Source organism: Bufo gargarizans, chromosome 4 (assembly GCF_014858855.1).
Source record: "Bufo gargarizans isolate SCDJY-AF-19 chromosome 4, ASM1485885v1, whole genome shotgun sequence".
Classification (NCBI taxonomy): Eukaryota; Metazoa; Chordata; class Amphibia; order Anura; family Bufonidae; genus Bufo; species Bufo gargarizans.
In genome coordinates, this window is record NC_058083.1 from 252,780,740 (window position 1) to 252,852,828 (window position 72,089).

Below are 72,089 nucleotides of genomic sequence, written 5' to 3' on the forward strand. Positions count from 1 at the left end.
TGTAGAAGAGGAGGGACATTTAATTGTGCCTGTCTTTAAATTGCAGAAAAAACGCTTGCAATATTGCTAGTGCCATTTAAAGATATGTACCAAACCAGTAGCTTTTCATTTATAGGCCTCATAACAAAATTTCTGGTAAACAAACGAGTGCAAAATGAATCATCCATGACTCATCATGCGTAGTAGTGCAAACAGCAGTTGCAGCACCAGCCATCCGGCCAATAGTAGTAAGCCTAAGTTCTACCTGGCTTCTGATAGGCACCACATTATTATTGAGCACAAAGATGAGATTGTGGACAGATGGCTCACTCCTCATCTCAGTCACGGTAGGATGATGTTCAGGTCACCTCTGAGCTGAGTGGCACCATGCCTTGGAGCCTTTCAGTTGCATCATCTATGTCTTCACTGCTCTTCCTAGTGGGGCACTTCATTTTGTCTAAGAAGAAGCAACAAAACCTCATGTGCTTTGGAAGATACTCAAGAGAGTATCCCTGTTCATCAGAGAGAACAGTCAGTCTTTGGACTGAGATGAGGAGGAGGTTCAGGAGGAGGTGGGGAACCTCATGCATAGCTGTGTTCGAGGTGTTAATAGTGCCATCTGGAGCCATTATGGTGGCAGCTGTGGCAGTGGTAATGACAGTGGCATTTAGAGTAAATACAGAGCAGGGAAACGGGAGGGGAGTCCAGGAGGCCATACTGACATATTACAATCCAATTAAAGTGTTGATGATGATGATGATTGTGTGTTGGACCTGGGAGCCGGATCAAGAAGGAGGTGACCACAGTAGGTGGCTGTTCAGTGGCAATAAAGAGCAAAGACAGCATATGGCCAGAACCTCCTAAAAAGTTGCATGGCTATATCTGTTTCTATTATGTTCAGCTTCTGAACTTATGATACCACTGATATTTTGGGCTAAAAACACCCTACTACATATAGGTATCTGAAAAAGGGTCCACTAGTCCATTTGACTCCTCATTCGCTATCTTTCCACATCAATGCTTGCCCTCTTAAGTCATCTACTGACTATTAACTTGCTAATACATTAGAGCTCTTAAAGGGAATGTGTCATCAGAAAATGACCTGCTGTTTAACACCTTAAGGACTTAGGACGTACCGGTACGGCATGGTTCCCAAGTCCTTAAGGACCCATGACATACCGGTACGTCATGTGTTGTTCCAATCACCGCCGCCCGGTGGGGCGGTGATCGGGGCCCGGTGCCTGCTCAAATCATTGAGCAGGCAAACGCAGGTCAATTCAGACCTGCGGTTTGCAGCTTTTACCTGTGCTTGCGGAGGTGATCGGGCGTGACATCGAGTCCCAATGTGGCTGTAGGGGGGACCCGATGCCTTGGAAGGCAGCGCGATGCCTAAGGAAGGCATCGCGCTGCGTTCCGGTGACGAGCCTGCGAGATCCAGCCCCCTCGATCTCTCAGGCCGGAAGCTGTATGAGTAATACACACAGTATTACTCATACAGCCAATGCATTCCAATACAGAAACATTGGAATGCATTGCAAGGGATTAAACCCCCAAAATTTCAAGTTCAAAAGTGGGACAAAAAAAAGTGAAAAGAAAAGCTAAAAAAAATAAAGTTTTCCCCCCAAAAAGAAAAAGTTTCAAGTAAAAATAAACAAAAACTTCATTTTCACAAAATAAAGTTAAAAAAATTAATAAACAATATATACATATTAGGTATCATCGCATCTGTATCGACCGGCTCTATAAAAATATCACATGACCTAACCCCTTAGATGAACACCGTAAAAATAAAAAATAAAAACTGTGCTAAATGAACAATTTTTTGTCACCTTACATCACAAAAAGTACAACAGCAAGCAATCAAAAAGGAGTTCGCCCACTAAAATAAAACCAATCTAACCGTCACCTCATCCCTCAAAAAATTAGCCCCAACCTGAGACAATTGCCCATAAAATAAAAAAAACTATGGCTCAGAATATGGAGACACTAAAACATCATTTTTTGTTTGCTTTAAAAAAGCTGTTATTGTGTAAAACTTACATAAAGACCCTACCTAAGATAATCGCCCAAAAACTGAAAAAACTATGGCTCTCAGAATATGGAGACACTAAAACATGATTTTTTTTTTCAAAAATGATATTATTGTGTAAAACTTACATAAATAAAAAAGTATACATATTAGGTATCGCCGCGTCTGTATCGACCGGCTCTATAAAAATATCACATGACCTAACCCCTCAGATGAACACCGTAAAAAATGTAAAATAAAAACTGTGCTAAATAAATCATTTTTTGTCACCGTACATCACAAAAAGTGTAATAGTAAGCAATAAAAAAGTCACATGCACCCCAAAATAGTGGCAATAAAACCGTCATCTCATCCCGCAATAATCCTACCCTACCCAAGGTAATCGCCCAAAAACTGAAAAAATTATGGCTTTCAGACTATGGAAACAATAAAACATAATTTTTTTGCTTCAAAAAAGAAATCATTGTGTAAAACTTACATAAATAAAAAAAGTATACATATTAGGTATCGCCGCATCTGTGACAACCTGGTCTATAAAAATATCAAATGATCTAACCTGTCAGATGAATGTTGTAAATAACAAAAAATTAAAACGGTGCCAAAACAGCTATTTCTTGTTATCTTGCCTCACAAAAAGTGTAATATAGAGCAACCAAAAATCATATGTACTCTAAACTACTACCAACAATACTGGGGCCACTTTTTTGGAGTTTTTACTCTAGGAGTGCATCAGCGGTTTACGACCACATATGGGGTGTTTCTGTAAACTACAGAATCTGGGCCATAAATGTTGAGTTTGGTTTGGCTGTTAACCCTTGCTTTGTAACTGGAAAAAAAAAATTGAAATGGAAAATCTGCCCAAAAAGTGAAATTTTGAAATTGTATGTCTATTTTCCATTAATTCTGTGGAACACCTAAAGGGTTAACAAAGTTTGTAAAATCAGTTTTGAATACCTTGAGGGGTGTAGTTTATAGAATGGGGTCATTTTTGGGTGTTTTCTATTATGTAAGCCTCGCAAAGTGGAAAGGAATGCCATACGGTTTTTGGAAGGCAGATTTTGCTGGACTGTTTTTTGTTTGACACCATGTCCCATTTGAAGCCCCCCTGATGCACCCGTAGAGTAGAAACTCCAAAAAAGTGACCCCATTTTAGAAACTACAGGATAGGATGGCAGTATTGTTGGTACTAGTTTAGGTTACATATGATTTTTGGTTGCTCTATATTACACTTTTTGTGAGGCAAGGTAACAAGAAATAGCTGTTTTGGCGCCGTTTTTATTTTTTATTTACAACATTCATCTGAAAGGTTAGATAATGTGATATTTTTATAGACCAGGTTTTCACGGATGCGGCAATACCTAATATGTATACCTTTTTTATTTATGTAGGTTTTGCACAATGATTTCTTTTTTTATACAAAAAAAAATCATGTTTTACTGTTTCCATTGTCTGAGAGCCATAATTTTCTCAGTTTTTGGGTAGGGTATGATTTTTGCAGGATGAGATTAAATTTTTTTGGGCACTATTTTGGGGTGCGTGTGACTTTTTGATCGCTTGCTAATACACTTTTTGTGAAGTAAGGTGACAAAAAATTGCTTTTTTTTACCGTTTTATTTTTTTTTTTTTACGTCAGGGGTAAGGTCATGTGATATTTTTATAGAGAAAGTTATTACGGACGCTACTATACCTAATCTGTATAACTTTTTTTATTTATTTAAGTTTTACACAATGATTTCTTTTTTAAAACAAAAAGAAATCATGTTTTAGTGTTTCCATAGTCTGAGAGCCATACTTTTTTCAGTTTTCGGCGATTTCCTTGGGTAGGGTAGGATTTTTGCGGGATGGGATGACGGTTTTATTGGCAATATTTTGGGGTGCGTGTGACTTTTTGATCGCTTGCTATTACACTTTTTGTGATGTAAGGTGACAAAAAATGATTTATTTAGCACAGTTTTTATTTTAAAATGTTTACGGTGTTCATCTGAGGGGTTAGATCATGTGATCTTTTTATAGAGCCGGTTGATATGGACACGGCGATACCTAATATGCATACTTTTTTATTTATTTATGTAAGTTTTACACAATAATATCATTTTTGAAACAAAAAAAAAATCATTTTTAGTGTCTCCATATTCTGAGAGCCATAGTTTTTTTTAGTTATTAGGCGATTATCTTAGGTAGGGATTAATTATTTGCATGATGAGATGACGGTTTGATTGGCACTATTTTGGGGTGCATATGACTTTTTGATCGCTTTTTGTGATGTAAGGTGACAAAAAATGGTTTATTTAGCACCGTTTTTTTTTTTTTTACGGTGTTCATCTGAGGGGTTAGGTTATGTGATATTTTTATAGAGCCGGTCTTTGCGGACGCGGCGATACCTAATATGTATACTTTTTTTATTTATGAAAGTTTTACACAATAACAGCTTTTTTTAAACAAAAAAATATGTTTTAGTTTCTACATATTCAGAGCCATAGTTTTTTAATTTTTTGGGCGATTGTCTCAGGTAGGGGCTAATTTTTGCGGGATGAGGTGATGGTTAGATTTGAACTATTTTGGTGGGCAAATGCCTTTTTGATCGCTTGCTGTTGTACTTTTTGTGATGTAAGGTGACAATTTTTATTTTATTTAGCACAGTTTTTATTTTTATTTTTTTAGGGTGTTTATCTGAGGGGTTAGGTCATGTTATATGTTTATAGAGCCGGTCTATACGGACGCAGCGATACATAATATGTATACTTTTTTCCCTTTATATTTTACCTTGAAGTTTTGGGGGTCTAATCCTTTACAATGCATTCCAATACTTCTGTATTGGAGTGCATTGGCTGTATGAGTAATACTGTGTGTATTACTCATACAGCTTCCGGCCTGAGAGATCCAGGGGGCTGGATCTCACAGGCTCCTCACCGGAAGGCAGCGCGATTCCTTCCTTAGGCATTGCGCTGCCTTCCATGCCATCGGGTCCCCCCTGCAGCCGCATTGGGACCCGATGGCACCGCCGATTGCTGCCGCAAACCGCAGGTAAAGCTGGAAACCGCAGGTCTGAATTGTCACGGGACCCCTCCTTGCATTTTACCAAGGTGTCTGCTCAACGAAATACACAGGATGTACCCGTACGCGCTGTTTCCTTAAGTACCAGAACATCAGGGCATACCTGTACGCCCTGTGTCCTGAAGAGGTTAAGGGGTTAAATCACTTTTTTTGTTCAACATATTTTTAAACAGTTTTTTATGCTATGTTTTTAATTTTCCATGTATTCCATATGTTTAAACAAAAAAGATTAAGTCCTGCAGTTTTTGCACTGGCCACTATGTCTAATAATTGCGTCACTTCTTGGTCTGTACAGATCATTTTACTTCAGTTACCTGCTTATCTGTCATTCTAATCCTGTCTGTAATGATATCACCTGTATAGATAAGACAGGATCCTCCATTCACAATAGGTGATTGTCAAAGCTCTATCTATTCACTAGCTGACGACCCGGCGTTGCTCGGGTATTTATTTATTGAAATTTTATATTAAATAACAGTGACTTTCACAATGGCCGCCCCTTTAACAGTGACTTTTACAGTGTCTGTCTCTTTAACGGTGACCGCCTTTTTAACGGTGACCGCCCCTTTAACAGTGACTTTCACAGTGGCCAACCCTTTAATGGTGACCGCCCCTTTAACAGTGACTTTCACAATGGCCGCCCCTTTATAGGTGACCGCCCCTTTAATAGTGACCCCCACGTGAGCCACCATAATCCCATTTAGCACTGCAAAGTTAGCAGTAAAAGGTTTAGGGAAAAGTTAGCTTAGGCAGGGAGACTGAGGGATATTTTTAGGGCTTCTGTCACGAGGGTGTCAAGAGCCACGTCTGACTCCGTTATACCCGGGGTCAGGAAGTCGCAGCGGGCGGCTGCGCGCTCTATGTCTAAAGATCACGTTGTTTCTTAGTGATTGTTTTCTGTGTTTGCCTTGCAATCCTTTTTGTCTCACTCAGGGATCCGTAGCTTCTCCTCCTCAGCTGTTTCTTGTCTGCCACTCCCAACCTCCTTATATTCTCCTCTCACACTTCTCTAGTTGCCAGTTATAGAGCTTCCTGCCTGGACTTCTATACTGACCCACTGGAGCTGTGAATCCTGGTTGTTGTTCCAGAGTGCTACCCTCCGGATCCCTGTTGGGCTTTTTGTTGTCTCCTGTTGTCGCCCACCTGGGATTATATGTTGAGTCTGTATTGTCTGTCCTCCCCTTGGTGTTTTCCTTTAGAGCTAGTGGTGCGGACTAGTGTTCCCACCGCCCTGTTCACTATCTAGGGCTCATCTTAGGGAAAGCCAGGGTTTTAGGCACGTGATCGGCGTACGGGTGAGGAACCCGTCTAGGGACGTCAGGGCAGCCAGGTGCCAGCCGCAAGGTGAGTCAGGGGTCACCACCTTCCCTCTCACTTGGGCAGGGCCTTCCTCTTTCCCTCCCTCTGTGTCACGTATGTGATAGTCACGCCGATCGTGATAGCTTCATCCTGATCAGGTGTTTGGGCTCCACAGCACACTCAGCTGTGAGACCCTAGACCCACCAGGGGTGCTGTAGCTTGCCCCCCTGCACCCCCACATACACACATTTTTGGAGGCGCAAGAGCTTTTTTTTGTGAGTGCGCTGACTGTGGCCGGCAATCTTAGCGTCCGGCCACTATTAGTGCATCGCCCACCCCACCGCTGATCAGCTTCGAACTGCTAATTAGCGAGTTTGATTTTTTATTTTATTTTTCAAATTTTTGAGGCTTTATTTTTTTTAACTTACTTTTATTATTTTTTTCTGTTAGGTTTATAAGTGAATATGAACACCCGTCCACCCACACACACGCACACTAAATAAAGTTTTGCACACACACACACTCCTCTATGGCCCGCCAGACGTTCTTGGCCGAAGAGGCATACACCCTGCTTGTCTCCGACTCCGAGAGCCCCAGTGAGGACGGGGCTGACCCCACTTTCCTCTCGTCATCCTCCTCCTCCTCATAATCTAGTAATGATGAGCCCCCAAGGCGGCGGAGCCAGGGGGCCCCCATGCCAGGGACCCTGTGGCCCACACTAAAATGAGCAGCCCTGGGGCTTGTACTAGTTTTCCGGCCCACCAGATCAGTCCACCTGAGCCCAGGTGAACTTGTCTGGTGTACCCCAGAGGATTTTGAGCCCTTGATTCCTTACTTTGTTGGCCAACCAGGAATCCAGATTCACCCAGTGGGCTTCACTGAATATGACTTTTTTTATTTTTTTCAGTGACCACTTCATGAATCTGATGGTGGAGCAAACAAACTTGTTTGCCCAACAGTTCATTGTTCAACACCCGGGCTCCTTTTTGGCTAAGTCCAGTGGCTGGGCTGAGGACATTTTGGGACCTCGTGCTGCACATGGGCCTCATCAAAAAACCCAGTGTCAGGCAGTACTGGAGTGAGGACGTCCTCTACCAGACCCCACACTACAGTATGGCCATGACACTTTCCCGTCTTGAGGAAGATAATGCAGCATGTGTGCCCCCCTCCCCCCCCCCCCCGAGGTGATCCTACCTATGACCGCCTGTACAAAATCAGGCCGGTCATCGATCACTTCATGGCCAAATTTCTGAAGGCCTATGTACCTGGAAGGGAGGTTGCTGTTGATGTGTCTCTCACTGCTTTCAAGGGGGATACTCATTTTACGCAAGTATGTTCCCTCTAAGCGGGCCAGGTATGGCGTGAAGCTGGACAAACTTTGAGAGATATACCTCAGTGTACACTTTGAAGTTTTGTGTGTACGAGGGGCGAGATTCCCGTATTGAATCCCCAGAATGTCTCCCCACTCTGGGTGTTAGCAGGAAACTTGTGTGGGACCTTATGCATCCACTGCTAAATAAGGGTTACTACCTGTACATGGATAACTTTTATACTAGTATTCCCTTGTTCCAGTCCCTCGCTGCCAGATCCATGTCCGCTTGTGGGGCCATGCGGAAAAATCAACGTGGCCTCCCTGCCCATCCCCTCCAGGTACCTATCCCCAGGGGTGAGACCTGTGCCCTTACCAGGGGAAACCTGTTGCTGGTCAGATATAAAGACAAGAGGGATGTTCTTGTACTGTCCACAATTCACAGTAACGGCATCACCCTGTGCAAGGTACTACATGACCTAACCCCTCAGATGAACACAGTCAAAAAAAACGGTGTAAAAAAAGGCATTTTTTGTCACCTTACATCACAAAAAGTGTAATAGCAAATGATCAAAAAGTCATATGCACCCCAAAATAGTGCCAATAAAACCGTCCTCTTATCCCGCAAAAAATTAGCCCCTAACTAAGACGATCGGCTAAAAACAAAAAAAAATAACTGACTCAGACTATGGAGATAATAAAATGTTATTTTTTTGGTTTAAAAAAGGATATTATAGTGTAAAACCTAAATACATTTAAAAAAGTAGACATATTAGGTATTGCCACATCCGTAAGAATCTGCTCTATATAAATAACACATGACCTAACCCCTTAAATGAACACAGTCAAAAAACAAAAAAAGAATAAGTTGCCAAAACAGCTATTTTTTGCCAAATTTTCCATTATAATCCATTTTTTCCGTTAACAAAGCAAGGGTTACCAGTCAAACAAAACTATATTATTTGCCCTGATTCTGTAGTTTACAGAAAAGCCCCATATGTGATCGTAAAATGCTGTATGGCCAAACGGCAGGGTGCACATGGAAAGGAACGCCATACGATTTTTGGAAGTCAGATTTTGCTGGACAGTTTTTTTTACACCATGTCCCATTTGAAGCCCCCCTGATGCACCACTACAGTAGAAACTCCTTAAAAGTGACCCCATCTAAGAAACTACACCCATTAAGGTATCCAAAACAGATTTTACAAACTATGCTAACCCTTTAGGTGTTCCACAAGATTTATTGACAAATGGAGATGAAATTTCAGAATTTCAATTTTTTTATAACCTTGCCTCAAAAAATGTAATATAGCAACCCTAAATCATATGCACCCTAAAAATAGTCCCAACAAAACTGCCATCTTATCCCGTAGTTTCCAAAATGGGGTCACTTTTTGGGAGTTTCTACTCTAGGGGTGCATCAGGGGGGCTTCAAATGGGACTTGGTGTAAATAAACCAGTCCAGCAAAATCTGCCTTCCAGAAATCGTATGGCGGCCATTTTTTGCCAATCTGATTAGTGTCTCTTTATGTGGTGATAACTTTAAAACACTTTGACTTATCCAGGTCATTCTGAGACTGTTTTTTTGTCACATATTGTACTTCATGACACTGGTAAAATGGAGTAAAAAAAAATATATTTTTTATTTATAAAAATTTGGAAAAATTAGCAAATTTCTAAGTTTAAATTTCTCTACTTCTATAATACATAGTAATACCTACAAAAATAGTTATTACTTTACATTCCCTATATGTCGCCTTCATATTTGGATCTTTTTGGGAATGACATTTTATTTTTTGGGGATGTTACAAGGCTTAGAAGTTTAGAATAAAATCTTGAAATTTTTCAGAAATTTTCAAAAACCCACTTTTTAAGGACCAGTTCAGGTCTGAAGTCAGTTTGTGATGCTTACATAATAGAAACCACTCAAAAATTACCCCATTCTAGAAACTATGCCCCTCATTATATTCAAAACTGATTCAAACTTTGTTAACCCTTTAGGTGTTCCACAAGAATTTATGGAAAATAGAGATAACATTTCAAAACTTCACTATTTTGGCAGATTTTCCATTTTAATAATTTGTTTCCAGTTACAAAGCAAGGGTTAACAGCCAAACAAAACTCAATATTTATGGCTCTGATTCTGTAGTTTACAGAAACACCCCATATGTGGCCGTAAACTGCTGTACGGGCACACAGCAGGGCGCAGAAGGAAAGGAACGCCATACAGTTTTTGCAAGGCAGATTTTGCTGGACTGGTTTTTTTGACACCATGTCCCATTTGAAGCCCCCCTGATGCACCCATAGAGTAGAAACTCCAAAAAAGTGACCCTATTTTAGAAACTACGGGATAGGGTGACAGTTTTGTTGGTACTATTTTAGGGTACATATGATTTTTAGTTGCTCTATATTACACTTTTTGTGAGGCAAGGTAACAAGAAATAGCTGTTTTGGTACCATTTTTATTTTTTGTTATTTACAACATTCATCTGACAGGTTAGATCATGTGGTATTTTTATAGAGCAGGTTGTCATGGACGCGACAATACCAAATATTACTTTTTTTTAATGATTCTTTAGTGTCTCCACATTCTGAAAGCCATAGTTTTATTTATTTTTTGGGTGACTGTCTTATGTAGGGGCTCCATTTTTTTCGGGATGAGATGACGGTTTGATTGGCACTATTTTGGGGGGAGTATGACTTTTTGATCGCTTGCTATTACACTTTTTTGATGTATGGTGGAAAAAAATGGCTTTTTTACACCGTTTTTATTTTTTTATTTTTTACGGTATTCACCTGAGGGGTTAGGTCATGTGATATTTTTATAGAGCAGGTTATTACGGACGCTGTGATACCTAATATGTATACTTTTTTTTATTTATGTAAGTTTTACACAATGATTTCATTTTTGAAGCAAAAAAATCATGTTTTAGTGTCGCCATTGTTTTTTCAGTTTTTGGGCGATTATCTTGGGTAGGGTATGATTTTTACGTGATGAGATTCCGGCTTGATTGGCACTATTTTGGGGTGCATATGCCTTTTTAATCGCTTGCTATAACACTTTTTGTGATGTAAGGTGACAAAAAAATTGCTTTTTTTTACACCGTTTTTATTTTTAATTTTTACGGTATTAACCCGAGGGGTTAGGTCATGTGATATTTTTATAGAGCAGGTTATTACGGACTCTGCAAAACCTAATATGTATACTTTTTTTAATTGAATTAAGTTTTACACAATAACAGCTTTTTTAAAACAAAAAAAGATGATGTTTTAGTGTCTCCATAGTCTGAGCCATAGTTTTTTTATTTTTTGGGCGATTATTTTAGGTAAGGGCAACATTTTTGCGGGATTAGGTGACGGTTATATTTGTGCTATTTTGGTGGGCATACGCCCTTTTAGTTATGTAAGGTGACAAAAAAAATGGTTTATTTAGCACATTTTTTTATTTTATTTTTTATGGTGTTCATCTGAGGGGTTAGGTCATGTCATATGTTTATAGAGCCGGTCGATACGGACGCGGCGATACCTAATATGTCTACAGTGTGTATTACTCATACAGCTTCCTGCCTGTGAGATTCAGGGGGAAGGATCTCACAGGCTCTTCACCGGAAGGTAGCGCCGATGCCTAAGGAAGGCATCGCGCTGCCTTCCATGCCATTGGGTCCCCTTACAGCAGCACAGGCACCCGATTGTACCGCCGATCCCCCCGAAAAGACCCGTGAACGACGCAAACCGCAGGTCACAGGACCGCATTGTCCCAGGGTGCCTGCAGATTTATTTCAGCAGGCACCCAGGTCCGATCATCGCCCGCCGTGCTTTGGTGATCGGAACTACGCATGACATATCGGTACATCATGTGTCCTTAACCCCTTAAGGACGCAGGGCATACCGGTACGCCCTAACTTTAAATAGGCATTCCGGGGCCGCGGGGGTTAATCGCAATGGGATGCCGGCTGAAATCATTCAGCCGGCATCCTGTAACAACCCCCCCGTATCGGCGATCGCCGCAAACCGCAGGTCAATTCAGACCTGCGGTTTGCTGCGATTTCTGCAGTTTCTGATCCCCGCGGTCCCTGATCCCCCACCTGCCTCCCCTTGAAAATGTGTTGGCTTCTAGTGATTATACCAGGGTGTCAGCACATTGCTGACACCCTGGTATAAACGGCTGACATCTGTGCAGATGTCAGCCGTTTAATCCTTTCCATGGAAAAGGTTAACTGTCATCGGTCAGGGAGCTCCCTCACTCTCTCATCGGGGGGCTGCTGTGCCTTTGCAGCCCTCCGATGGAGAGGGAGAGAGCCCCCTGAATCCCCGTGCTCACCCTTCCCCGTCTGCGAAGTTGTGGCAAGCGGGGAAGGTTCCCATGACAACAGGACGTCTTCTCAGGTGTCCTGCTGTCCATGGTGCTGAACAGATCTATGCTAAAAGCATAAATCTGTTCAGTGTAAGTAAAATACAGTACAGAACTCTATATAGTGTTCTGTACTGTATTATACAGGCATCAGACTGGATCTTCAAGAACCAAGTGGGTCTGGGTCAAAAAAATGTAAAAAAAAAGTGAAAAAAGTTAAGAAAAAAAACCCATTTATCACTGAATATAAATTTACACTACACTAAAATACACTACACATATCAGGCCGTGTCCGTAACGACCTGATCTATAAAACGGTCATGTTACTTTCCCCGCACGGTGAACGCTATAAAAAATAAATTAAAAAAACTATGAGAAAATTGAAATTTTGCACACCTTACTTCCCAAAAAAGGTAATAAAAGTGATCAAAAAAGTCGCATGTACGCCAAAATAGTACCAATCAAACCATCATCTCATCCCACAAAAATTATACCGTGCCCAAGATATTCGCCGAAAAAATGAAAAAACTATGGCTCTTAGACTATGGAAACACTAAAACATGATATTTTTTTTTGTTTCAAAAATAAAATCATTGTGTAAAACTTACATAAATAAAAATAAAGTATGCATGTTAGGTATCGCCGCGTCTGTATCGACCGGCTCTATAAAAATATCACATGACCTAACCCCTCAGGTGACCAGTGTAAAAAAATAAAAATAAAAACGGTGTAAAAAAAGCCATTTTTTAATCATCTTACGTCACAAAAAGTGTAATAGCAAGCGATCAAAAAGTCATATGCAACCTAAAATAGTGCCAATTAAACCGTCATCTCATCCAGCAAGAAATGAGACCCTACTTAAGATAATCGCCCAAAAACTGAAAAAACTATGGCTCTTAGACTATGGAGACACAAACTTTTTTTGGTTTTAAAAATGAAGTCATTGTATAAAACTTACATAAATAAAAAGAAATTGTATACATATTAGGTATCACCGCGTCCGTGACAACCTGCTCTATAAAATTACCACATGATCTAACCTGTCAGATGAATGTTGTAAATAACAAAACAAATAAAGTGCCAAAAAAGCAATTTTTTCTTGTTACTTTGCCGCACTAAAAGTGTAATATAGAGCAACCGAAAATCATATGTACCCTAAACTAGTACCAAAAAACTGCCACCCTATCCCGTAGTTTCTAAAATGGGGTCACTTTTTTGGAGTTTCTACTCTAGGGGTGCATCAGGGGGGCTTCAAATGGGACATGGTGTCAAAAAAACCAGTCCAGCAAAATCTGCCTTCCAAAAACCGTATGGCATTCCTTTCCTTCTGCGCCCTGCCATGTGCCCGTACAGCGGTTCACGACCACATATGGGGTGTTTCTGTAAACTACAGAATTAGGGCCATAAATATTGAGTTTTGTTTGGCTGTTAACCCTTGCTTTGTAACTGGAAAAAAATATTAAAAAAGAAAATCTGCCAAAAAAGTGAACTTTTGAAATTGTATCTCTATTTTCCATGAAATCTTGTGCAACACCTAAAGGGTTAACAAAGATGGTAACATCAGTTTTGAATACCTTGAGGGGTTTAGTTTCTTATATGGGGTCACTTTTATGGAGTTTCTACTGTAGGGGTGCATCAGGGGGGCTTCAAATGGGACATGGTGTCAAAAAAACTGTCCAGCAAAATCTGGCTTCCAAAAACCATACGGCGCACCTTTCACTCTACGCCACAGTAGTTTACGGCCACATATGGGGTGTTTCTATAAATGGCAGAGTCAGGGCAATAAAGATACAGTCTTGTTTGGCTGTTAACCCTTGCTTTGTTAGTGGAACAAATGGGTTAAAATGGAAAATTAGGCAAAAAAATTAAATTCTCAAATTTCATCCCCATTTGCCAATAACTCTTGTGCAACACCTAAAGGGTTAACAAAGTTTGTAAAATCAGTTTTGAATACCTTCAGGGGTGTAGTTTATAGAATGGGGTCATTTTTGGGCGGTTTGTATTATGTAAGCCTCGCAAAGTAACTTCAGTGACTTGTAGTGGTCCCTAAAAATTGGGTTTTTGTAAATTTGCTTCTAAACTTCTAAGCCTTGTAACATCCCCAAAAAATAAAATATCATTCCCAAAATAATTCAAACATGAAGTAGACATAAGGGGAATGTAAAGTCATCACAATTTTTGGGGGTACTACTATGTATTACAGACGTAGAGAAACTAAAACTTTGAAATTTGAAAATTTTTCCAAATTTTGGGTAAATTAGGTATTTTTGTATGCAAAAATTTTTTTTTTTAACTTCATTTTACCAGTGTCATGAAGTACAATATATAATGAAAAAAATTCTCAGAATGGCCTGGATAAGTCAAAGTGTTTTAAAGTTATGAGCACTTAAAGTGACACTGGTCAGATTTGCAAAAAAAAGGCCAAGTCCTTAAGGTGGAATAGGGCTGAGTCCTTAAGGGGTTAAGTACCAGGACATTATGACGTACCGGTACGTCATGTGTCTCCAAGAGGTTAACAGTCACTTTCAAAATGGCGGCCCCTTTAACGGTGACCGCCCCTTTAACAGTGATTTTAACAGTGGCTGCCCTTTTAACGGTGATTGACTCTTTAACAGTGACTTTCACAGTGGCCGCCCCTTTAATGGTGACAGCCAGTTTATCCGCTCCAGGACCGCCTAACGCACGTATGCGTCCTGGAGGCGGTCGATTCATTCCTCCTGGACGCATCCGTGCGTCATCTCGCGAGATGCGAGATTTCGGTCTGAGCTGGCCCGCGCATGCGCATCACGGGCCGGCAAAAGTTGAAGCACCATTTCGTCACCAGCCTGCCAGCCAATGTTCGTCGTGGCAGGCTGGCAGGCTGGCGATTTTTTAAATCTCTAATCAGAAGCCATCTAACACCTTATATTTGTAAATATAAGGTGTTAAATGACTTCCCTGCTCCTCTGCTGGTCCTTTTCGTAGGTTGGTCTCAGCAGAGGAGCAGGCATCACAGTGAGTAGCACCAAACACTACACCTTAGCCCCAGATCACCTCCCAGCACCCCAATTAACCCCTTGATCATCCCTTCTTGCCCCTGTCAATCACCTAGTGAAAGGGAAAAAAGTGATCAGTGTAAACTGTCACTTTATTTTTCACTGGTATTGACTGTTAGGTTTTAGGATAGTTTAGGCCCCTTGGTTAGGTGGTTTAGTGCCCAGCCCACCGCACCGCAGTCACTTATTCACTGATTTATGTGGGCGGGGGGCGGGTGGTGCAGGGGGGGGGGTGTCGCGGGCGTTGCGGGAGGCGGGCAGTGCGGCAGGCGGGATCGCGATCCCCCGCTCGCCTCCCCTTGAAAATTTGTTAAGATCAGACCCTGGAGCCGGTCGGTTGCCCTGACTACCTGGGGAGCAGTGGGAAGACAGTCTGGGACTTGGTGTCACCCTTATTTGGCAAGGGGTACCATCTTTATGTGGAAAATTTCTACACAAGTGTGGCCCTCTTCAGGCATTTGTTCCTAGAACAGATTGGCTGCTGTGGCACCGCGCGAACTAGTCGCGCGGGCTTCCCCCAACGGCTCGTTACCACCCGTCTTGCAAGGGGGGAAGAGGGCTGCCTTGTGTAACCAAGAACTGCTCGCTGTGAAATGGAGAGACAAGCGTGACGTTTACATGCTCTCCTCCATTCAGGCAGACACGACAATCCAAATTAAGCGAGCAACCAGTGTCATTGAAAAGCCCTTCTGTGTCCACGACTATAATTCCCTCATGGGAGGGGTGGACTTCAATGACCAGATGTTGGCGGCCCCATCCACCAGTGTAGTTAGCGTGTACACGAGCGACATTTACCCAATGTCGTTGCTGGTACCTCAACCCAACCGTCACCCCGAAAAAGATTTGTGTCTGTAGCAGGAGTGGAATAAGGCGTGACACCCGCTATTTCTGTCCTGACTGCCCTGACCACCCTACCCTATGCTTAGGGGAGTGTTTCCGGAAGTACCACACACAGGTACACTTAGCATAAGGATCACATCAGTAAGCAAAAAAGTTAACGTTCAGTTCCAAAAGTTACCAGGTTCTGCAATACATTTGTATGCTTTTCTGCAGAGTAAAAAAAAAAAGTAGTAATGTACAGGGGCCTAAACATTTCTGAATCCTAGAATTCTATAGTTTATACATTTGTATTACAACTATTACTGTTGGTTTAAGTAGACTCTTTAACAATGTGGTTATTGCATTGAAGCAAATGATCATGAATTATGTTGGGACACCATTACTAAATATTATAATGCATCAATTATTTATTTTAAAATATAGCAGGCAGCATAAAAAGTTAACATCAGTTTGGCTGAGAGGTTCAGTGATCAGTTTTTCTGCAAATAATGATAAAATAAACTGGCAGAGGAAACCAATGACTGATAATTATCTGCTGCATTTCCCTCTGAGATGATTTTGTTGAAGTCTCATAATATGTTGCATTTGCAAGGATTAATGACTATTATAATGGCAAATAGATGTTTGGAGCTCAGTAATGTTCCTTCACAAGGTAACATGGGGTTTCTAGTCCCTTGGAGGCTATAATTGGTGGCATTAATGCAGTTTTTAATTACATTTCCTGGGAAAAAAATGAATTGGGAACAAAACAAAGAGAAATGATCATCTTTCTCAGTATCTTTCAATTGTTAAATGTAATAGAAAGGCACTTGCTTGAAACAAAAAGACATTAAACAGTTCATTTCTATCTCCTTATGGTTATTATTTAACAAACAGAATTGATTCACACTTTTCTATTATTTCTTAAGAAGGGCTTTGTAAATTTTCTCGCATTTTATAAGCAGTGGCTTACTTTTGGGGAATAAAACATAAGCATATATAGATTTATATTGCCTATGAGATTTGCATATGCACTATGATAATAAGATTCTGTTATTGAAATCACTCTTTTTACAAGGTTATGTAACTGGTAAAAAGAAAAGGACCAATGTCAAACAGCTATTCGGTGCTGGTGATGGCTTTTCTGTGCCTGCCCCTCTTCTGACTTTTCTAGGTTGAGTGGCAGTGCTCAGGCATGTAACACTAGCCAGCCCCAGTGTTAGGTCTACGGTCCTTACCCACCAAGGTTCTACTATACCTTGTAGATGCAGCATCATTGCCTCTCATGTTCCCTGTAAGCTGCCGCCTCCATGCAGCTGCCTGATGCTCCAGTTTCTTAGAGCGTGCCTCCAGCCTCCTAAAGGGCCAGTGCATGCTTGCTAATCCTTCCCCAGCTAATGACTAGGGTTCCCTGGGTGTTTAAGGCACTCTCTTCAAGCAGAGGGTGCTGGAGCTTCATGGTTCCTTGGTGACCAGCAAAGGTGTATTTATTGAAGTCTAGTGTTTCAGCCATATGTCTGCGATTTGCCTGTGTTATCTCCTGCCTATCTATCAATTATGTCTCCAGTCCTCACCTGCCCTGCATGTGTGATCCTGAACATTTAGCTTCAGTTTTATTTGTATTTTTAATGAATCCAGTTTGTCAGCTCTTGTCTGTATTCCTGTAAGCACCCAGCCTGTCCTGCTTGTCCCTGCACTACCACCCTGCCTGCCAGTCTATCCTTTGTCTAAATTCATCACACATTCATCAGTGTGCTTCTTGGACCTCAAAACCAGTAATCAAGTCTAGCTGACTGTTCAGACAACACTTGAGGTTTTTGGTATGTTTCTTTTGTAATTCTGAGTTCCTGGTGCTTGCAGCTGGGTCCCTGACCCCAGTGGGTCAGCTGCCAACTACACTGGGACTATCACAGGTATTAACAGTCTAGTTTCCCTGCAGCAAAGTCCGGATCCTTGTACAGGTGTAAAAGGTTGTGACTTTTTACAATTCTTGCTGCCCTCAACATTTTTTAACAAAGTGTGTGTGAAGGAGGGGGGGGGGGTTAGATAAAGGGGTGTGTGACCACAGCTGGCTGACACGTTTACAATTATTTATGCCAGAAAACTGTCATAAATTATAACCAAAGTAACCAGCTCATAACTAGTGTAGAATTCAGTTTGTTGTGTATGGATGCACTAGTGGTAATGTCACGAGTGCTGCCGGCGCCCTGCGGCTGGTACAGAGCGAGGACGTGCTCTGCGTCCTCTTCTCCACAGCAACGGGGCGGGGAGGACCCGGCCGCACTCACCTCCTTAGCGCAGTCGATGTCCTCCACTCCCATGGCAACTGTAAGGAGTCCGAGTGCCGAGCTGAGCACTCGGCGCTTGGCTGGTTGCAAGGGAATAAGTCATGTGGCGCTGGCCACGTCATATGACTCCTCTTCCCCACTATATATACAGGCAACCTGCAGGCCAGAGGTTTCCTGTGAATAAGGTCCTTTCCTGAGTTCTTCAGTGTGATTCCGTGGCTATTGACTCCCGACTTGTTGTTCGTCTCCGTCCTTGCTCGCTCCTTGTGTCTGCCTTGCTTCTCCTGGTTTTTGACTTCTAGGCTTATTATTGACCTGTCTTTGCTTATCCAACTGGTACTTTAGTGATCTTCTGGTTCTTACTCGGCTTGTTGACCATTCTATGTTTGTCAGTCTTGTTTGGGCCCCTCTGCACTTACCAAGGCTAGGGAACGGCATCCCAGTTGTGCTCTGTTATTTAGGACGGATAGTGGAAGTAGGCAGGAGGAGTCAGTGGTGCACCATGCCCTCCCCCTTTTCGTGACAGGTAAGTTTTAAAAAAAAATGCCAGAGTGAAATAATGTGTGAAAGCACCCATGGTGAGTGACCCCTTTGTGTTCAGTAATATAATTATGTCACAGAGAGCAGGTAGTTACCAGTGTCTGCAGTAGTAATATGCCATAATGATGGTGCAGCCTCAGGAGTCATCTGGCTTTCACTACCAGAATCAGAGATAATAGACTGCCTGCCAGAATCACTATGTACAGTAGGAGTATTACAATAAACACAACACATTATCAAAAGATTGCAAGTTAAATTCCACTAAGGGGATAAAAAAAATGGGAAAACCACTTTGAATGTAACGTTCTTAATGACAGGTATGTAAAAAAAATATAAACATAATAAAACAAATTTTCCAAAGGAACATTATTATGGCCCAATTTATCATGCCTTAACTCCAGAATTCTGGCTTCAAAAAGTTGCAAAATTAGGCTTTTGTGCTATTTTGGCATCACTTGTGCAAAAGATTTGGCCACTTTTTGTATTTTTACACCACTTATGGTGAAAAAATATGGATGGAAAGTGGGTGTGATTAGCTATATTAATGAGACTTTTTTCTAAAGTTGCAAAAAAAAAGGCGCAATATCACTCCTGTAGTAGGGCGAAGTAGAAAAATTGGAGTACTATAGCTGTTCTAGACAAAAGTGTTAAGTTTAAACATAAGAAAACTTTATCAAACAACATGTGACATTTCATAAATATGGAATAAAGTACGCCAACGCAGCCTCAAGCAAAACTGATATCAAATAGTACCTGCCACGGATGATCCGCGAGAATATTGAACTGTCCTCCCAATATTATCAATATTACTCTGCCTTATTGATCAGTAGGTCTATTAAACAGTAATTATTTCCCTAGGCCCCAGAACCTACAATTTGATTATTCAGAGCGTCTCCTTCTGTCCTTCTGTTGTACCCAGAGAACAACATAGTCCTTTTGTTCAAGTCAGTCAATAGAAGCCCAGCAGATAACGCAATTACAGCTGGCTTCCTCAGGTTGACAAAAAAACTTCCCTGTCTGCAGAGATATCACAGCTAGGTGTGAAGACTGCACCTGGAGGGAGCCATTTGGGTGTCGCTGCCATAAGGGGTCTGTAAGCTAGCTTGCTGCAGACAGGCCGGCACCAAGGATTCCCAGACTGCAACATGAATCTGAGATATGATTTTTACCTTTTTAAGAGAGCCCATGCATCTTACGTACGTAAAAATTACATCATCGTGTCACTCAGAATTCACTGGACGTTTACATAGGACAAACATAACTCTAAGATGTACCCAGGTAAAGTTATGGTGTTACCCCATCATAGAACCAGTTATAATAGTAATATTTGGTATCCCTGAACTCCATATTTTGTGGGGAATGTGAATATGTGCTTGTTACTTGTGTACAGCGGAGACATCCCACGATATGGCACATGCCATATTTCAGAACTGACATTCACCTCAGGAATACAGCCTGCCTAGCAGGCGGACTCTCAATTCCCCGCCTTGATTCTGGGACCCTTTATAACAAAGACCTAGAATCTGCTAAAGGAGTTCTCCACTTTTAACAACACCTAAAGAGGGCCTCAGCTAGAGAACCTGTGGGCTGAAGGCATATTACACTGGACAAAGGCTTCTTGGACTTTATCCCTGCAACAGACTATTTCACCAACGGACATCTTTTCTGCGGAAACTAAGTATTTTCTTTCTTTTCTCCCTTTTGTTTATTGGACTATACTTTCCTTGATTATTGTGTTAATAATTACTGTGCATCGTGATCATTTGTATTGTATATAGATATATAATAAATGACCTCCAAGTCATTTCTCTAGCCATATGCCTGTTTTCAAACACTGCAAAAACTTACCCTAGCCTATCCGAAGAGAAAGCTACTCGGTTGTGTTATCTAGATAGTGGGTTCCTTGCTCCGATAAATTGCAAGGTGGTGGCAGTTAAACTACCCTGTGTGTAGTTCCGGTCGCAGTTCGTCGCACGCTTACTTGCGGTCCATTGGAGGTCCACTCCCGGAGCTTTCAGCCTATCGACTGTACGGACTCAAGTTAGACTGTCGGTGTGCTGAAAGTGGCTGAGAGGCCTGTTTGCGGATTGACCACTAGGGGCGCTGTGACGGTTTTGTGACGTATTGTGGCCGCGGCGGTCGCAGTTCGTCACAGTACCCTCATGGTAAACTCCTCTCTCTATATATCTATATACATACATATATATATATATATATATATATATGTATATATATAAACAATATTTGCAGGCAGCACAGGAGAAAAAAAATGAGTGAAAAGGGGTGTCAGTAGCTGTGAAAGCAATCCACCAAACTTCAAACTAATAGAAGACAAATTCCCACGGCACTTTCCAAATAGTGATAGACGAACATTGTCTGAGACGTTTCGCGTTCGTGGTCAAATGTACGCGAACCACACGTTTGCAGCAGGCCCCATTCACTTTAATGGCATGCGAACCTGAAAAACCTTCAGGTCATATTTTCAGCCACCAAATACTTACTAGAAGTGCACAAATAGTCCCACAACATGGACAGTGACATACCAGAGGGGGATCAATGGCAAAAATTCCCACAAAAAAAATGTATTTTAATCAGGGACCATTTTAATGCGTCTTAAAGGGAAACTCTCAAAAATGTGCCCTGCTAGAGCCTAGACAAATTTTATTTTAGGCCACGGAAGTTCAGGCCCCAAAAAGTAGGCATTCACCTGACAAAAAAGAACAAGTGATTATGTGCCTGGAGGTATATTAGACGGTCAGTGGATAACAATTTTACTGCAGGCCAGTGAAGTACAAGCCCCAAAGTTTAGGCATTTACCGGACAGAAAAAAACAAGTTGTTATGTGGCTGGAGGTATATTAGGCGGTCAGTGGATAAAAATTTTACTGCAGGCCAGTGGAGTACAGGCCCCAAACATTAGGTATTCACCGGACAGAAAATAATTATTGATTATGTGGCTGAAGATATATTAGGCAGTAAGTGAATAACAATTTTACTGTAGGTCAGTGGAGTACAGGCCCCAAAAATTATGCAATCATTGGACAGAAAAGAACAAGTGATTATGTGGTTGGAGGTAGATTAGACGGTCAGTGGATAACAATTTTACTGCAGGCCAGTGGAGTACTAGCCCCAAAAATTAGGCATTCACCTGACAGAAAAGAGTAAGTGATTATATGGCTGGAGGTACATTAGACGGTCAGTGGATAACAATTTTACTGTAGACCAGTGGAGTACAGGCCCCAAAGATTAGGCATTCACCGGACAGAAAAGAACAAGTAATTATGTGGTTGGAGGTAGATTAGACGGTCAGTGGATAACAATTTTACTGCAGGCCAGTGGAGTACTAGCCCCAAAAATTAGGCATTCACCTGACAGAAAAGAGTAAGTGATTATATGGCTGGAGGTACATTAGACGGTCAGTGGATAACAATTTTACTGTAGACCAGTGGAGTACAGGCCCCAAAGATTAGGCATTCACCTGACAGAAAAGAACAAGTGATTATGTGGCTGGAGGTACATTAGGTGGTCAATGAATAACAATTTTATTGTAGGCCAGTATAGGCCCACAAAATTAGGCATTGATCTGACAGAAAAGAACTTGTGATGATGTGGCTGGAGATACATTAGGTAGTCAATGGCTAAACATTTTACTGTAGGCCAGTGCAGGCCCCAAAAATTAGGCATTCACCTGACAGAAAAGAACTTGTGATGATGTGGCTGGAGGTATAATTGGCGGTCACCGACTAAAAATTTTAATGTAGGCCAGTACAGGCCCTAAAAATTAGGCATTCATCCTACAGAAATGAACTAGTGATTATGTGTCTGGAGGTACATTAGGCGGACACTGGAATTTTTTTTTACTCTAGGCCACTGGAGTAGAGGCCCCAAAAATGTGTCATTCACCTGACAGAGAAGTCCTTTTATGCTGCTGTATATACATAAGACAAGGACCAGTCTTTGTTCTGGGTGGTGGCAGATATGTGTGGGCTGGCATATAGAAATGTAATTATACGTGGTCGTCACAGGTGTTAAATTCCTCTGAGATTCATGCCTCATTCATTTTTAGAAAAGTGAGGTAGTCCATACTGTCATGAGCTAGCCTAGTGCGCTTATCGTTCACGATCCTCACTGCTGAGCTGAACATCCTTTTGGACCAGACACTCGACGAGGGCCATCCCAAGAGTTCCATGGCAAATTGTGCCAGCTCTGGCCACAGGTCAATCCTGCACACCTAGTAGTCAAGGGGATCCTCGCTTCTCAGAGCGTCAACATCAGCAGTTAACCCGATGTAGTCAGACACCTGTTGGTCTAAGCATTCCCTGAGGCTGGATCCGGGGGGCGGCTATCGATGGGTTGGCTGCAAGAATGATCTCTTATCCGAAGTGATTAACATATCTTCAAACCGCCCTCTTCTTGCAGGCGCGGTAAAATTGGTACCCGCACCTGTTTCGCTCTGGGTGGAAATTCCTCTGCCAGCGCACGCAACAGCAGAATGCAGCATCTCTGACAGCAAGGTCTGGAAATGCTGTATTCTGACAGCCCTCTGTGATACTGGTAACATGTCCACCATTTTGTGTTTGTACTGGGGGTCTAAGTAAGTTGCCATCCAGTACTAGTCCTTGCCCTTTATGATTTTTTATGGGGTCCCTTTTTAAACACTGGAGCATGAAGGACCCCATTTGCACTAAATTGAAAGCGGTGGAGCTGTGGTAGAAACCTGTCTCCTGCTTATCGCCCAGGAGAATGTCGTCCTCGGTCTCCTTCTCCCAGCCACGAACAATACCAGGAATCCCCGAAAAGTTTAAAGTCCCCCTCAAAGCCTCCTTTTCTTGCTCCTCCTCTTCCTCCCCCCAGCTACCATCCTCCTATGACTCCTCTTCAGACTCCTGCTGACTTGTCTCAGATGGAGTAGCACCCCCTGAGAATTCATTCAGCATTGAGACTTCCTCATCTACAAGCTAATGCTCCTTGAAGGCTTGATCAATGACACAATGCAATCCATGCTCCAGATAGAAGGCGTAAAGGTACGATGTCACTAATGGTGCCCTGGCTGCAACTGACCAGTTTGGTGAGCTCATCAAATGGCTGCAGAAGTCTGCATGCATCGCGCATGAGCAGCCACTGGCGTGGTGAAAATAAACCAAGCTCCCCAGAACCTGTCCTGCTGCATAGTTCGTACAGGCAGTCCTTAATGGCACATTGCTGCTGGAGCAGACTATCAAGCATATACAAGGTGGAGTTTCAGCGCTTCGGGCTTTCACAAATCAGATGTCTGACGGGCAGGTGGTTTCGCCGCTGAACGTCAGCAAAGCGAGCCATAGCCATGTAAGATCTTCTAAAATTTTCCTGGCCTGCTGCAGGACGTCCTGGACCTCGGGGCATTTGACAACGAATCGCTGCATGACTAATTTAAGGACGTGTACCTTGCACGGCAAGTGTGTAATTTTGCCCTGTTTCAGCGCATTCAGCAGATTGGCACCATTGTCGCACACAACTTTACCAACTGTGGGGTTAGCCACTGATTGGCCTGTGACTGCAGAGCTGAAAGAAGTACAGGACCGGTGTGGCTCTTGGCTTCCAGGCACAACAGCCGCAGAACAGCATGGCAACGTCTCACCTGGCACATCAAATAGGTTCTGGGGAGTTTGGGGGGGTGCATCGGAAAAGGCAGTAGCAGTGGAAAAGGAGGAGTCAGCTGTGGAGGAGGATGGCGTAGGAGAAGAGGCAGGCCTGCATGCAATCCGTGGCGGTAACACTATATCCACACCGGTGCCACAGGATACATGCAGTCATCAGAAGGTTCACCCAGTGGGCAGTAAAAGTTATGTACCTTCCCTGCCCGTGTTGGCTAGACCACGTGTCTGTGATCAGATGTATTTTGGCACTGACACTCTGTGCCATAGATATATTTAATTGCCGCTGAACATGGCAATATAGCTCAGGGATGCCCTTCTTGGAGAAATATTTCCATATGCGGATCTTCCATTGCAGTGTGCCAATGGCCACAAATTTTCTAAAGGCCTCTGAGTCCACCAGTTTATATGGAAGTAGTTGGCGGGCTAGAAGTTTCAACAAGACAGCTGTCAGCTGTTGGGCAAGAGGGTTATTCGGCATCATCAACTTTTTACACTCAAACTTTTGGGCCACTGAAGCCTGCTTTCTGACAGTTGAATGCGAAGACAACATGGTGGAAGGTGGAGAACAAATAGGAGGAGAGAGGAGAAGAAGAGGCAGGACGTGGAGCACCGGGATTGTGGCTTTGTGGGTTCCTACGGTGTTGCTCCCACTGGGCTTGGTGCCTTCTTAACCTCTTGCGGACACATGACGTACCGATACAGAATGATGTCCTGGTACTTAAGGACACATGACATACCGGTACGTCACGTGTATTGCTGATCATTGAGCAGGCACCTTGGGTCAATGCGTAGGGGGGGGGGGGGGGGGTCGCCGCAAACTGCAGGTCAATTCAATTTACTGTAGGTTGAGGCGGCGGGCGGCAGTGCCATCGGGTCCCCATGCGGCTGTAGTCGGGACCCGATAGCATGGAAGGCAGCGCAATGCCTTCATTAGGCATCGCCGCTGCCTTCCTGTGACAAGCCTGTGAGATCCAGCCCCCTGGATCTCACAGGCCGGAAGCTGTATGAATAATACACACTGTATTACTCATACAGCCAATGCATTCCAATACAGAAGTATTGGAATGCATTGTAAAGGGGATTAGACCACCAAAAGTTGAAGTCCCAAAATGGGACAAAAAATAAAGTGGAAAAAAGTTGAAAAACTAACATTTTCTCCCCAAAAATTAAAAGTTTCAAGTAAAAATAAACAAAATCGTAATTTTCCCCAAATAAAGTTAAAAAAAAATGTAAAAAATAGGGGGAAAAAAGTAGACATATTAGGTATTGTTGCGTCCGTATCGACCGGCTCTATAAATATATCACATTACCTAACCCCTCAGATGAACACCCCAAAAAATTATATACTTTGCTAAATAAATTATACAGTGTATTACTGTACTGTGCCGGCAGCAGGGAGCGCACGGCGTCATAGCAACCAGTGACGCCGTGCGCTCCTGCTCTCAGGGGGGATCCAGGCCGCGGTTCCACGGCCCGCACACGGCTGTGAAACACGGCCGTGTGCATGGGGCCTGAGGCATAATAGCAAGCGATCAAAAAGTCATATGCACCCCAAAATAGTGCCAATCAAACCGTCATCTCACCCCGCAAAAAATTAGACCCTGCCTAAGATAATCACCCAAAAACTAAAAATAACTATGGATCTCAGAATATGGAGACACTAAAACATGATTTTTTTTTGTTTCAAAAATGATATTATTGAGTAAAACTTACATAAATAAAAAAAGTATACATATTAGGTATTGCCGCATCCGTAATAACTTGCTCTATAGAAATATCACATGACCTAACCCCTCATGTGAATACCGTAAAAAACATAAAAATAAAAACAGTGTAAAAAAAGGTATTTTTTGTCACCTTACATCACAAAAAGGGTAATAGCAAGCGATCAAAAAGTCATACGCACCCCAAAATCTTTCCAATCAAACCATCACCTCATCCCGCAAAAATCATACCCTACCCAAGATAATCGCCCAAAAACTGAAAAAACATAATTTTTTTTGTTTAAAAAATGAAATCATTGTGTAAAACTTACATAAATAAAAAAAAGTATACATATTAGGTATCGCCGTGTCTGTAATAACTTTCTCTATACAAATATCGCACGACCTAACCCCTCAGGTGAATACTGTAAAAAAAATATATTAAAAAAACGGTGTAAAAAAAGCTATTTTTTGTCACCTTTGATCACAAAAAGTGTAAGAGCACGCATTCAAAAAGTCAAACACACCCCAAAATAGTGTAAATAAATCCGTCATCTCATCCCGCAAAAATCATATATTTCCCAAGATAATCGCCCAAAAACTAAAAAAAAATTATGGCAAAATGAAATCATTGTGTAAAACTTACATAAATAAAAAAAGTATACATATTAGGTATCGCCGCGTCTGTGACAACCTGTTCAATAAAAATTCCACATGATGTAACCTGTCAGGTGAATGTTGTAAATAACAAAAAATAAAAATGGTGCCAAAACAGCTATTTCTTATTACCTTGCCTCACAAAAAGTGTAATATAGAGCAACCAAAAATCATATGTACCCTAATCTAGTACCAACAAAACTTCCACCCTATCCCATAGGTTCTAAAATGGGGTCACTTTTTTGGAGATTCTACTCTAGGGGTGCATCAGAGGCCATCAATCAGAGCCATAAATATTACGTTTTGTTTGGCTGTTAACCCTTGCTTTGTAACTGGAAAAAGATTATTAAAATGGAAAATCTGCCAAAATTTTTAAATTGTATCTCTATTTTTCATTAATTCTTGTGGAACACCTAAAGGGTTAACAAAGTTTGTAAAATCAGTTTTGAATACATTGAGGGGTGTAGTTTCTAAAATGAGGTCACTTTTTTGGAGTTTCTACTCTAGGGGTGCATCAGGGGGGCTTCAAATGGGACATGGTGTAAAAAAAACAGTCCAGCAAAATCTGCCTTCCAAAAACCGTATGGCATTCCTTTCCTTCTCCGCCCTGCCGTGTGCCCGTACAGTGGTTTACGACCATATACGGGGTGTTTCTGTAAACTACAGAATCAGGGCCATAAATGTTAAGTTTTGTTTAGCTGTTAACCCTTGCTTTGTAACTGGAAAAAAAATATTAAAATAGAAAATCTTAAGGGTTAACAAAATTTTTAAAAGCAGTTCTGAATACCTTGAGGGGTGTAGTTTCTAGAATGGGATCATTTTTTGGTGGTTTCTATTATGTAAGCCTCACAAAGTGACTTCAGACCTGAACTGGTCCTTAAAACGTGGGATTTTGAAAATTTCTGAAAAATTTCAAGATTTGCTTCTAAACTTCTAAGCCTTGTAAAATGTAATTCCCAAAATGATCCAACCATGAAGTAGACATATGGGGAATCTAAAGTAATAACTATTTTTGTAGTTATTACTATGTATTATTGAAGTAGAGAAATTGAAACTTGGAAATTTGCAATTGTTTCAAAATTTTGGGCAAATTTTGTATTTTTTTATAAATAAAAATGATTTTTTTTTTTTACTCCATTTTGCCAGTATCATGAAGTACAATATGTGATGAAAAAACAATCTCAGAATGGCCTGGATAAGTCAAAGCGTTTTAAAGTTATCACCACATAAATTGACACTGGTCAGATTAGCAAAACATGGCCTGGTCCTTAAGGTGAAAATTAGCCTGGTCCATAAGCAGTTAAGGCAGTCGTCCCAAGGTGAGTGTTGGGTTTACTGCGACTTATGCATTGACAGCACAGGCTACAGATGGCAACACTATTGTCAGCAGCTGACAGATAAAAAAAAAAGCCCACACTGTGGAGCAATGTGCCGGCATCCTGGGAGCGCAAGATGTGACCGTGCATTGTGGATGGCTCACCCCAGATACATTACATACATACGTCTGCTTTTTGCCTACTGTGAACTGCGAGTTCTGCCTGCTTCTCTTCCTTTTCCTCCCTATCTGCTGCTCCGTCTCTCCCTCTGTACTCCCCTCCTCTTCCTCTCTTGTGGGCACCCACGTGACGTCCATCGACACATCATTACCTTCACCACCACTGATCTCAGAGTAGGCAGCAACAGCAGGGACCCCCCTCCTTGGGCTGATCTGGGTACTGTCATCAGACCGTTGGGTGGCGGCCACTGCTACCTTCTCTTCCTCATTCGATGCCAAGAATGGCTACGCATCGATAAGGTCTGGGAATGAATGGGAAATTCATTCCTCTGACTCGAGTGGAGGGGCTATGCAATGGTGTCTTTAGGGGTGCACACAGCAAAGAGTGAGGAGGGTGAGGATACAGAGGATGAGGAGGGTGCAGAAGCGGAAGGCTGAGTGGGCCGCTCAACCAACTCTGGTGCATCCTTTGGAGTAATCGCACGCGCATTCTCAAACTTCCCACTTAGGCTTGGCCTGGTGCACCTGCCCGACCCCTACCACCCCTGTGGAACGGTCTGCTTTTTCCTCTGCTTGTCATTTTCAAAATGACCTTGTGTCAAAGTCCCTAGAGAAGAGCAGTATTTGTAGAAGCAGGTATATCGCAGGCCTCAATCAGTTTTTCATGGAAGCCTGTATATCGCACCCCTTAATCAGAATTCTGTAAAAGCAGGTAAATAGAACCCCTTAATCTGTATTTTGTAGAAGCAGGTATATCGCACCCCTCAATCAGAATTTTGTGGAAACAGGTATATAGAATAACTGAATAAATATTTTGTGAAGCATTTATATCAAACCTCTCAATCAATATTTTGTGGAAGCAGGTATATCAAACCACTTGATCAAAATTTTGTGGAAGCAGGTACATCGAACCCCTTAATCAGTATTTTGTGGAAGCAGGTATATAGAACCCCTTAATCAGTATTTTGTAGAAGCAGGTATATCGCACCCCTCAATCAGTATTTTGTGAAAATAGGTATATAGTAATCATGAATCAATATTTGGTGGAAGCAGATATATATCGCACACCTCAATGGGTATTTTGTGGAAGCCTAAGTATCGCAGGCCTCAATCAATATTTGGTGGAGGCAGGTATATCGCACCCCTCAATCAGCATTTTGTGAAAATAGGTATAAAGAACACCTGAATCAATATTTGGTGGAAGCAGGTATATTGCACCCATCAATCAGTATTTTGTTTAAGCAGGAATATTGAACCCCTTTATCAGAATTTTGTAGAAGCAGGTATATCCCACCCCTCAATTTGTATTTTGTGGAAACAGATATATAGAACAACTGAATCAATATTTAGTGGAAGAAGGTATATTGCTCCCCTTAATCTATATTTTGTGAAAGCAGGTATATAAAACTCCTTAATCAGTATTTAGTGAAAGCAGGCACATTGCACCCGTAAATCATTTTTTTGTGGAGGCTAGTATATCATAAACCTCAATCAGTATTTTTTGGAAGCAGGTATATCGCATCCCTCAATCAGTATTTTGTGGAAGCTAGTATATCATACCCCTCAATCAGTATGTTGTGGAAGCTGGTGTATCAAACCCCTCAATCAGTATTTTGTAGAAGCAGGTAAATTGCACCACTCAATCAGTATTTTGTCAAAATAGTTAAATAGAACAACAGAATCAGTATTTTTGTGGAAGCTATATCCTACCCCTCAATCAGAATTTTGTGGAAATAGGTATATAGAACACCTGAATTAATATTTAGTGGAAGCAAATATATCGCACTTCTTAATCAGTATTTTGTGGAAGCAGGTATATCGCACCCCTCAATCAATATTTTGTGGAAGCAGTTATATAGAACCCCTTAATCAATATTTTGTAGAAGATGGTATATCGCACCGCTCATTTTATATTTTTTGAAAGCTGGTATATCAAACCCCTAAATCATTATTGTGTGAAAGTTGGTATAATAAACCCCTTAATCAGTATATTGAAGAATCAGATTTATCGCACCCCTCAATCAGTAATTTGTGGAAACAGGTATATAAAACCCCTGAATAAATATTAAGTGGAAGCAGTTATATTGCCCCTCAATCACTATTTTGTATTAGCCGGTGTATCACAAGCCTCAATTAATATTTAGTAAAAGCAGGTATATTGTACCCCTCAATCAGTATTTTGTGGAAGCAGGTATATCGCACCACTCAATCAGTATTTTGTGGAATCTGGTGTAATGCAGGCCTCAATCAATATTTGGTGAAAGCAGGTATAACGCACCCCTCAATCAGTATTTTGTGGAAACAGGTATATAGAACCCCTTAATAAGTATTTAGCAGATGCAGGTATATCCCACCACTCAATCAGTATTTTGTGGTAATATGCATATAGAACACCTGAATCAATATTTGGTGGAAGCAGGTATATTGCACCCCTCAATCAGTATTTTTATAAGCAGGTGTATAAAACCCCTTAATCAATATTTTGTGGAAGCAGATATATCACACTGCTCAATCAATATATTTTGGAAGCAGGTATATAGAACCCCTTAACCAGCTCAGCTCCCCTAACTTAAACCCCCTTAATGACCAGACCACTTTTTACAATTCTGCGCTACACTACTTTCACGGTTTATTGCTCAGTCATACAACTTACCACCCAAATGAATTTTACCTCCTTTTCTTCTCACTAATAGAACTTTCATTTGGTGGTATTTCATTGCTGCTGACATTTTTAATTTTTTTTATATTAATCAAGATTGACCAAAAATTTTCAAAAAAATTAAATTTTTCACTTTCTGTTGTAAAATTTTTCAATGAAAACTACATTTCTATATAAATTTTTCTCAAAATGTATTGTTCTACATGTCTTTGATTTTTTGATTAAAAAAAATGCAATAAGTGTATATTTATTGGTTTGGGTAAAAGTTATAGCGTTTACAAACTATTGTGCAAAAATGTGAATTTACGCACTTTGACTTTCTGAGCACCTGTCATGTTTCCTGAGGTTCTACAATGCCCATACAGTAGAAACACCCCACAAATGACCCCATCTCGGAAAGTAGACACCCTAAGGTATTCGCTGATGGGCATAGTGAGTTCATAGAAGTTTTTATTTTTTGTCACAAGTTAGCAGAAAATGTTTTTTTTTTTCTTTTTTTTCTTACAAAGTCATTTTACAGAGATATTTTTCTCACCCAGCATGGGTATATGTAAAAATACACCCCAAAACACATTGGCCTACTTCTCCTGAGTACAGCGATACCACATGTGTGACACTTATTTGCAGCCTAGGTGCGCAAAAGGGCCCAAATTCCAATGAGTATCTTTTAGGAGGGCATTTTTAGGCATTTGAATTCCAGACTTCTTCTCACGCTTTAGGGCTCCTAAAATGCCAGGGCAGTATAAATCCCCAAATGTGACCCCATTTTGGAAAGAAGACACCCCAAGGTATTCTGTGAGGGGCATGGCGAGTTCATAGAAGTTTTTTTTTGTGTGCAAGTTAGCGGAATTTTTTTTTGTTTTGTTTTTTCTCACAGTCTCCCTTTCCGCTAACTTGTGACAAAAAGTTTAATCTTTCATGGACTCAGTGAATACCTTGGGGTGTCTACTTTCTGAAATGGGGTCATTTGTGGGGTGTGTTTACTGTTCTGGCATTTTGGGAGGGGCTAAATTGTGAGCAACCCTGTAAAGCCTAAAGGTACTCATTGGACTTTCGGCCCCTTTGCGCACCTAGGCTGCAAAAAGGTGTCACACATGTGATATTGCCATACTCAGGAGAAGTAGGGCAATGTGTTTTGGGGTGTATTTTTACATATACCCATGCTGGGTGAGAGAAATATCTCTGTAAATTGACAACTTTGTATAAAAAAAAATTAAAAAGTTGTCATTTACAGAAATATTTCTCACACACATTATGGGTATATGTAAAAAATACACCCCAAAACACATTGCCCTACTTCTTCTGAGTACGGTGATACCACATGTGTGACACTTTTTTGCAGCCTAGGTGCGTAAAGGGGCATAAATTCAAATGAGTACCTTTTAGGAGGGCATTTTTAGGCATTTGAATTCCAGACTTCTTCTCACGCTTTAGGGCCCTTAAAATGCCAGGGCAGTATAAATACCCCACATGTGACCCCATTTTGGAAAGAAGACACCCCAAGGTATTCCAGGAGGGGCATGGCGAGTTTCTAGAATATTTTATTTTTGGCACAAGTTAGCAGAAAATGATTTTGTAAGAGAAAAAACAAACAAAGAAAAAAAAACATTTTCCGCTAACTTGTGCCCAAACAAAAATATTCTAGGAACTCACCATGCCCCTCACGGAATACCTTGGGGTGTCTTCTTTCCAAAATGGGGTCACTTATGGGTATTTATACTGCCCTGGCATTTTAGGGGCCCTGAAGCATGAGAAGTCTGGAATATAAATGTCTAAACATTTTTACTCATTTGGATTCCGTGAGGGGTATGGTGAGCTCATGTGAGATTTTATTTTTTGCCACAAGTTAGTGGAATATGAGACTTTGTAAGAAAAAACAAAAAAACTAAAAAAAAATCTGCTAACTTGTGACCCCAAAACAAATCTTCTATGAACTCGCCATGCCCCTCAAAAGTGATCTTTATAGCGCCGCAGCGATTTTACAGTGTTTTTGAAGTGATCAGAAAAAAAAAATCTGTCACTGTGGTGGGGTGGACTTAACGCAAGCGTGCGCACAAGATCAGGCCTGATCGGGCGAACACTGCGTTTTTTATAGAGCCTATAGAACATGTCCTATTCTTGTCTGCAATTGTGGACAAGAAAAGGCATTTTCTATATAGTTCTGGCAATGTGCGGATCCGCAAAATGCGGAAAGCACATTGCCGGTGTCCGTGTTTTGCAAATCCGCGGTGTCCGGGTTTTGCGGATCCGTGGATTCACAGATCCGCGGATCCGCAAAACACATTCAGACGTCTGAATGGAGCCTTACAGGGGGTGATCAATGACAGGGGGGTGATCAGGGGTTAATAAAGGGTTAATAAGTGACAGGGGGGGTGTATTGTAGTGTGGTGCTTGGTGCTACTTATTACAGAGCTGCCTGTGTCCTCTGGTGGTCGATCCAAGCAAAAGGGACCACCAGAGGACCAGGTAGCAGGTAGATCAGACACTGTTAACAAAACAGCGTATGAAATACCTTTCAAGGGTTAAAAAAAAATTGCATCTACAGCCTGAATGATCGCCGCTGGCAGGCTGTAGATCAACTAGTTTACCTTCGGATCCTGTGAACGTGCGCTCCTGTGAGCGCGCGTTAACAGGAAATCTTGCGTCTTGCGAGATGACGCGCCGGCGCGTCAAAGAGGAATTACCCGACCGCCCGCAGGATGCAATCCCGCGTTAGGCGGTCGGGTAGTGGTTAATTAATATTTTGCGGAAGCAGGTATATTGCACCCCTCAATCAGTATTTTGTGGAAGCAGGTATATCAAAATAATTTGTATTTTGTGGAAGCAGGTGTATCGCACACCTCAATCTATATTTTGTGGAAGCAGGTATATCGTACCCCTCAATCAGTTTTTTTGTGGAAGCAGGTATATTATACCACTCAATCAGTATTTTCTGTAAGCTGTTAGAACGACTTGTTATTTTGTAGAAGCAGGTATATCGCACAACTCAATCATTATTTTGTGTAAACAGGTATATAGAACACCTGAATCAATATTTGGTAGAAGCAGGCATATCGCACCCCTCAATATATATTTTGTGGAAAGAGGTATATCAAACCTCTAAATCAGTATCATGTGGAAGCAGGTACATCGCACCCCTCAATCTGCATTTAGTGAAAGCAGGTGTATAGAACCTCTTTATCAGTATTTTGTAGAAGTAAATATATCGCACCCCTCAATCAGTATTTTGTGGAAAAAGGTATATAGAACCCCCCGAATCAATATTTGGTGGAAGCAGGTTTATTCCACCCCTCAATCAGTATTTTGTGGAAGCTGATGTATCGCAGTCTTTAATCAATATTTGGTGGAAATAAGTATATCGCACCCCTTAAACTGAATTTTATGGAAATAGGTATAAAAAACACTTGAATCAATATTTGATGGAAGCAGAAATATGGCGCACCTCAATCAGTATTTTGTTGAGGCAAGTATATAGAACTGCTTAATCAGTATTTTGTAGAAGCAGGTATATCGCACCCTCTAATCAGTACTTTGTGGAAGCAGGTATATAGAACCGCTTACTCAATATTTTATAGAAGTACGTATATCGCACCGCTCAATCAGAATATTGTGGAAACAGGTATATAGAACAACTGAATTAATATTTGGTGGAAGCAGGTATATCGCACCCCTTAATCAATATTTTGTTGAAGCATGTATATCAAACCTTTTTAATCTGTATTTTATGGAAGCAGGCATATTGAAACCCCTCAATCTGTATTTTGAGGAAGCAGGTATATCAAACATCGCACCCCTCAATCAGTAGTTCTTAAAAGCTGGTATATTGCACCGCTCCATCAATATTTTGAGAAAACAGATATAATGAACACATGAATCATTATTTGGTGGAAGCAGGTAAATCGCACTCCTCAATCAATACTTTATGGCAGCAGGCATATCAAACCCCTCAATCAGTATTTTTCTGCAAACAGGTATATCGCACCACTCAATCCGTTTTTTGTGGAAGCCAATGTATTGAAGGCTTCAATCAATATTTCTGTATTTTATGGAAGCAGGTATATCAAACACCTTAATCAGTATTTTGTAGAAGCAGGTATATCTCACCCCTCAATGATTATTTTGTGGAAACAGGTATATAGAATCACTAAACCAATATTTGGTGGAAGCAGTTATATCACACCCATCAATCAGAATTTTGTGGAAGCCGATGTATCAAAGGTCGAAATCAATATTTGGTGGAAGCAGGTATATCACACCCCTCAATAATTATTTTGTGGAAGCAGGTATATAGAAACCCTTAATCAGTATTTTGCAAAAGAAGGTATATCACACCCCTCAATCAGTATTTTGTGGAAACAGGTATATAGAACCCCATAATCAATATTTTCAAAAAGAAGGTATATGGAACCCCTCAATCAGTATTTTGTGGAAACAAGTATATGGAACACCTGAATCAATAATTGGTGGAAGCAGTTATATCACACCCCTCAATCAATATTTTGTGGAAGCCGGTATACAGCACACCTCAATCAGAATTTTGTGGAAGCAGGTATATAGAACCCCTTAATCAGTATTTTGTAAAAGAAGGTATATCACACCCCTCAATCAGTATTTTGTGGAAACAGGTATATAGAACCCCATAATCAATATTTTGAAAAAGCAGGTATATGGAACCCCTCAATCAGTATTTTGTGGAAACAAGTATATGGAACACCTGAATCAATATTTGATGGAAGCAGTTATATCACACCCCTCAATCAATATTTTGTGGAAGCAGGTATATCAAACCCCTGAAGTTGTATTTTGTGGAAGCAGGTATATCGCACCCCATAATCAATATTTTGAAAAAGCAGGTATATGGAACCCCTCAATCAGTATTTTGTGGAAACAAGTATATGGAACACCTGAATCAATATTTGGTGGAAGCAGTTATATCACACCCCTCAATCAATATTTTGTGGAAGCAGGTATATCAAAACCCTGAAGTTGTATTTTGTTTAAGTAGGTTTATCGCACCCCTCAATTTGCAATTTTGTGGAAGCAGGTATATCAAACCACTTGATCAGTATTTTGTGGAAGCAGGTATATTGAACCCTTAATCAATATTTTGTGGAAGCAGGTATATCGCACCTCTCAATCACTATTTTGAGGAAACAGATATATAGAACACCTGAATTAATATTCGGTGGAACAGGTATATTGCACCCCTCAATCAGTATTTTGTGGAAGCAGTTATATCAAACCCCTTAATCAGTATTTTGTGGAAGCAGGTATATCGCATTTATCAATCAGTATTTTGTGGAAGCAGGTATATAAAACCTCTTAATCAGTATTTTGTAGAAGCAGGTATATTGCACCCCCTCAATCATTATTTTGTGTAAACAGGTATATAGAACCACTGAACCAATGTTTCGTGGAAGCAGGTATATCACACCCCTCAATCAGTATTTTGTGGAAGTCGATATGTTGTAGGTTTAAATTAATACTTGATGGAAGCAGGTATATCGCACCCTTCAATAATTATTTTGTAGAAGCCGTTGTATCACAGGCCTTAATCAATATTTTGTGGAAGCAGGTATATAGCACCCTTCAATCAGACTTTTGTGGAAGCAGGTATATAGAACCCGTTAATCAGTATTCAGTAAAAGCAGGTACATCACACCCCTCAATCAGTATTTTGTGGAAACAGGTATGTAGAACCCTTTAATTAATATTTTGAAAAAGCAGTTATATCGAACTCCTCAATCAGAATTTTGTGGAAAGAGGTATATGGAACATCTGAATCAATATTTGGTGGAAGCAGTTATAGCACACCCCTCAATCAATATTTTGTGGAAGCAGGTATATCGCACCCCTCCATCGGTATTTTGTGGAAGCAGGTGTATCAAAACACTTAATCAGTATTCTGTAAAAGCATGATTATCGCACCCCTCAATTTGTATTTTGTGGAAGGAGGTATATCAAACCCCATAATCAGTATTTTGTGGAACCAGGTATATCGCACCGCTCAATCAGTATTTTGTGGAAGCAGGTATATCGCACCACTCAATCAGTATTTTTTGGAAGCAGGTATATCGCACCTCTCAATCACTATTTTGAGAGAACAGATATATAGAACACCTGAATTAATATTTGGTGGAAGCAGGTATATCGCACCCCACAATCAGTATTTTGTGGAAGCAGGTATATCAAACCCCTTAATCAGTATTTTGTGGGCGCAGGTATATCGCATTTCCCTTTTCGTACTCCGGCAGCCCATCACGGGGTTAATCCCATTCCCTTCAGGTTGTAGGACCGCCCACCTAGATAAATCAGAATAATTAATCAATTAATTAGCTCCCTAATATTGGGCGGCAACCAGAATACATCCTTGTGTTTTTTTATTGTCCTTCAGTAAGCCCACCTAGCGGCTGGTTACCTGGATCAGGTAGCCTGTTTTTGACTTTTTTTTTGTTCTCTTTTTTGGCCATGTATATTTCCTGGCCCCTTGCGTTTGCGCCTGTGTTTTTTCAGGACGCACTTTCTGCATTAGAGGCAGCGCTTACCGCACCGGCGACCTGGGTTGGTAATGGTGGAGCGCAGAGAAGCGGTCGGTGGAACTCAGGCGCTGGGCGTCTGATGTTCTCTCACGTGCCTCCTCCTTCATCAGACCTTCCGGTTCGTGGAACGCAAGAAGCGCTGGGTGAAACGCAGGCGCTGGGCGTTCTGACGTCACCCCGGGTGCCTCCTCCTGCGGCAGCAGTATTTCCGGCTCCGGACTTCCGGTTTCGTGGAGCGCAGAATCGCTTGGTGGAACGCAGGCGCTGGGCGTCTGATGTCACCCTGCATGCCGCCGCCTACCTGTAGCAGCTGTAAGTATTTAAACTGGCTGTCTGTAGTGCTCGCTGCCGCATGTGCCTGGCAGCAGAGCTCTGGTATTGTAAAGGTAATTTCTGCCTGTCCTGTGTCAGGCAAATCCTTATATAGCTCCTCTCTTATTTACTGGTTCCTGTATTGTGTGTTACAGATGTCCAGCTCCTCAAGCAGACCTGGGAAGAGGGCCAGAAAGAGCAGGCACAGGTTGTGCCATTTATGTGATCAGTCTCTGCCTGATGAATACTCAGAAGATTGCTGTGAGCAGTGCAGTGGGAACCCTCCTAGGGTGTCTCAGTCTAGATCTGCTAAGAAACGCAAAGCTAAGCAAGCCTTGTGCATCTCTTGTATTCAGCCGTTGCCTCCTGATTGCTCCTCCAATATATGTAAGAATTGTGCTCATTCAGATGAGGCCTCTGACGCAGAGACCAGGAAGATGATGTCTCTATTTAAGAAATTTCTTGCTAAGACAGAGCAGTTATCTTCTGGGTTGTCCTCTGAGCAGTCCTCACGCTCTGAAGGTGAAGTCTCTTCAGACTCTGAGTCCGAGTCCAAGATTGTGGAGGACAACTTTCTGTTTAACAAAAGTAATGTTAACCAGCTCATTAAGGAAGTAAAAAGGAGCATGGAGTCTAAGAAAGAAAAGACATCCGAAAGGGAGGAAGAGAATCTTTTTTATTTCCCTAAAAAGAAAGCCTCTGTGTTTCCTAGTCACCCTGTCTTGAGTTCCATTATGTGTAAGGAATGGGAACAGCCGGTGGGAAAGATAAATCTGGGATCCAGATTTAGAGCAGCGTACAAAACGGATCCTGCTGAATCCACCAGCTGGGAAGTCCCAGCAAGAGTAGACCCGGCGCTTACCCGTTTAGCTAAGAAATCTCTGTTTCCTAGTGACGACTCCTCCTTGCTCAAAGAGCCTATGGAGAAGAAAGCAGATGGGCTCCTAAAGAGACTGCACACCTACCTGGCCTCCCTAAGCAAGGCTGCTATGGCGACTGTCCCTGTAGCTCGGGCTCTCAGGGTGTGGCTAAGCCAACTTGGCAGGGATATAGAGGATGGAGTGGCAAGAGAGGAATTGCTGCAACAACTACCATCGTTGAAAATGGTGGTGGAGTTCCTTTGTGACTTCCCTCTTGATACATTAAGGTTGACGGCGAAGAATATGGCCCTATCAAACTCAGTTAGAAGAGCCTTCTGGTTGAAGCTATGGTCCGGGGATCCTTCGTCGAAAAATAATCTCTGCTCCTTGCCGTTTGAGCCTGGAAGACTTTTTGGCTCCCACCTGGATAAGCTTCTGGAAGCTAATATGGAGGAGAAGACATTGAATTTCCCTCAAACCAGACGTGGAGACAAACGGAAGTTTTTTCGTCCCTATAGAGGACAGGATTATAGGAAGCCAAGTTTTAGAGGGCGCTCAAGCAGAGGAAGATCTGACCGCAGATTCAGACCAGCTCCGCAAAAGCCAGGAAAAAAGCCTGACCAATCCAAACAACCAAACATGCAGTTCTGACGCCACAGGTCAGGAAGTGGGAGGCCGTCTGTCAAGCTACTATCCAGAGTGGCTGCGGATCACCTCAGACAGTTGGGGTCTCCAGATCATCAGAGAAGGGTACGAACTGGAGTTCGACCACTTCCCAAGAGACAGATTTTTGACAAACAGAGAAGGAGATCCTCTACTAGGTCGTTTACTAGAAGAGTTTCTAGGAAAAGGCGCACTGGGAACCGTTCCTTACCACCAGAGGGGAAAGGGGGTATACTCCAGAGTATTCCACGTACCCAAAGCAGACGGAAGAAGCCGTCCCATCATAGATCTGCGTTACTTAAATCAGTACCTGAAAAAAGTTCATTTCAAAATGGAGACTATAAGGTCAATAACAGCAGTACTCACAAGAGATCTGTACATGGTATCCTTAGACTTAAAGGACGCGTATCTACACATCCCCATAAGAGTGTCATCCAGAAGATTTCTAAGACTATGCTATTCAGAGGAGAGAAGGCATTTCTCACTTCCAGTTCAAGGCTCTTCCTTTTGGCCTCTCCTCGTCGCCAAGAATCTTTACCAAGATTGCGATCATAGTGACGGTGGCTCTTCGTCTCCAGAATATACAAGTCTTCCCCTACTTGGATGACTGGCTTCTGGCAGCCCAAACCAAACACCTTCTGCAGATCCATCTCCAGCAAGCGGTGAGACTGCTTCAATCCCTGGGGTTTCTAGTAAATTGGAAGAAGTCAGAAATCATTCCTACTACCTCCAAGTCCTTCCTAGGGTTCACGATAGACACGCGCAGCATGACACTTTTCCTGCCAACTGTAAAGATTGGGACTTTAAAGAAGGAGATACGAACCCTGTTATCCTTACATCGTCCTTCGGTTCGCAGAGTCATGAAGACACTGGGACATATGACAGCGACGGCTGATGCCGTCCCTTGGGCCATGATTCATACCAGGGACTTACAGCAGGATATGCTACAAACGTGGCATCACAGCCACCACAGTCTGAAAGCAAGAGTGAGGCTGAAGCCTTCAACAATTCAGAGCCTAAACTGGTGGCTTCAGACCAAGAATCTTTCCTCTGGGAAGAGTTTCGAGTTCATGTCTCCGGTCGTAATCACTACAGACGCATCTGGCCAAGGCTGGGGAGCACACGTCCAAGACAGATGGGTTCAAGGCCTCTGGTCCCCGCAAATGAAGAAACAATCTTTCAAATTTCAAGGAGCTGAAGGCGGTCCACTTGGCTCTTCACCAGTTTGCAGCAGAGATAAGAGGGAAGCCTGTGCTTGTGCGTTCAGACAATCTCCCGGCGGTATTTTACCTAAACAAGCAAGGAGGAACGAGGAATGCGGTTCTCCTGAGCTTGTGCAAACAGATCTTCACCTGGGCAGAATCCCACCTTTTAGAATTAAGAGCCATGCATATCAAAGGTTGCTGCAATACTCAAGCGGATCGGCTGAGTCGGAGGATGATCAAACCAGCAGAATGGGAGCTGAATCAAGATGTGTTCCAGCAAATAGTGGCCAAATGGGGTCTGCCAGCATGGGACTTGATGGCGTCCAGAAGGAACAAGAAGTTGCCAAGGTTTTGCTCTCTGAACAAGTGGGAAGACCCAACTCGGGTGGATGCTTTTTCCTTCAGCTGGAAACACCTATTCGTGTACATCTTTCCTCCGGTTCCCCTCATTGTGAGAGTCCTTCGGAAGATCCTGGCAGAGAGGCCTCAGGCGATACTAATCACACCGTTCTGGCCGAGAAGGTCGTGGTTTCCCCTTCTTCTCCAGCTTTCCAAGGGGGAATTCTGGAAGCTCCCTCTGGTTCCGGATCTTTTAATTCAAGAGGGTCTGTATCATCAGCATCTGGACAGGCTACGCCTCACGGCCTGGAGGCTGAAAGATCTGCGCTAGAAGAAAGAGGACTCTCAGATTCAGTAATTAATACGCTTCTTTGTTCTCGTAAACAATCGACAAATATGAAGTATGCCAAGATCTGGAATAAGTTCTCAGAGTGGCTCTGTGAGTCGGGTGGTTCAGTCATTAACATCTCTTCTGTACTGCAGTTCCTTCAAGACGGTTTTCAGAAGGGTCTTAAACCCAATACACTAAGGGCACATATGACAGCGATAAATGCCATGACTGAGAATAGATTCATTCATCACCCCCTCATCGTCAGGTTCTTTAAGGCAGTAAAAAAGCTAAGGCCTTTTTTTCGAGAACCCTTACCGGTCTGGGACCTGTCTTTGGTACTTAGAAGATTAACGACTTCTCCATTCGAACCTCTTCAGCAAGCGGATTTCAAATGGCTTACCTACAAGGTGTCCTTTCTAATTGCAATTACGTCAGCAAAACGGTTGGGAGAGCTACGGGCCCTTTCCTCTAAACATCCATACCTGAGGATTCTTCAAGACGGAGTACTACTTCGTACCATGCCATTCTTCCAACCAAAAGTCTCATCTTCTTCTAACATTAACAGAGAGTCCTTCCTTCCAGCGTTCTTTCCTGATCCTTCCGATGAACAACAGAGTACGTTACATACACTAGATGTTAAGAGGGCAATTGAAATTTACCTTCTCAGAACCAAGGAGTTCAGAAAGGTAGAGAACCTCCTCCTGTTATATGCCGGTTCAAGAAGAGGGCAGTGTCCATCCAAGGATACCATTGCAAGATGGATTAAGTCTACAGTTATGGAAACATACGCTCTTGAGGGAATTTCTCCTCCGTTCCCAGTCAAGGCACACTCTACAAGATCCACTGCAGTATCCTGGGCAGAAAAGGCGCAAGTTTCCCTAGAAGACATCTGCAACGCAGCATCCTGGTCTTCAACACTGACCTTCGCGAACCACTACCGCCTGGACATCTATACCAAGAGCTTGGCCTTCGGCACTGGGGTATTGAGTGCAGTACTAGATGCGGAAGCCCCCCCCTTTGGGATCTATGCAAATCCCGTGATGTGCTGCCGGAGTACGAAAAGGGAAAGGAGAAATACGTACCTGGTATTTTACTTTCCTTGAGTACGGAGGCAGCACATCGATACCCTCCCTAATAAATTTTTTCTCTTTGGAATTGTTTTGTGTCTGGATCTATTTTTTCAACACAAGGATGTATTCTGGTTGCCGCCCTATATTAGGGAGCTAATTAATTGATTAATTATTCTGATTTATCTAGGTGGGCGGTCCTACAACCTGAAGGGAATGGGATTAACCCGGTGATGTGCTGCCTCCGTACTCAAGGAAAGTAAAATACCAGGTACGTATTTCTCCTTTCTCAGTATTTTGTGAAAGCAGGTATATAAAACCTCTTAATCAGAATTTTGGAGAAGCAGGTATATCGCACCCCTCAATCAGTATTTTGTGGATACAGGTATATAGAACACATGAATAAATATTTGGTGGAGCAGGTATATCGCACCACTCGATCAGTATTTTGTATAAGAAAGTGTATCGTAAGCCTCAGTCAATATTTGATGGAAGTAGGTATATCGCACCCCTCAATCTATATTTTGTGGAAGCAGTTATTTCAAACCCCTTATTCAGTATTTTGTGGAAGCAGGTATATCGCAACCCTCAATCAGTATTTTGTTGAAACATTCATATAAAACTCCTGAATCAATATTTGGTGGAAGTGGGTATATCACACCACTCAATCAGTATTTTTTATAAGAAAATGTATCGTAAGCCTCAGTCAATATTTGATGGAAGCAGGTATATCGCACCCATCAATCTATATTTTGTGGAAGCAGTTATTTCAAACCCCTTAATGAGAATTTTGTGGAAGCAGGTATATCGCAACCCTCAATCAGTATTTTGTTGAAACATTTATATAAAACTTCTGAATCAATATTTGGTGGAAGCAGGTATATCGCAACCCTCAATCAGTATTTTGCTGAAACATTTATATAAACTCCTGAATCAATATTTGGTGGAAGTAGGTATATCGCAATCCTCAATCAGTACTTTGTGGAAGCAGTTATATAGAACTCCTTAATCAGTATTTTTTAAAAGCAGGTTTTTTTGCACCCCTCAATCAGTATTTTGTGAAAATAGGTATATAGAACAGCTGAATCAATATTTGGCAGAAGCCTATATATATCACACCCCTCAATCAATATTTTGTGGAAGCAGGTATATCAAACCCCTCAATCAGTATTTTGTGGAAGCAGGTATATTGCAACTCTCAATCAGTATTTTGTGGAAGCTGGTGTATCGCAGGCCTCAATCAATATTTTGTGGAAGCAGGTATATCGCACCCCATAAATATTTTATGGAAACAGGTATATTGAACACCTAAATCAATATTTGGTGGAAGCAGGTATATCGAACCCCTCAATCAGTATTTTGTGGAAGCAGGCATATTGAACCCCTCTATCTGTATTTTGTTGAGGCAGTTTTTCAAACCCCTTAATCAGTTTTTATTTGAGGGAACAGCTATATCGCACCCCTCAATCAGTATTTTGTGGAAGCAAACATATCGCACCTTTCAATCAGTATTTTGTGGAAGCAGGTATACAGAACCCCTTTATCAGTATTTTGTAGAAGCCGGTATATTGCACCCCTCAATCTGTATTTTGTGGAAGCAGGTATGTGGAACCCCTTAAACACTATTTTGTAGAAGCAGGTATATCGCACCCCATAAGCAGTATTTTGTGAAAGTAGGTATATAGAACCCCTTAATCAGTATTTTTTTAGAAGCAGGTGTATTGCACCCCTCAATAAGTATTTTGTGGAAACGTGTATTAAACCACTTAATCAGTATTTTGTGTAGGCAGGTTTATCGTACCCCTCAATTTGTATTTTGTGGAAGCAGGTATATCAAAACCTTTAATCTGTATTTTGTGGACGCAGGTCTATCAAACCCCTTAATCAGTATTTTGTGTAAGCAGGTTTATCGCACCCCTCAGTTTGTATTTTGTGGAAGCAGGTATATCAAACCCCTAATCTGTATTTTGTGGAAGCAGGTGTATCAAACTCCTTAATCAGTATTTTGTGTAAGAAGGTTTATCGCACCCCTTAATTTGTATTTTTTGGAAGCAGGTATATCAAACCCCTTAATCAGTATTTTGTGGAAGCTGGAATATCGCACATCTCAATGACTATTTTGAGGAAACAGGTATTTAGAATACCTGAATCAATATTTTGCGGAAGCAGATATATTGCATCCCTTAATCATTATTTTCTATAAGCCAGCGAATCGTAGGCCTCAATCAATATTTAGTTGAAGCAGGTATATCGCACCCCTCAATCACTATTCTGTGGAAGCAGTAATATTGCACTCCTCAATCAGTGTTTTGTGTAAACAGGTATATAGAACACCTGAATCAAAATTTTATGGAAGCAGGTATATCGCACCTTTCAATCTGTATTTTGTGGATGCAGGTATATCAATCCCCATAATCAGTATTTTGTGGAAGGAGGTATATAGAACCCCCTAGTCAGTATTTTGTTGAAGCGATTATATCGCACCCCTCAATCTGTATTTTGTGGAAGCAGGTATATAGAATCCCTTAATCAGTATTTTTTAGAAGCAGGTATATCTCACCCCTGAATCTGTGTTTTGTGGAAGAAGGTATATCAAAACCCTTAATCAGTATTTTATGGAAACAGTTATATCGCCTTTCTCAATCAGTATTTTGTGGAAGCTGATATAAAGAACCTCTTTGTGGAATCTGATATAAAGAGCCTTTCTCAATCAGTATTTTGTAGAAGCAGGTATATTGCACCCCTCAATTAGTATTTTGTTATTTTGTGGAAACAGGTATATTGAACCCCTGAATCAATAGTTGGTGGAAGCAGGTATAATGCAACCCTCAATCAGTATTTAGTATAAGCCAGTGTATCATAGGCCTCAATAAATATTTGATGGAAGCAGTTATATCGCACCCCTTAATCTTTATTTTGTGGAATCTGGTGTATCGTAGGCCTCAATCAGTATTTGGTGGTAGCAGGTATATCGCACCCTTTAATCACTATTTTATGGAAGCAGGTATATTGCACCCCCTCAATAAGTATTTATCGGAAGTAGGTATATAGAACCCTTTAATGAGTATTTTGCAGAAGCAGGTATATTGCACCCCTCAAATAGTATTTTGTGGAAACAGGTATTTAGAACACCTAAATCAATACTTCTTGGATGCAGGTATATCGCACACCTCAATCTGTATTTTGTGGAAGCATTTATATCAAACCCCTTGATCAGTATTTTGTAGAAGCAGGTATATCGCACCCCTCAATTAGTATTTTGTGGAAGCAGGTATATAGAACCCCTTAATCAGTATTTTGTTGAAGAAGGTAACTTGGCACCTCTCAATCAGTATTTTGTGGAAGCAGCTATATAGAACCCCTTAATGAGTATTTTGTAGAAGCAAGTATATCGCACCCCTCAATCAGCATTTTGCGGAAGCAGGTATATAGAACCCCTTAATCAGTATTTTTTTGAAGCATGTATATTGCACCCCTCAATTAGTATTTTGTGGAAACAGGTATATTGAACCCCTGAATCAATATTTAGTGGAAGCAGGTATATTGCACCCCTTAATTAATATTTTATATAAGCCAGTGTATCGTAGGCCTCAATCAATAATTGGTTGAAGCAGGTATATTACACCCCTCAATCTTTATTTTGTGGAAGCAGGTATATCAAACCCCTTAATCAGTATTTTGTGGAAGCAGGTATATTGCATCCCTTTATTCAGTATTTTGTAGAAGCGGGTATATATAACCCCTTAGTCAGTACTTTGTTGAAGCAGGTATATCGCACCCCTCAATCTTCAATTTGTGGAAGCATGTATATAGAACCCCTTAATCAGTAGTTTGTAGAAGCAGGTATATTGCACCCCTCAATCAGTATTTTGTGGAAGCAGGTATATAGTACCCCTTAATCAGTATTTTTTAGAATCAGGTATATTGCACCCCTCAATCAGTATTTTGTCTAAATAGGTATATAGAACACCTGAATCAATATTTGGTGGAAGCAGGTATATTGCACCCCTCAATCTCTATTTTGTGATAGCAGTTATATCAAACCCCTTAATCAGTATTTTGTGGAAGCAGGTATACCACCTTTCTCAATCAGTATTTTGTTTAAGCAGGTATATAGAATCCCTTAATCAGTATCTTGAATAAGCAGGTATAACGCACCCCTCAATCAGTATTTTTTTTTAACAGGTATATAGAACGCCTGAATCAATATTTGGTGGAAGCAGGTCTATCGCACCCCTCAATCTCTATTTTGTGAAAGCAGTTATATCAAACCCCTTAATTGGTATTTTGTGGAAGCAGGTATACCACCTTTCTCAATCAGTATTTTGTTTAAGCAGGTATATAGAATCCCTTAATCAGTATCTTGAAGAAGCAGGTATATCGCACCCCTCAATCAGTATTTTTTTTTAAAACAGGTACAGTACAGACCAAAAGTTTGGACACAACTTCTCATTCAAAGAGTTTTCTTTATTTTCATGACTATGAAAATTGTAGATTCACACTGAAGGCATCAAAACTATGAATTAACACATGTGGAATTATATACATAACAAAAAAATGTGAAACAACTGAAAATATGTCATATTCTAGGTTCTTCAAAGTAGCCACCTTTTGCTTTGATTACTGCTTCGACACTCTTGGCATTCTCTTGATGAGCTTCAAGAGGTAGTCACCTGAAATGGTCTTCCAACAGTCTTGAAGGAGTTCCCAGAGATGCTTAGCATTTGTTGGCCCTTTTGCCTTCACTCTGCAGTCCAGCTCACCCGAAACCATCTCGATTGGGTTCAGGTCCGGTGACTGTGGAGGCCAGGTCATCTGGCGCAGCACCCCATCTCTCTCCTTTATGGTTAAATAGCCCTTACACAGCCTGGAGGTGTGTTTGGGGTCATTGTCCTGTTGAAAAATAAACGATGGTCCAACTAAATGAAAACTGGATGGAATAACATGCCGCTGCAAGATGCTGTGGTAGCCATGCTGGTTCAGTATGCCTTCAATTTTGAATAAACCCCCAACAGTGTCACCAGCAAAGCCCCCCCCCCCCCCCCCACACACACCATCACACCTCATTCTCCATGCTTCACGGTGGGAACCAGGCATGTAGAATCCATCCGTTCACCTTTTCTGTGTCGCACAAAGACACGGTGGTTGGAACCAAAGATCTCAAATATGGACTCATCAGACCAATGCACAGATTTCCACTGGTCTAATGTCCATTCCTTGTGTTCTTTAGCCCAAACAAGTCTCATCTGCTTGTTGCCTGTCCTTTGAAGTGGTTTCCTAGCAGATATTCTACCATGAAGGCCTGACTCACACAGTCTCCTCTTAACAGTTGTTCTAAAGATGTGTCTGCTGCTAGAACTCTGTGTCACATTGACCTGGTGTCTAATCTGAGCTGCTGTTAACCTGCGATTTCTGAGGCTGGTGACTCGGATGAACTTATCCTCCACAGCAGAGGTGACTCTTGGTCTTCCTTTCCTGGGGCGGTGTGCATGTGAGCCAGTTTCTTTGTAGCGCTTGATGGTTTTTGTGACTGCACTTGGGGACACTTTCAAAGTTTTCCCAATTTTTCGGACTGACTGACCTTCATTTCTTAAAGAAATGATGGCCACTCATTTTTCTTTACTTCTAAAACCATTTCAGGTGACTACCTCTTGAAGCTCATCAAGAGAATGCCAAGAGTGTGCAAAGCAGTAATCAAAGCAAAAGGTGGCTACTTTGAAGAACCTAGAATATGACATATTTTCAGTTTCACACTTTTTTGTTATGTATATAATTCCACATGTGTTAATTCATAGTTTTGTGAATCTACAATTTTCATAGTCATGAAAATAAAGAAAACTCTTTGAATGAGAAGGTGTGTCCAAACTTTTGGTCTGTACTGTATATAGAACGCCTAAATAAATATTTTGTGGAAGCAGGTATATCAAACCCCTTAATCAATATTTTTTGGAAGCAGACATATCGCACCCCTCAATCAGTTTTTTTGGGGGAAACAGGTATATCACACCTATTACAAATAGTTGTTCCAATAACGCTTGTCCCTCTGTATTCCTGCAGTATCGTAGTAGAACCTCACACAACTGCTGCACAATACAAATGCACTATAATACATTTTCTATGTGAGAAAGTATATTATAGGTATATCACACCCTCAATTTTTTTGGGGGGGCAACAGGTATATCACACCAGTTGTAATTATTAATAGTTATTCCAATAGCGTTTCTCCCTCTATAAAGCTGCAGTATCGTAGCAGAACCGCATACAATTGCTGCACAATACAAATGTACTATAATATACTTTCTATGTTAGAAAGCATATTATAAGTATATCACACCCCTCAGTATATCACACCTATCGATAGTACACCTATACCAGCCCTTAGAAGGACTTTTGTGGCCCCATTAGCTAGCATTTGGTGTCCCTAACAGTCTTTCCCTCTTCCACAAATCAACCTCTCCCTACAATGGCAAAACACAAAATGTAAAATGGCTGCTATAGGCTGTTATAGGGTGTGGGTGTGTCCATGTGCTGAAACTTCTCAATTCGTTGTCCTGTCCCACCTGATGGATGTGTCATGAGTCAAAGTTTGGCATAATGCAAAAGAATATGGCGCAAACGAGCAAAGTTTGCCACGAAATTACCGTTGGCGACCTGCAAGGCCATCTCTATACGGAAATAAAGATGTATTTTTTCACCAAATAGCAGCAACGTTTCGGTCCTCTCAATGGAACCTTTCTCAAGCAGTGACAGCAAACATACTGGTGCTCCATACAGATATAAATACATGTCCACATAATGATCAATTAAAAAGCAATAAACACATAAAGTTGAAAATGTGTAAATGATCATATTTGTAAAGTGAAATTCATGATACATAACACACAATAACATGATCTAAAATTAGTGCCCAATTCATTTATATAAAAAAAAATTACAGTGTATAAATAGTAGTCAAACATTAAATATATCATAATTCAATTATTTGTGATGTGCCATGTGTGACAATTTAAAAACAAAATTAATGAATAGAGGAGGAGGGACTGTACTAGCCAGCATGGAATACTACGTGAATTCTAGCATCCCCTGATGCAAATTGCGCATGTCAGGGAGGTAAACATGAAGTACAGTGCCCTGTACACATTGTAATTATGGGAGAGGCTTACCTGTGATGAGGGGGTAAGCGCTTCCCCTGACCTAGCTGGCTGTGTTGTGCCGGAAGCCAGGAGAGAGGGTAAGCCTAGTAGTGGGCAAAGATAGACGAGGAGAGCAGAGTAGTGACCAAAAGCTTTTAATTCCACTCAGAGAGCAAGACTACAAAACGCCTGGGAAATCTCTACATTTGGGTTCAGGATGTATCTTGTGAAGCAGGAAGAGCGCCAATGACCCATGCATTTGATCACGTGCGCCGAGACCCCGTTTTTTTGATGTTGAGGACGCGGCCCCTATTCGGAGCGAGTGTCCTGTGATGGCCAGTGGGTTATGGCCGAGACCTGAGGCAGGACACGAACTGAATTGACGTCAGGGGCCCCCCACGCCAAGGAAGCAGCGGGCCATCTAGGGGGCATCTTGCAACAGGGCTAACAATTGACGGAGGACCATGACCGGGCACCAATCGTTCGAGGTTTAAAACCTGACCTCCGAGGGAGGCCCATGCTGATTGGCCTTCGTGAAAGGGAGCCAGAGGACAAAATGGTCATGGGCCCAGGACAACTGCCGCACCTGCAACTCCTGATGTTTAGGGGAGGTGCTGGTAAACTCACCTGGCCTGAGGAACCCGTAAAACCTGAGATACGTGGCTGCCTTAATAATTAAACTAGGAGAGTGCCCAAAAGGATGTCTATCCAGCGCGGACGACAGTCTCCCAAACATCTCACCGGAGACAGGCTTTCTACGGGCGGTAGGGGCATCCCCGCACCTCTGGATCCCCTAAGGGCTGCCTTGACTGCCTGCACTGAAGAAATGGAACCTCCATTTGGATTATGAAGCATGGCGCAGTGCTGTATCCCCGCTAGGTACAGCCCGATGGTGTTAAATGACAGCCTGAGATTTGCGGTGACAGTGGGCTATGAACGCCAGGGTGTAGGAGACATCGTTCAAGCCACCTGCGGGTGGGACCTTGAAAAACTTTGGAAACCTTGACGCCGGCTTGGTAGTTTCCTGATGGTATGGGAAAACCTCTGAGCGTTTCAGGCAAATATATTGGATCCTGACCGATTCAGGCAAATGCGAACAACCTGTGGGAAATAAGACCTGAGCGATTTCAGGGAAATACGTGACCTGAGTGAATCAGGAAAATACATAGTAACATAGTACATAAGGCCGAAAAAGACATTTGTCCATCCAGTTCGGCCTGTCATCCTGCAAGTTGATCCAGAGGAAGGCAAAAAAACCCTGTGAGGTAGAAGCCAATTTTCCTCACTTTAGGGGAATAAAAATTCCTTCCCGACTCCAATCAGGCAATCAGAATAACTCCCTGGATCAACGATCTCTCTCTAGTAGCTATAGCCTGTAATATTAATACATACAACCTGGAAATACCGTCAACCCGAAAGAGACAGGAAAATACAAACCTGAGCGATTCAGGGAAATACATGACCTGAGTGATTTCAGGGAAAATACGTAAAACCTGAGTGACGCGGGTAAATACATAAAACCTGGGTGATTCAGGTAAATACATGAAACCTGAGCGATTCAGGGGAATACATAAAACCCGAGCGATTCAGGGAAATGAGACCTGGGGTGCGTCAGAACCCCCCCCCCCCCCCCGGAAAACCCCCCCAAAAATATATATTTCCCCTTTTTTTATTATTTTTTTTAAGCGGTGGCCGAGTGACCGGACGAGAGCGGAAAGGAAACAGGAATGACCATGGTATAAAAAGGATCGCAACCTACCGGAATCCACGGACAGCGCTGCCAACTCTCCGGCGATACCGAAGACCTAGGAATGGAGGCTCGTGATGAATGAAGGAAGGCTCTGAGCTGCGGAGGTGCGTAAAGCCGCCACCCGGCTGGACCTTACCTGAAACCTGGCACCGTGGAATGACCGGACACGGAGACGCCCTGCGACACAATTGAGAATGGATCGAAATTCCGGTGGCCTGAGGCGCTGCTTACCTGAAATAAACTTGCGTTGGTACGAGACCCGGAGAGAGGTGCGATCTGGTGGCACTGGAATGAAGTGACGGAGAACCAGGATGCAGCCTGGGCGTCATGGCCAACTGCTGGATGACCCTGAACTGCCAGAATCAGGGCCCGAAGTCGCGCTGCATGCAACAAGACCTGCGGGAAATAGAAATCCAGACATGCCGGACACGAACCGGGTAACCAGGAACCAGCCGGACCCTGCTGAGAAACCCCCGAGCGTTCCAGGCAGACGCATGGAACCCGAGCGATTCAGGCAAATACATTGAATCCTGAGCGGTTCAGGCAACGTGGAATCCTGAGCGAATCAGGCGCTTACCTACACCTTTCATGAAGATGACGGACCCTGGGTGCGTCAGGCATTACCCTGAACCTGGGTGGACCTGGCCACTACCTACCCACTGAGAGACCAGGGAAAATACAGACGCCTGAGTGATTCAGGGGAATACATAACCAGACTGTTCCTGGAAAAATATGCAATAACTATATGTGACCGGAACGTAGTACGACTGCGAGAAGGCTTGTGTCGGTCTGAGTAACGTACCTGGGATTAGAGGCTACTACCTGTACTGATGTCTTGGATTACCTGACCTTGGTCCAAATGTCGTACAAGTGAACGGTCAGAACACGTTCCTGAGAGGACAAATCCATAAAGTTTGGAAGGGAAATAGAACATAACTGGGGAGGATGACAGGCCTGAGTGAACCAGGAGACAGGTAGGTGTGAGCCTGGGCGAACCAGGAGACAGAGGTAGTTGCGTGCCTGGGCGATCCAGGAGGCAGAGGTAGTTGCGTGCCTGGGCGATCCAGGAGGCAGAGGTAGTTGCGTGCCTGGGCGATCCAGGAGGCAGAGGTAGGTATGAGCCTGGGCGAACCAGGAGACAGAGGTAGGTATGAGCCTGGGCAAACCAGGAGACAGGGGTAGGTGCGTGCCTGGGCGATCCAGGAGGCAGAGGTAGGTATGAGCCTGGCGAACCAGGAGACAGACATAGGTGCGTGCCTGGGCGATCCAGGAGGCAGAGGTAGGTATGAACCTGGGCGAACCAGGAGACAGAGATAGGTGCGTGCCTGGGCGATCCAGGAGGCAGAGGTAGGTATGAGCCTGGCGAACCAGGAGACAGAGATAGGTGCGTGCCTGGGCGATCCAGGAGGCAGAGATAGGTATGAGCCTGGACGAACCAGGAGACAGAGGTAGGTGCGTGCCTGGGCGATCCTGGAGGCAGAGGTAGGTATGAGCCTGGCGAATCAGTAGAGGAAACAGCATATAACGTGAAAGTACATACATAAAACACATGGCACTGTCGCCACCATGGACTGGATGACTGTAGTGAGCATTGTGACCGCTGAATGAGTATGGCGTGTGATGATGACCTGGCCCACTCGTAGTGAGACCCCCAGTTTCTTTGACCATCGTACTGGAACTAGCGCCCTTTCAGCCCAGCAGGGACCCCGGGGCCCCTCCCTAAGTGAGGAAACGTGGATGACCTAGTCTTCCTCCTGCTTAGCGCTGCGTGGCACGGCGGGAGTGCGTATGAGATGGATTATGGTTGGGCCCTACTGAGGGATTCTTTATTTTTTTTTTTCTGCTGTTTGTGGACATGGCTGTTGTTGCCCAGGGGCTAGATACCCCTACTATGTATGGCCTGTTTTGACGGGGGTGCCAGGCTTGCCTGGGAAAAACATGTGCTGGGGGGGTGACCATGCGGACCAGCAGACTGGGGGACAGGGACCACCCGTCCTAAGTAGTACGTAGGGCGGGAGACCTGGTTGTGGGGCCAGAATCGAGGTGTGGGTTTCGAGAGGGGGAGGGACCCAGTGGGGACAGGATTAACCCAGCTGGAGTCACCGCACTGGAGCCACCACGTCGCATGACTCCGCCGGACCTGAATGAAGACAAACAAAAACAAACAAACAACAAAACAAAAAAAACAACCTGGGTCAGGAAGGTGTATAGGCATGCGTTCCACGCTGGAACGCACGCCGACTCAGGGAGACGAAAGTATGGCACAGAACTTACCTCTCCTGAAGACGTGAACTGCAGCGTATGAAACGAAAACAAAGCAGAAGAAAGCAACTGCATGGATGCAGTACCAGAGCAGGCGACTCCCTATCCAGGTATGAACAGAAGCGCCCTGAGGAGCTGGGGGCTGGAGCTTAAGAAGGTAAGATGCCCCTCCCACAAATTCAGGCTGACTTTTCAGCCTTCCACTTGTAATAAAAAGGCTTGATAGACATTTTAATGATACACAAATGATAAAAATGGAACTTAAACATTCAAAACATCTTAATTTATTCAGTACTGAGTATGAGCACCACAAGGTGAAATGTGCGCTCATACACACTTTGGCATGCTATCAATGACTATCAATAGTTGTCTGAGGAATGTTCTACCACACTGAATGCACTTGGGTATGCAACTCATAAAGATCCACTGCTGGCGGGTCCCTTTGCAATTGGCAACCATTGATGTCCCAGATATTCTAGATGAGAAACAAGTCTGGAAATGCTGCATGCCATGGTAGCGCATTTAGGCCATGTAGGCTGCTCACAGTAACACTATCAAAGTGTGGCTTTTTGTTGTCCTGTTGAAAAACAACCCCTGGGAAACTTTGAATAAATGGCCAAACCACTGGTTACATGATCAAATCAATATACGATCGAGCTGTTGGTGTACCTGAAAAGACTAGACGGCTCCATCTACTGTGCATTTTACCACCCCATAATCCTGGGAGTAGGACCCAAGTGATGCTCCCTTATGAAGGCCTCTTGATGATATTGCTCACGTGGTCTCTAGCATCTGTTGCCCATATGGTCTCCAGCCTCCATTGCTGTCTTGCTGTGCACCATGATAGCCTTTGAGTGCAGTGATGTGAGGTCAATGAAACACTTGGATGTCTGGTTCATAGCCCAATGTCACGCAAATACCTTCTGGTGGTTTATATAGACACTGTTTGCCATCCTAGGCTTGTGATGCTACATCCAGTGTCACGTGCAGTACAGAATGGATCACTATGCGCCATTCTTCTAATCAGATGATTTGTCTGTGCAGAGGTTTAGCGCTGTGCACCTCTTGCTATTATTCCAGTTTCCAGTATGTTTCACATGTTTTTAAAGTTATTTAATTCACCTGATGTACCCCCAAATGGTGGCATTAGAAAATACAACTTGTCTGAATTAGACAGGCCCCATACAACTATGTCGTTGGAAAAATATAGTATGGCTTTTGAAACGTGGAGATAAAAAACTATGGGAAAAAAAATCACTGTAGCCCAAGTACCTTACTAGCCTGCATCCTTAAGAGGTTAACATGTAGGCATTCAGTTCGAGGGATTTGAGATGCATGTATGTTGATATTGGTTCATAAGATATTATTGTAAGATATTCATTATACAATTTACTCTACAGTACATTCCCTAAGAAATCCCACACATTTAATATGCCACCCACAAGTTATTAGTTATTTTTATTTGTGCTTTTAAGTACTCGAGAATATGCATAACTTTGAAAGCTTGTGTTTAAGCAATTTATGTAGTCATGCAGATTTTAGCCAGGATATTTGCTAAATATGCACTATTTTGTCTGTATGTGAAACTGGTGGCTTGATTTGTATGTATCCCTCTTTATAGAATTGTTCCAATGCTCTGTCAGAGATCACGTAGAGTAATTTTTCCCATCAATCTTTGCTGTGCAACCATGCACGGATGCTGTAGAAAAAAGGGAGGGTAGAAATCAAATCACTTAATTGCAGCATTTTTCATCTACATCTTTTGTTTTATGGTGGTAAAGGGCCTGAAGTAGCCTCCCATGATTCATGGCTGTCACTGCTGCCGTTAGCAGTTCAATCCTTCATTCCGGGCATTTTAGTACTGAAAGTACCTACACAATTACTTTGATGAATATGACTTGTTTGTTTTTTTCCCATTTTTAGCAGATAGAGGTTGTGCTTAACAGAAACATTTAAATACAACGCTACTTCTGACTGTTCTTTCTGTCCTCTGTTTCCAAACTTTTATGCCTATATTCTCAGAAACACAGCAAATACTTTTTTTAAGTGTTGTGATTCATTTTTGCTATGCTATATAAATATTCTTTCATGTTTTTTTTTTCCAGTTATTTTGATATGTGTAGCAGAACTCTACCTATTTAACTTTTAAACAATAAAAATTCTTACACCATATGCTCAGAAAAAAAATGAATAGTAAAATTAGCATCTACAAAGAAAATGTCATTGGTATCAGCAGGTTTCCGAGACTCGTTAAATGAGCTAGCTTTACAAAATTTGTTGTTTTATCGGCAATGCACTGTCAGCAGAAAAAGGCGTAGTCTTTGAAAATGTAAGCAAGAAAAAGACAAGTGATTGAATTTCTTTATTAGTACATCCAGTGCCAAATTCATGGTGTGATAGACACAGTCTACTCTGTAGCACATGCTTTTAAAATCTACTTAGTACACATTTTGTGTCCTTCATACAGTATAGAAAATCAATTAATTTACTTAATTTTTCTTCCTTTTTCCTATCCATTCTTTTGTCTTGACACATATTTAAAGAGGTATTATTTTGAATAGAAATAGCAGTTTTCCCTAGGACAAAACATGTTACACTGATACAGTACATTGTATCAATTAACTGTCTTCAGTAGTATCTAAAAGATAGTTCATCACATCAGTTAATAGGCTTTGCCATATTACGTGCTAATGTTCAATGTCTGTTGACATGAGTCAGTGGCTCAGTGGATAGCACTAATTCCAGTGCACCAGACAGAATAAAAGCTTTAGGCTGAGTACACATCACCATTTAGCTTCCCTGTTGTTCTGATCCGTTAGAAGAAGAGAGAGAGAAAAAAAAACTGGACCCTTTAAAAATGTATATGGATCCTGTGGCATCAGTTATGCATAGGATTGCATAGGATCAGTTTTTTTACAGAACCAGTAAAAAACGGTTGTCATCCGTTTGAGCCTTTTCGTCTGAGATCCATTTTTTTTAGACGGAAGCAAAAGTACTGCATGCAGGATCTCAGATGGGAATGGCTCAAACAGATGACAACTGATGCAACAGGATCTGTATTTTTTACTGGATCCTGTTTTTTCTCTCTCTCTTTTTCTGACAGATCAGAAGAACGTAAATCTAATCGGTGATGAGAATGCACCCTTACCAGGACAAGACCTTAATTGTCTATGCAAGTCCTTCTTGTATTTATATTCAAGGGCTTAGATCTCACAGAGGTAGCCTATACATGTGCTTTGACGGCCTTGAAAGAAATAGGGCTCATTCCACATTTTAAGCTGGTGTAAAAACCTGCAGAGGGTGTGATCTGCAAAAGATTTTTAACATCAGCAAACAAGGAAGTGAAAAAAGTACTTGAGTGAAAAATGGGGGCACTGGAACCTCATGTTGCATGAATGTAAAGGTGTGGTGGTGTCAAACATTTGCTTATATCTGACATTATGTTAAAGTGACCATCCAGTCACATGCCCCAAAATATGTCCTACAGTGGATGATTGCCTGCTTGTCATGCAAGCAGGTGTGGACCCACTGAGCCACTGACTGGCTATACCCTGGAGGGGCGTGACTAAGTAACTACCTGGTCTTCACTAGAGTCTCTGAATGGTGAGATTAGGCTTGAGCCATTAGGATAGTTACCACGTGACCAGGGGGTCAGCGATCAAGCAAAGTCCATAAACAAAGTCCAAGGTCAGAGACTGGCGGCGAACAAGCAAAATCCGTTAAATCAAAAAGCAGGTTTCCGGTACATAGAATAGCAGAAACTTCCAAAATACCTTCACACTATGAACTAGACAAGCTAGTGACTGAGATTGCTCAGACACCTTCCTGGGGCAGGAAGCGCCTTTAAATTCTTCCTTCAATCCAGCCATAGGCTGGGGAGATAGAGGGTGTGTATGTGCTGCCTCACAAGGGAGGAGAGACACGCCCATGCAAGCCCTAACAAACAGTACTCCGAAATCAATCAGGAAGTAAGCTCTAGCATGGAGCACAGATACAACAGTTAAGCTACTTGCTGCCCACGCTTGTCAGCATGGCGCATGGCAGCAGGAGGGAAAGAGGGAGCCCGACGCCCCTGCCCGAGGGTAGGGGCAGCAGCGCTGGCAAATACCACTGGGCTAACACTGCTGTTTTCTTTAGGTCTTTCTTCTCAGCTGGTTTTAGGCCAGATTCATTAGGGCATAGCTGGGACTACAGTTTACCTACAGTGCCTAGTCTAAGGTAGTCTGTCTTGCCATTAATTCTGGCTGCTGCTTTGAATCAAGCTTGATCCTAATGCACAGAAGTTCTGTAAAGCAGATATCCAATGATTGTAGCAATACAACACTGGGAAATGTCATGATGTATGGTGGTTACAAGCTATTGTAAGAGTAGATACTGTGCTACAACCCTTCTAGGATCTTTCCCCAACTGATGCCCCAATTGAATTTATTGGTTCTACTGTAAGTTGTGTAGGAAGGTGCAAGGGGCCGTCATTGATGGAAGGTATGTGTCACCGAGATTCCTGGCCTCGGTGAGGTAAGAGCCGGTAGTTTTAAGTGTCAGTGGCAGCTAGTGCTGACTGACACTGTTTTTTGTTAGTATGGCTTTAAAGCCGATCCAGACCGGCTCTTACTGGGAATAGCCAAAGTGCTGGGTGGGTGGCTACTCCCCACGCTCCAGGCCGGGTCTTTTTTGTCTATATAAAACCCAGCCAGCAGTCTCAGCTGGGTGTGGTTTATCCACCTGACAGAGAAGCTGGGGAGTCTCTATGTGTTGGGACTTGTGAATTTGTGCCGTGCTAAAGGGCTGAGAGCCTCATGTCGGGAAACAGGACCCTAAAGCCTGCTGTGTACTGCAGGTGGAAAACTGCTAACCAGGTGACGATTTTGTTCTATGGACATTGCATGGTGTGAACAAACACCAAGACTGTGAATGGTCATTTTGTTTTTCCTTATGTGTGAATAAACACTGAACTGTTTACGCTAAAGACTTTGTGATTGCCTTTATACTGCGTCCGCTAGCCTGTCTACCAGATCTTGGAAGAAGATCACAATGTGACTGGCAGAAATACAGAAGGGAAAAGAGGGGTCCACTTTAAGCAGAAAGACTTAACACAGTTACTGTACCTAGTTGATGATCTACAGATGACCAAAAATTGCAAGTTGTTTATTTTATAGACAAAACTGCAAAATCAAAAATCAACTAAATAATAGGGTATTCATAAAATGAGAAGTGGCGCTAATGATATCCCTTATTCAGATGACAGTACCTTCCATCCATGTCCTAACCAGACTGCACCCACACAGCACACGGACCCATTGAAGGAATCTCACACCATGCACAATACTATTCTGTTTTTCTTCTGAAACTAATCTATTCATTCACATGAATGGAGGCTTGAAAAAATGGACACACCAGGATGCCGTACTCACATCTGGATATGTTGTGCAGATGAAAATCTAAATGTGGCCTAACTGCAGTGGATGTAACCTAATGATAATGGAAACTGCTATGGCCACAGCACTCATCAATAGATCAGGCTTTTGCTGGGTGCTTGTCACTTATGGATCTACCACCTGTCACCAATAGATAAAACAGCTCCTGAAAGCACACCAACTTATGTATTGGACTTATGTAGTTATATTTCAGTCAACTGTAAAGAGGTGCAGACAATGGAATTCCTTTTGCTTTTTAAAGTGCATATCTTTATTTTATTCAGCCATGAAAAGTGCAGACAACAGCCAAGGATGGCCAGCAGATCATCATCCACACGCCATTTGATCTATCGGCCGCTTGGAGCAAACTAGGAATCGAGCACTTGAACATACCATCATGGCTCCCCGTGCCGAAAGACCCTCTCCTTACAGAATTACCCTGGATTCCTCAGAAGGTGGTCCGGAATACGAAATCACCCAAGAGGATCCCTAGGAATGAAGAGGACACTTAAGATACCTGCACAGACCGGCAACATGAAGATCATCCTCGTATAAGAAAAACCCTAGGCCCTGGGAGGCCCTGGACACTTAGCACCCTGTGAATCTAATGGACAGGTAGTTATACTTTAAGATTGTTTTTTTACCCTCCTCCTTCCATCCCCCCTTTTTTTTTGTTATCTGGCTCCCTCCCTATTTTTTATTTTCAGCTGATTTTTCTGTCACCATGCTCAGATATATGGAAGAAGGGGACGAGGGTCTGCTGAATGCCACATGGGCTTTTGCATTACCACCAAAGGGCCACTTGACTATAGCTGATCGAGACTACCAGGTCACCTTGGTTTAAGTTTAACCTTTGTTAAATTGGATACAATCAGTTACACAGTTCATTTAGAATTTACTCTGTTTACTACTTATGCTTTTATATACAGGGGACTTGATCCCTTTCTTTTTATAGGGATGAGCAGCTAGCCAATTGATGGATGATGGTTGTTCTCCTCCCTCCAGACCTGAATCAGAGGTCCCAGACTCCTCATTCTATTGGTATCTATAGTGTAGGTTCATTACATTTGGAGCCTTGCTTTGGATACTATCATTAGAGATGATGTAGTGGTGTAGAACGCTGTGTCTTGTAGTAACACGCTTAGGGAGTCTGCTTTGGTAGTGAAATAATACTGTGAGTCCGTATGACATGCAAATGACAGGTGTCGCTCTTAGAATCACTGCACACTTCACATATTAGGGCAGTCACAGAGCCAAAACTGACCAAATAACTCAAGTATGAACTCAACCTTACAGGTCGATGTTAGTACCAAGAAGAAGCGCACTCATTTTACACCGTCGCCAGCTGATTTCACATAGATGCCTAAAGAACCTGTTCTAAGTTTGTGGTGACATCACTAATTAATTTGCCCTTCCTCTGATCCATCAGAACAATAACCCACACAAAACGGATCCTATCTGTGGAGCATACGCCTTCACTCGGTCAGCATTTGCTCAATAATCCATCAGTATTGCTAATGCCAAAAAACAGGACTGGATCTAAAACAGAGATGACACGTGAATGGAATATTTGCATGTCTTCTGTGTTTAGTACCCTCTCCTGCTTTTGTCTACCAAATCTTCTCTATCAACTTTTGATGTTCTTTTCTGAGCCTACCATGTTAATCATGGTTATCGGCGAATCAGGGTTCCACGCTGGAGAGGGAGCTTGAGAAAAAGAGACTGAATTTAAGGGAGCTAAATTTATTTTAAAAAATTGGGATCGAGCGGAAATATGGGAAAAGTTATTGAGGTGCATATGTGGGACAAATTACAGAAGCGCAAATGTGGGCCAAAAGAGTAAAGCGAAACTGTGGGACACATTATTGAAGCGCAAATGTGGGCCAAAAGAGTCAAGCGGAAATGTGGGACACATTATTGAAGCGCAAATGTGGGCCAAAAGAGTAAAGCAGAAATGTGGGACACATTATTGAAGCGCAAATGTGGGACACATTATTGAAGCGCAAATGGGGTTTATTCACGTCTAAAATTGTAAAATGTCAACCCAAGAATTTAACAAAAAAATTACAGAAATGTATTAACCTGTCTACTTGGTAGAGCAGGGATCTATGACATACATTTTTTTTTTTTATTGTCACCCGAAAATGTAAAAGAAAAATTATTGAAATTTATTAAGCTGTCAACTAGGTAGAGGTATATTACACCCAAACGTTTGTGAATTTCACCCAAAAATGTAACTGGCAATTTTTTTTTTAACCAGTCTACTAGGTATAGCAGTGGTACTTCACACCCAAAAATTGGTGAATTTCACCAGAAAATGTAACTGACAATTTTTATTTTTATTGGTCTAATAGGTATAGCAGTGGTGCATCACACCCAAAAATTGGTGAATTTAACCAGAAAACGTAACTAACAATTTTTTTTTTTTTTACCTGTCTACTAGGTATAGCAGTGGTACTTCACACCCCAAAATTGGTGAATTTCACCAGAAAATGTAACTGACAAAGTAGTGAAATTACATAAAATAAGATACGTACAAATAAAAAAAAAGATTTAGGAGGTGGAGTTCCATATGGAGTAGGAGTTTGAGGAGGCGGTGGACGTAGCGGTGTAGGTGGAAGTGGCGGTGGAGGAGGACGAGGTAGCCAACACTGTTTTTTTGTTTTAATTTAATTTTTTTTAATTAGGGTATACTCTAAAAGAGTGTGAAATATCCAAAATACAAGAATGAGCAATTGTGCTGCAGTAAAACAATGGCTGGTTAAGGCAGGTATACATGTTTATTCTGCACAATGTACAGACAAGTCCTGTGGGATCCATGCCTGGTTCATTTTAATGAACGTGAGCTTGTCCACATTGGCTGTGGACAGGCGGCTGCGCTTGTCTGTTATGATGCCCCCTGCCGGGCTAAACACACGTTCAGATAATACACTGGTTGCAGGGCAGGCCAGCACCTCCAAGGCGTAAAGGGCAAGCTCAGGCCATGTGCCCAATTTGGAGAGAAGTTGAAGGGGACAGACCCGTCTTTCAGTTCGTGTAGGCGTGTGCACACATACTGCTCCACCATGTTGGTGAAATGCTCCCTCCTGCCAAGATGTTCCATATCAGCTGGTGGTGCTGGTTGCTGTTTCGTGCTGACAAAGCTTTTTCACATTTCGCCCATGCTAACCCTGACTTCTGAGGTGCTGGCGGTGCCCCAGCTGTGTTGGCGACCTCTTCCTCTTCCACTTCCACTGCCTTCGCCTTGTGCTTCCACTGTGCCCCCGTTGCCAGGTGGGAATGCCACCAGCTGCGTGTCTATCAGCGTGCGCTTGTACTCGCGCATCTTACGATCACGCTCCAGTGAGGGAATTAAGGACGGTACATTGTCCTTGTAACGGGGATCCAGCAGCGTGGCCACCCAGTAATCAGCACAAGTTAGAATGTTGGCAAATCTGCGGTCATTGCGGAGACACTGCAGCATGTAATCGCTCATGTGTGCCAGGCTGCCCAGAGGCAATGAAAAGCTGTCCTCTGTGGGATGTGTATCGTCTGTGTCCTCTGTATCCCCCCAGCCACGCACCAGTGATGGCCATGAGCTGGTCTGGGTGCCACCCTGCTGTGAACATGGTCCCTCCTTCTCCATCTCCTCCTCCTCATCCTCCACCTCGTCATCCTCCAGAAGTGTGCCCTGGCTGGACAATTGTGTTCCTTGGGTTTTTGGGTGCAGGAACCCACCCTCGGAGCCACTTGTGAATGACTGGCCGGAAACCCTACAAAATGATCCCTCTTCCTCCTCCTCCTCCTGTGCCACAACCTCTTCCATCATCGACAGCAGCGTTTTTTCAAGGAGGCATAGAAGTCGGATAGTTACGCTGAGAACGGCGTTATCAGCACTGGCCATGTTGGTGGAGTACTCGAAACAGCGCAACAAGGAACACAGGTCTCGCATGGAGGCCCAGTCATTGGTGGTGAAGTGGTGCTGTTCCTCTGAGCGACTCACCCGTGCGCGCTGCAGCTGAAACTCCACTATCGCCTGCTGCTGCTCGCACAGTCTGGCCAGCATGTGCAAGGTGGAGTTCCACCTTGTGGGCACGTCGCATATGAGGTGGTGAGTGGGAAGGCCGAAGTTACACTGCAGTGCTGACAGGTGAGCAGCAGCGGGGTGAGAACGCACACACGGCCCACACTTTATGCAGCAGCTCTGACATATCGGGGTAATTTTTAAGGAATCTCTGCACCACCAAATTCAGCACATGCACCAGGCAAGGGATGTGCGTCAAACCTTCTAGTCCGAGAGCTGCTACGAGATTTCGCCCATTATCGCACACCACCAGGCCGGGCTTGAGGCTGACTGGCACAAACCACTCATCGGTCTGTTGTTCAAGGCCCGTCCACAGCTCCTGCGCAGTGTGGGGTTTGTCCCCCAAACAGATAAATTTTAAAAACTGCCTGCTGTCATTTACCCCTGGCTGTGCTGAAGTTGGTGGTGAAGGTGTTGAGCTGACCGGATGAGGAACTGGTAGAGGATGAGGAAGCAGAGTAGGAGGAGGAAGCAACAGGAGGTAAACTGAAGTGCCCTGCAATACACGGTGGTGGAAGGACATGCGCCAAACTGCTATCTGCCTCAGGCCGAGCTGCCACAGCATTTACCCAGTGTGCTGTTATGGAGATATGTAACATCCCTGACCGTGCTTACTGGTCCATGTATCCGTAGTGAAGTGCACATTGCCACAGATGGCATTGCGCAGTGCACGCTTTGATTTTGTCCCCTACTTGGTTGTGCAGGGAAGGGATGGCTCACCTGGAAAAGTAGTGGTGGCTGGGCACGACATACTGTGGGACAGCCACTGCCATAAGGCCTTTAAAACTATCTGTCTCCACCAGGTGGAATTACAGCATTTCAAAAGCCAGTAATTTAGAAATGCTGGAAATTCAGGGCTAGGGATCGCGGGTGGGTAGGGGGGGTAGTTCCTCTTCCTCTTCTGCTGGAGACCTTTCTTGGTTTTTGAGTTTCCTACTGTCACGGCTGAGGATGGGGAAGATCCTCAGCCGTGCGATGCCAGATGATGTTGTGGCTACTCGGCCATGAGAACAGGATAGGGAGCAGGTCACCTCCTCAAGCATCCCTAACCTGACCCTAACTCCTAACCTGCATGGGCCGACCTTAAAGGTAGGAGGACCCATGCGCAGGAACCTCGGAGCCCTGACTTACCCTCCGCAGATCCCTGAGCTAGGAGCTGGGTAAGACGACCTACTCCTCCTAGGCACGGAGGAGCAGGAGTCTCAATGGCCAAGCTGTTGGGAAAAGGGGAACTCATACAGCCGTACGGGTATGGCAGGCGAACACGTAGTTCCACCAACCTGCCACAGCCTTGCTGACTGGATCCCTGTGCAAACAGGAATCCAGAACAGTAAGCTGCACCAAATCACATAGAAAGGTCCCAACAGAACATAACATACAACATCACACACATAAAGACATAAACATAAGGACAATATCTTTATGACCACAGGGGTGGCTCTCACTGGCAGGTAATATGCACAGGAGGCTGCTCCAGCCAAGCATGACTGAAGCAACCTACTGAGCCATGCCAAACACCAAGGCTATATAGGCCAAGAAGCCACACCCCACAGTCGGACACACCCAGAGACATCACACACACACTGGGAAGGGAGTTAACCCTTCCAGCACCACAGAAGGGAAACACACATAAAAGGAAAGTGACCAAACTAAGATCACACTGTGGCAGTTGCCGCAGGCAACGACATGGGTGGCAGCCGTCCTGGGAGACAGCCCGAAGGCCGGGACACTGCCACCACATGTACAACATACCAAACTTTGCCACGGGCAGCCACAGTGAAAGGAAGATGTCCGTGCGCACCAAACATAAAACACAGTGCACACCAGACATACAAAAAGGTGCATACACACACGCACACAACTCCCAGGGAACCGCACACATCACTGTTGTCCGCAGCAACCGCACTTGAGGCAAACAACAACATGCCTCAAGCTGCGGTTGAAACAACTACCCAAACCGCGGGCAACTGTATGCAGCGCCCAAGGAGTCACAGCCATAACCGTGGCCGTGACACCTACTCTGCTGCAGCTCGTGCTTAGCACTTAAATGACTGGTCATGCAGGTTGTGCTCAGGTTGAGAACGTTTATGCCTCACTTCAGGCTCTGATTGCACAGCGTGCAAACCACTCGTGTCTTGTCGTCAGCACATTGTCTGAGGAACTGCCACGCCAGTGAACTCCTTGGAGCTGGCTTTGGTGTGCTCGGTCCCTTGCTGCGGTCGGCAGTAGCAGGCATACTGTCTAGAGGATGGCTCCTCCGCTTTTGCACCCTGCTCCCTCTTCTGCTATGCTGGTGGCTTTGTGCGACCACCGCCTCTTCCTCCGAACTACATAGGTCACTCGCATGACCTTGATTCCATGTGGGGTCGAGGACCTAATCGTCCCCACACCGTCTTTACCCCTGCCCTCCTTGTCGGTCTGCACACTTTCGAAAACCCCAGCAGTTGGCACCTGTGTTTCTTCATCATCCGAGACAGGCTGCGATGGTCCTCCCATGTACTCATCTTGAAAGATAAGTGGTTGGGCATCGGTGAACTCAATCTCTTCCACTTCTGGGGCAGGGATAGGTGGATGGCCCTGGGAAACCCTGTTAACAGAGTCATCAAAAAGCAGAAGAGACTGCTGCATTACTTGGGGCTCAGACTGCTTGGCTGATTTGCAAGGGGGTGAGGTGAAAGACTGATGGACATGGGCTGCAGGTGCCAACTCTGATCTTTCAGCAGGGGACTGGGTAGGAGACAATGTGAAGAAACTGGAGCCACTGTCAGCAACCCAATCTACTATTGCCTGTACTTGTTTAGGCCTCATCATTTGTAGAGCCGCATTAGGCCCGACCAAATACTTCTGCAGGTTCTGTCGCCTACTAGCACCTGAGGAAGGGGTTTCACTTGTGCATGTAGCTGGCACAGATGAACTATGTCCTCTCCCTGCAACAGGAGCTCCACCAGCAGCACCATGACCTGGGCCGCGTCCCTTATTTGACGCTCTCCTCATATTTCTTGAATTTAGGATTTTGCCCTAAATGTGTGTTTAATTAATAGTAGAATAGAACGACAGTATGTACAGGGTGTATCTCACATGCCCGGAACCAGACTAGGCCTCAATTAAATTTGTTTTCCCAAAATGGCTGTATTTAAAATACCTGAAAAGAACCCATGTATTTAAAGAGTGTATCTCACACGCCCTGACCCACACTAGGCTGAAATTAAATATCTGTGCCAAAAATGGGTATTTGTTTAATAACTGAATATGACAGCAGTATATAACCCTGGAATTTCAAAAGTCTTGATGCTGCAGGGTCTGAAAAATTGTGTATTGTGGCCTAGTGTGACCCACACTAGGCCACAATTAAAGATTTGTAACCTAAATGGCTGTATTTTAAATACCTGAATAGACCCCCTGTATTTAAAGGATGTATCTCACACGCCCTGACCCATACTAGGCCGCAATGTAAGATTTGTGCCCATAATGGCTGTATTTCAAATACCTGAATAGAACTGCTGTATTTAAAGGGTGTATCTCACATGCCCTGACCCACACTAGGCCGCAATTATAGATTTGTGCCCTAAATGGCTGTATTTCAAATACCTGAATAGAACCCCTGTAATTAAAGGGTGTATCTTACACGCCCTGAACCACGCTAGGCCGCAATTAAAGATTTGTGGCCAAAATGGCTGTATTTCAAATACCTGAATAGAACCCAAATATAAAAAGGGTATATCTCACAATGACATCTGCAGCAAAGGCTGCCAAATTTTTTTTTTTTGCCAAAACGGGTGTTTGTATAATAACTGAATATGACAGCAGTATATAACCCTGGAATTTCAAACGTCTTTATGCTACAAGGGCACAATTGTGTATTTTGCCCAAAAAAGGTGTTTTATTAATAGAAGAATATAACCCCTATATATACAAGGTGCATCTCACAAGCCCTGACCCACACTAGGCCACAATTAAAGATTTGCGCACTAAATGGCTGTATTTCAAATACCTGAATAGAACCCCTGTATTTAAAGGGTGTATCTCACACGCCCTGACCCATACTAGGCTACAATTAACGATTTGTGCCAAAAATGGGTATTTGTTTAATAATTGAATATGACAGCAGTATATAACCCTGGAATTTCAATTGTCTTGATGCTGCAAGCCCTAAAAAATTGTGTATTTTGCACAAAAAAAGGTGTTTTATTAATAAAAGAATAAAGCCCCTGTATATAAAGGGTGTATCTCACACGCCCTGACCCACACTAGGCCACAATTATAGATTTGTGCCCAAAATGCCTTTATTTCAACAGAATAGAACACTTGTATATAAAGGGTGTATCTCACACGCCCTGACCCACACTAGGCCACAATTATAGATTTGTGCCCAAAATGCCTTTATTTCAACTGAATAGAACACTTGTATATAAAGGGTGTATCTCACACGCCCTGACCCACACTAGGCTGAAATTAAAGATTTCTGCCAAAAATGGGTATATGATTAATAACTGAATATGACAGCAGTATATAACCCTGGAATTTCACACGTGCTGATGGTTCAAGGCCAGGAAAATTGTGTATTTTGCCCAAAAAAGGGTATTTTATTAATAGAACAATATAACCCTAGTATATAAAGGGTGTATCCCACACGCCCTGACCCACACTAGGCTGCAGTTAAAGATTTGTGCCAAAAATGTAATATATGTCACAATCTGTGAACATCAGGCACCAGTTTCACAACTGCACAGAGGACGGTCATAAATAAATCCTCTGTACAGATGAGAGACTGGACTAAAAAATTAGATTGCTAGCTGGTAGTTGCTAATATGCAAGTCCAAATTTGGAGCACGGACTCAGTGTAAATGGACGCTAGTATACTTGTAGTTCTGTTAGATGTGTTTATATATACAGGTGCGGTTGCGCCACTTAGATCATAGGTCGCGTGATGCTACGCACACTTAATCGCACTGTGTCTACATAGATAAGGTCTCAAGGGACATGTTCACATTACAATGTAGTACAGTGATCCGATCAGTCTTTGTGTGCCGCTGCGGCCAGTATATACGTCACAACCCTGCACCTGAAGCCAGTATATCTAGGCTAAACACAATCACTCATGGCCAGTATATTTTGGCTCCATTCATGCATCACATACACACTCTATGGCTTCAGGGTCAATTATTGCATCAAGTGCACCCTGCCTAGAGAGCCGTGCTCCAACAGATAGCAGCAGCTCTACGCGTTTCAACGCGACATGTGACTGTCACGTATCTTCAGGAGCTATTATGCCTATATTAGGACGAAATTGCCACACTGTAGCGTGTTATGGCTACGGCGTTGTAATGGCCGCGCGCGGCCAGACACACGCCGACGTCATATGGCCGAAGCCCCGCCTATTGAGAGGGGTGTGCCGGTTCCCCAACCAATCAGAGCTGGAGGACGGACTGATTAGTTCCGTCCTCTGACCGGAGGAAGCCGTTCTGATGCTTACCCCTCTCGGCAAGTATAGCGCACTAGCGCAGTTTATTGGGGGAAACACAATTGCGGCCCATATATTGTCTAATGATTCAGAGACGTTTCCAGCAATCGAGACCCACAAATCATGGCGGTACGCCGAAATAGCAAGTGCCGATCCCCGTCTGAGCTGTATATCACCAGCGGGGAGGGGCAATACCACGCAATGCAGGCTGTCGCCTTGTTACTAACCTCAAACTCAAAACTAGACAAATCAGCCATATCCAAACGGTGTGCATTATGATATACAGGCATGCACACACATAAGTGCACTGGAGAATGGAAAAAGTAATAAATAAATAAATAATGCCATGGAGCAGTACAACAACAACAAACATGCAACTCAAAACTGGGATACAGTACATCCTCCCAGATTATAGTGTGGCTGATACATCAAATAAAGCTGGCAAATGATATGGCCTCATTAAGCCCTTGTGGTTGAACCGTCTGCAACTTATAGGTCCACATTGCTTCTTTGCGTAAAAGGGGTATATCAATATCGCCTCCACGGACAGATGTTTTCACTTGATCAATTCCCTGTATTTTCAACACATCAGGGTTACCGTCATGCATCTCACATACATGACGTGCCACTGATGTGTCACGCTTATTCCGGATGTCAGACATATGTTCTCCAAATCTGCGTCTCATTTCACGTTTAGTTTTGCCAACGTATTGTGACCCACAACGGCAACTGATCAGATACACAATACCTGTAGACGTACATCTAATAAATGAACGTATTTTGTATCTTTTTCCCGTTGTATTGCTGGTAAAAAATCCGCCTTTCAAGATATGCTTGCAGATAATACATGAACCGCAAGAGAAATTACCTTTTAGAGTATTTTTTAACCAGGTCTCAGACTGCGGTTGTGTATATAGGCTGTGTACCAGGCGGTCACGTAGGTTAGAGCTGCGTCTATACGTAATTGAAGGATAATCCGGAATAAGCTCACCGATATCTGGGTCTGATTGCAATATGGACCAATGGTTCTGTAAAATGTCACGGACATTCTTATGGGCTTTATCAAAAGTTGTGATTTTTAGGCAGGAGCTTGCGGCCCTACTGAATAAAGCCCTTGAGGACAGATTAATTAGCAAAAATGAATTGGAATATCTGCTTCCCAAATCTCCGGTTGTAGCAACGTTCTACAGTCTGCCCAAACTGCCCAAAACTGGACCGGTGCTGAAAGGCAGACCCATTGTCTTGGGCATAGGCAGTCTCACTGCTAATGTGAGCACGTATGTGGACAGAATCTTGCGTCCTTTTGTTGCCTCATTACCGTCCTATGCCCGTGATACTATGGACGTACTACAACGTCTGGAGGGCATTCAGTGTGAGGAGGGTGTGCTTCTGACTAGTCTGGATGTGGAGGCCTTGTACAGCTCTATACCCCATGAATATGGGTGTAGAGCTGTCGAGGCCTTCATCCAACAGAGAGGTGAACATTGTCGCCGACACAATACATTCCTGATACAACTGTTGGATTTTGTTCTCACCCGCAACGTCTTTCTTTTTGACCAACACATTTACCACCAGCTCAGGGGCGTCGCTATGGGCAGTCCCTGTGCCCCGACGTTTGCTAACTTGTACCTGGGCTGGTGGGAGAAGGAAGTTGTGTTTGGTGATGCCATGGAGCAGTACACATCAAACATGCAACTGTGGATTAGGTACATCGATGATGTGCTGATACTGTGGAAAGGGACACGAGAGCATTTTATGGCATTTGTGGCAGCACTAAATGTGAACCAGATGGGTCTGTTTTTCACGTTCGAGGTACAAGAACAACAGATTGCATTCTTGGACCTAATGATCACCATTGGCACTGACAGGAAGATCACTACGAACCTATTCAGGAAGAAAACGTCGACCAATAATCTCCTGCATTGGGAAAGTGGTCATCCACTGGCCCTCAAAAGAGGTATCCCGAAAGGTCAGTACCTGAGGGCCAGGAGGAACTGTTCAGAGCTGGGGGACTTTAGAGCCATCGCTTCTGACTTAAGAGTCCGATTTCTGAATCGGGGGTACCCACAATATACTCTAAAGAACGCGTTCCATCACTCTATGAGTACAGACCGTACACGGCTCTTAGTTCCAAAACCTAGAAATTGTGAAGACCCCACACCCAGAATTGTCGCAACTTTTGATAAAGCCCATAAGAATGTCCGTGACATTTTACAGAACCATTGGTCCATATTGCAATCAGACCCAGATATTGGTGAGCTTATTCCGGATTATCCTTCAATTACGTATAGACGCAGCTCTAACCTACGTGACCGCCTGGTACACAGCCTATATACACAACCGCAGTCTGAGACCTGGTTAAAAAATACTCTAAAAGGTAATTTCTCTTGCGGTTCATGTATTATCTGCAAGCATATCTTGAAAGGCGGATTTTTTACCAGCAATACAACGGGAAAAAGATACAAAATACGTTCATTTATTAGATGTACGTCTACAGGTATTGTGTATCTGATCAGTTGCCGTTGTGGGTCACAATACGTTGGCAAAACTAAACGTGAAATGAGACGCAGATTTGGAGAACATATGTCTGACATCCGGAATAAGCGTGACACATCAGTGGCACGTCATGTATGTGAGATGCATGACGGTAACCCTGATGTGTTGAAAATACAGGGAATTGATCAAGTGAAAACATCTGTCCGTGGAGGCGATATTGATATACCCCTTTTACGCAAAGAAGCAATGTGGACCTATAAGTTGCAGACGGTTCAACCACAAGGGCTTAATGAGGCCATATCATTTGCCAGCTTTATTTGATGTATCAGCCACACTATAATCTGGGAGGATGTACTGTATCCCAGTTTTGAGTTGCATGTTTGTTGTTGTTGTACTGCTCCATGGCATTATTTATTTATTTATTACTTTTTCCATTCTCCAGTGCACTTATGTGTGTGCATGCCTGTATATCATAATGCACACCGTTTGGATATGGCTGATTTGTCTAGTTTTGAGTTTGAGGTTAGTAACAAGGCGACAGCCTGCATTGCGTGGTATTGCCCCTCCCCGCTGGTGATATACAGCTCAGACGGGGATCGGCACTTGCTATTTCGGCGTACCGCCATGATTTGTGGGTCTCGATTGCTGGAAACGTCTCTGAATCATTAGACAATATATGGGCCGCAATTGTGTTTCCCCCAATAAACTGCGCTAGTGCGCTATACTTGCCGAGAGGGGTAAGCATCAGAACGGCTTCCTCCGGTCAGAGGACGGAACTAATCAGTCCGCCCTCCAGCTCTGATTGGTTGGGGAACCGGCACACCCCTCTCGATAGGCGGGGCTTCGGCCATATGACGTTGGCGTGTGTCTGGCCGCGCGCGGCCATTACAACGCCGTAGCCATAACATGCTACAGTGTGGCAATTTCGTCCTAATATAGGCATAATAGCTCCTGAAGATACGTGACAGTCACATGTCGCGTTGAAACGCGTAGAGCTGCTGCTATCTGTTGGAGCACGGCTCTCTAGGCAGGATGCACTTGATGCAATAATTGACCCTGAAGCCATAGAGTGTGTATGTGATGCATGAATGGAGCCAAAATATACTGGCCATGAGTGATTGTGTTTAGCCTAGATATACTGGCTTCAGGTGCAGGGTTGTGACGTATATACTGGCCGCAGCGGCACACAAAGACTGATCGGATCACTGTACTACATTGTAATGTGAACATGTCCCTTGAGACCTTATCTATGTAGACACAGTGCGATTAAGTGTGCGTAGCATCACGCGACCTATGATCTAAGTGGCGCAACCGCACCTGTATATATAAACACATCTAACAG